The following is a 72,089-nucleotide window of genomic DNA, read 5'->3' as shown; positions in this document are numbered from 1 at the left end:
TTCACTCCCTCCTCGGAAGTTTGGAGTCGGCTTCGACGGTTCTCAGGCGCGCCTAGTTTCTCCCCGGTCTCTGGGCTCACTGTCGCGCATGATACCTTAGTGGACCCCGTCGCAATTTCTAACTCATTGGGTCAGCACTTTGCTGAGATTTCGAGTTCTTCAAATTACCCGCCAGCGTTTCTCCCGAAGAAACGTGCAGCGGAAGTGCGACAGCTTGCTTTCTCCTCTCAAAATCACGAAAGCTACAATACTGTTTTCTCCATGCGGGAACTCCAACATGCCCTCTCTTCTTCTCGCTCCTCCGCCCCAGGACCAGATGGTATCCATGTCCAAATGTTGCTGCATTTATCAACCCATAGTCTGCGTTACCTCCTTCGCCTTTATAATCGAATTTGGACCGACAGTACCTTTCCCAGGCGGTGGCGGGAAGCTATTGTCGTTCCCGTTCCGAAACCTGGAAAGGTCAAACATCTCCCCTCTAGCTATCGCCCCATTTCTCTCACGAGTAGTGTCTGTAAGGTTTTGGAGCGTATGGTGAATTACCGTTTAGCTTGGTGGCTGGAATCCCGCAGTCTTTTAACACCAGCCGAATGCGGATTCCGAAAGCATCGTTCTGCAGTTGACCATCTTGTTGCTCTCTCCACTTATATCATGAACAATTTTCTCCGGAAACGCCAAACGGTAGCAATATTTTTTGATCTGGAGAGAGCATACGATACCTGTTGGAGGACAGGCATCCTCCGCACACTGTTCTCTTGGGGCTTTCGGGGCCGGCTGCCCCTTTTCCTTCGCGAATTTATGGCAGAGCGCACATTTAGGGTGCGGGTGAACACTACTCTCTCCCGTACTTTCTTCCAAGAAAACGGGGTACCCCAGGGCTCCGTGCTGAGTGTTGTACTGTTTGCCATCGCCATTAATCCAATTATGGATTGTCTCCTTCCTGATGTCTCGGGCTCCCTCTTTGTGGACGATTTTGCGATCTACTACAGCTCTCAACGGACCAGCCTTCTTGAAAGACGTCTTCAAGGATGTCTCGATCGCCTCCACTCGTGGAGCATCGAAACCGGCTTCCGTTTCTCACCCAGTAAGACCGTTTGTGTTAATTTTTGGCGACGTAAGGAGTTTCTTCCGCCCTCCTTACATCTAGGTCCTGTCAACCTTCCGTTTTCCGACGTCGCTAAATTCTTGGGTCTTATGTTTGACAGAAAACTGTGCTGGTCCTCCCACGTTTCCTATCTTTCGGCTCGCTGTCTGCGTTCCCTTAACACCCTCCGTGTCCTGAATGGTACCTCCTGGGGAGCGGACCGAGTGGTCCTTCTCCGCCTCTATCGCGCCTTAGTGCGCTCGAAATTGGATTATGGAAGCATAGTTTACTCCTCTGCTCGGCCGTCTATTCTTCGGCGTCTCGACTCTATCCACCACCATGGATTACGTTTAGTGTCTGGAGCTTTTTACACCAGCCCTGTGAAAAGCCTTTATGCTGAGACTGCTGAACCTCCGCTGTCCAATCGGCGGGCAGTCCTTCTGAGTCGTTATGCTAGCCATCTGTCTTCCATGCCTGCTAATCCAGCCCATGACCTTTTTTTCGACGCCTCCTTTGATGTAGGGTATGCAGGCCGCTCCTCCTCCCTACTACCCCCGGGAGTCCGCTTCCGTCAACTGCTCCATTCTCTTTCCTTCCGCTTTCCTAAAACCTTCTTGACAACTTGGGGTACAGCACCGCCTTGGCTCCGTCCCCGGATCGACTTGCTCCGAGACCTATGTCAGTTTCCCAAGGATGGTACCCCTACACTTGTTTACCGTCGGGCATTTGGTGCTCTATGTGCACAAATGACGGACGCCACATTTACTTACACCGGCGGCTCGAAAACATCGTTAGGTGTAGGGAGTGCCTGTATTGTTGGCGACACCCCAAATCACTTTCGGCTTCCCGACCAGTGTTCGGTTTATACTGCGGAGCTTTACGCTGTTCTCCAGGCTGTCCACTACATCCGCCGCCATCAGCGGATACAGTACGTAATCTGCTCAGATTCTCTCAGCTCTCTCCTAAGTCTCCAAGCTCTTTACCCTGTGCACCCTCTGGTCCACCGGATTCAGGACTGTCTGCGCTTGCTCCACCTGGGGGGCGTCTCGGTGACGTTCCTCTGGCTCCCGGGAGACGCTGGTATCTGTGGGAATGAGGCGGCCGATATAGCGGCCAAGGCTGCAGTCTCTCTTCCTCGGCCAGCTATTCAGTCGCTTCCCATTACCGATCTACGGAGCGGTTTATGTCGCCAAGTTGCTCATTTATGGCATGCGCATTGATCAACACTTCCCCATAATAAATTGCGGGAAGTGAATGCCCTTCCTTGCGCTTGGACCTCTTCCTCCCGAACGCGTCGTCGGGAGGAGGTAATTTTAGCTAGACTCCGGATAGGGCACTGTCTTTTTAGCCATCGACATCTTTTAAGCGGTGATCCTCCCCCACTCTGTCCCCACTGCTCTCAGCTGTGGACAGTCAGACACCTTTTAATTGAATGCCCCTATTTTAATCCGTTACGCTCCCGTCTACAGCTATCGCCTGATCTATCGTCGATTTTAGCAGATGACACGCGCTCAGCCGACCGCGTTCTCCAGTTTATTAGTGACAGTGAAATGACGTCAGTCATTTGAAATTTTTTTTTTGGGGACAACAAACCCCTTTCTATAGCGGATTTTTAAGCATTCCTTCTGCCTTTAGTTTCTCAAATTTTATGACTTTGTTCCCATTGCTGCTGGTTTTAAATTTCGTTTTTTTTCCTGTTTCCTACGTCACGGGCTGGGCGCTAACGACCATAGAAGTTTTGCGCCCTAAAACCACAAACAAAAAAAAAAAAAAAAAAAAAACGGAACAACCTGACGTTAAGCTATATCAGGTGTGTCAGCCGTCAAAATCCGAGAGCTTATATTGGGAAAACCATCCAAGAGATTTGGATTTAGAAGTCTGAATAGAAACACAACACTTCATCCTGATAAAATTCTGGATAGGGGCCAACCGACAAAAGAGAAAGACCATCTGCAGTAGTATGACGCCGAAGCATGGAAATGAGAAACCAGAGGTTTACGATCAGTAATCAAATGAAAACTGCGCTACCGCTATGGTCGCAGGTTCGAATCCTGCCTCGGGCATGGATGTGTGTGATGCCCTTAGGTTAGTTAGGTTTAAGTAGGTCTAAATTCTAGGGGACTGATGACCAAAGAAGATAAGTCCCATAGTGCTCAGAGCCATTTGAACCATTTTTAATCAAATGAAATTGAGAACTGTAGAGGAAAAACGGAAATTTTTTCAATACGTACATAATATCAATGGCTTGTTCTTATATATAGGAGTGGCGGAGTTGTGTCTGATTCAGGACTTTGGAAACCCGGCATAGGGCATGCGGAATCGTCCACTTATTTGTGGGTGAGAACGACCCTAAGGCTATACTGGGAGGCCTCTGTGGTCAAAACAAGATGTTGGCCTGGTTGGGTGGTAATCGAGGCAGGTAGCACGTGTGATACTTACTTCGACGGGGTAGAAGCACGCTCGCGGGTGGGCGAACAGTCTAATGGAATACCTTTATGTAAGAGAGCTTGAAGAAACTGAGTCTCTGTGGGCATATCAGAAAAAAATTTATGGTAGCACTGAGAAAGGCGTGCATTTCCTTGAAGCTGGTAGGACGTGAAAAGCCGTAATGACATTAAAATGCTGGTGTAAAAGATTGACGCCATGAGACTTCAAAACCGAGACAGACAATACACGGCTGAAAAATTGCGATTTGTCCAAGTTATATTTCAGCCCTGCCAACTGCAGCACCGTGAACAAGGCCGAAGGGTTCCGGAAGTGTTCGTCTGTTGAGAAACCAGAGACCACAATAACAAATGGTTCAAATGGCTCTGACCACTACGGGACTTAAATTCTGAGGTCGTCAGTCCCCTAGACTTTGAACTACTTAAACCTATCTAAGCACATCACACACATCCATGCTCCAGACAGGATTCGAAACTGCCACCGTTGCAGCAGCGAGGTTCCGGACTGAAGCGCCTGGTAGTTTATGCACCCTGTCAGGGAAGCTGTGAGTTGCTCCAAAAATCGTTAGAAAACAGCAGGGGTGCTAGCTACGCTAAATAGCAGGCTTTGGTGTAGGTATAACACGTAGGAGGTATTCACTGTGAGTGTACGCTTGGAATCATCAACCAGAGAAATCTGCAAGCAGCCTTCACACAAGTCTATTTTGGAAAGTATTGGCCTCTGAAAAGCGGAGCTAAGAGTTCATCCTAATGGGGTAAGAGATAGGTATCAAGAGCAGACTGTGAATTTACAGAATTTAAAAATCGCTTCAGAGCCGAAGACTGCAGCTAGGTTTGCGGTAATTACCAGTGGATTGTCCAGTACCTCACGCCGCGGACGTCGAACACGCGCCAGAACAAATGGACGTGGTCATCCCATAGAGGGCTTAGCGTCCGCGGCGGCTATTCCGCGCAGCGGCTCTCGCGCTGCGAGGGCGCCACCGCTACGCCACGTGCAGACAGCGGCCAATAGCCGCTCCCTCCGGTTTCGTATATAGGGACCCACTCTGCCATAGTCCAGTCAATCTGGTACTCGCTCTGGGTTTCGTTTCTATCTCTGCGGTACTGCGTTCTTGTCGTTGCTCGTTGTTGACTTTTGCCTGGCTCTGGTTCCGAGTGGATTTACTTTTGGTGTTGTGGTTTCTATTAGCCTCCGTTGTTTATCTCTTCCTTGTTGTGTCGGTCATAGTCGGTCGTGGTCGGTTGTTGTCGGTTGTCGTTGGTCTGTCGTCCGACTCGTCCTTGTGTTTACCCGGTGGTGCGTGCTCCACCGCCGGCGGCTTCCCCGCCTAGCGGCTCGGTTCCGCAGCCCAAGGCGTTCCCGCAGTTGGTTGTGGTTACTACAGAGTGCACTAGAGGAGCTAGGCGTGACAACACCCAAGGACGTAAGGAAATAGATTCTCTTTTGACTTGCTCCCCTAAAGCAGTTGGGCTTGGACAGCCACGAAAACAAAAAAAAAAAAAAAAAAAAAAAAAAAAAAAATAAAAATGACGGGAAGGCTCTGTCAGTTTCATTGTGGTGTGAGCCTTGCAATTCCTAGCACACTGTAAACGTCGAGGAAAATTTCGAGCATTAACTTCGTCAGAAACAGAGGATCCAAAAATTCTAAACGCATCTAATTCAAATATATTTTAAGTGTTGCCATCATCCACGAGATCGAAGGCTAAACAAGTGCTTTATGGAGTAAGGGAGTAGAAAACTGTTCCAGTATGGGTATTTGTTGTTTGTTGTAACTCACCAACCGACGAGAGACGAAGAACAACGTCGGTTATCCATAATCCACATAGATTTGAAAATTTAACAATGTCACTCCCACCCTCGTGTCTACTCACATTTTTAGCATCTAGTTTATAACACGTACTTCAATATAACGTTCGGTTGAGGCTATGACTACTTGGAAAACACTGGTCACGTCCATTTTAATGTCGTTGAATTAGGCTGAGAGTCGCACACAGACGCAGCATGGCCCTTATCTTTGCAGTGGTCGCACGTCACGCAACGCTCTGGGCACGTGGCCCGCTCATGTTGAAGAAAACAAACGGCAGAGAGGCACGCGGCCGCTGTTCTGACGTTGCCGGCTGCTGCTGTTTAGCACGGCGCTCACCCTGAAGAGGAGAAGAAACGGCCGTTACTGCACACCAAGCGTCCATCTGGTGTCGTGCAGCCCTATATGCTTCAAAAGACTGGACAGCGTTCATAACTTCTGTGAGAGAGGGATTTTCGCATTGTAAGGCGCGTTCACGAAGTTCATTACGAGGCACCAAGCATACTGTAGCATCACGAAGCATGGAATCGGCGTATGAGTGTCGCGAGGAGTGGCCGCGTTAGAGGCACCATGTCACGAATTGTGCAACCCCTGCCGCCTTAGTTTTGACTCCTCCTTCGGGCATGGGTGTGTGTGTCGTTCTTCGCAGAAATTAGTTTAAGTAGTGTGTAAGTCTAGGGATCGATGACCTCAGCAATTTGGTACCTTAGGAATTGACACACATTTGTATATGCTATTTGGCATGTAAGTCCCGATGAACTTCATTGACAAACTGGCAACGGCGGCTAAGCCCTAAGTTCCGCTGACCAAGCTCTATGTGACTGTTGCGGCTGCTTTTGGAAACGGTAGGACTGAACGCAAGCGGCAATAACATGAATTCGTTAGCAATGATAATCAGAGACCAAGTGACACACTTCTTCAAAAGAGAGATTGCCAGTTTCCTGCAGAGGAGCTAACTGACACAAGAAGTGATAAATACGAGGAGAAATCCATATCAGAAAGGATGCCTTATACACGTTTGGGTCGGAGACACCGAAAGCTTGGAAATATTGCCCAAGCTGTTTTTCGTATGTTTTCCAATGTCCTGCAGTATCATCAGAGAAAGGAAACTGTGGGGTTGCGTCAACAGCGGTGAATCCGCTAGCAAATTGTTCAGTGCCACGGAGAGACCCTGGTGCTGGCTGGTGAGAGCTCGCTGCTGTTCAGCAAGAGATTGAAGAATTTCTTCCACCGATATGTTGACCGTAGCGACCCGAGAAAAGAAACATCCGTAGCAGAATACCGCACATGTGGCAAAAATTTTGAACGTTGCACAAACACATTTTAACTCATTTCAACATAAAGGAAAATACGGAACAATGAAAAGTACAACACACGACATCAGATTTCACATTATTGTACAGTCGAACAGTGGAATATTCCATAGGCAGGAAAGCATTTCAAAGGACGAGGGCCCGGCGCAACGGATTATAGGTGCTGTATCTGAAATAAATGTAGAAAATGAGGGGTCCGGTAGAGGGGTCATAACACGGTTCTGTCACACAGCAACTCATGTTCGCATCCCATAGTGTACGGCTCTAGGCGTTGCTGAACAGAGTTGCGCACCGCCAAGAGGCTAGGCAAACAACGTGCCGTCCGAGCCGTCACGGTAGCCGGTCTGCAGGGCAACGTTTCCATTGTGTTTCTGGCATCAAGGTAAATGAGGATTCGGGGTGAAGTTTTATAACCTTTGTTTGAAACCTGTTCCAAAAGTTCTCGAAATTACGCCCTCCTGCTTGAATGCACGCCGTGCAACGACGCTGGAGGGACTGTCGCACTCTTTCAAACACTCATGGCAGAGGGGAAACTGCATCGGACGCTGCCTTAAATGTGCTCTATTAGTTATTCATGAGTCTCATTGGGTGTTTCATGGACGACAGGTGGCCCCGTAAGAAAAAATCAATGGATATCAAGTCAGGGGAACGTGCAAGCCATACCACCGGCCCACTCCGCCCTATCTAGTTTCATTCAAATGCATTCGCACTGCATGTGGACAGTGCCCAAGTGCACGTGGAGTGAGCGTGTTCCAACAGCTCCTGTAGAGTTTCTCGTAAAAAGATTAAGCAACAGTTTTCGTTCAGTTGGTGGGGCAACATGTACCGACCGACCAGGTTACCGCCCACCAATCCAGCCAAATGTTTACAGCCAGGCGACCACGGTAACCACGAACAAAGGAGGCGGGAGAATTTTCCCGTGTCCGCATGTGATGGTTGTGGCTGTTGAACATGTCCTCTCGTGTAAAGGATGCCTCATCCGTAAAAATTACACGGTTCGGGATGTCCGGTTGAATAGTATACATTTGCAAAAACCATTTGCAGAATTCAATTCGAAGTGAAAATCATCTAGGTTAAGGGCGTGGACCTTCTGAAGACGGTAGAGGTGCAAATCGTCTTTATGCCACACACTCCAAATTATGGAATGGCTTACAGCCATTTCCCGTGCAACACGCTGTGAGCTTGTTGAGGGTGTGTTTTGCAGCAGCGCTGACGCTTACTCTTCAAGCTCTGGTATACATACTATGTGTTGTCGACCGCGTCCGTCAGTCCTTAGTACCCGTAACACAAAATGAATACACCGGTTTTCAGATTGGGTGTTAAACGTACACGTGCTATTACTAGAACGTGCAAGTGGAAAACGTACCTCAAATGAAACTATCGCCCGTAGGGACCTGTGGAAGGCAATAGATGTGTGGTGATGTGGCACTCGATGTTTCGAAAACCGCCGGACGTACAAAGGTTGGCCACCGTGAGCATTTCCATCCACCTCCCCGTGAGCACAGTGAATGTGTGTCCTTTCCTCCCAAGAACAGCGCTCCATTTCCTGTCCGCTCCACACAGTAATAAACACAAACTGTCACCGTTTGATGACAATCTGAGGCAGGGCGAACCAGAGACCGCAGCGTGCGTAGGGCCTGCCCTCTATGCAACATGTATCAAACAGGCATCTGCACAGCGAAAAGCAACGCGTTGACTTCCCAGTAAGAAGTGGAAAACCCGTAGTCTTGTCCCGCCTGAAATATCCGCAACTATGTCGACTACATCGTTTGCAAATCAAAGTCATAAAACTTCAGCTGGACGTCTCTTTTACCTTGATGTCACAAATACATTGAAATCGTTGCCCTACAGATCTGCTACTATGACGGCTCTGATCGGATGTTGTGTGCCTACCCTCTTAGTGGCGAGGAGCGCTGTTCAACGACGCCTAGCCTCCGTACGTTAAAGGATGCGGTCATGGGTTGCTACGTGAAATATACTTGATACGACACGCTCTACCAGCCTTACCATCATCTACACCTCGGATACGGCTGTTTACACATGGCGCTAGGCGTCGTTGAACATCGTCTTGCGGCGCCAAGTGGTTAAGCACCCAACATGCGATCAGAGTCGTCATGGTAGCAGATCTGTAGGGCAACGATTTCAATGTGTTTGTGACATCAAGGCAAGAGAGACGTCCGGCTGAAGTTTTATGACTTTTATTTGCAAACGCTGTTGTCGACATAGTTGCGGATATTCCAGGCGGGACAATACTACGGGTTTTCCGCCTCTTACTGGGACGTGAACGTGTTGCTTTTCGCTCTGCTAACGCCAGTTTGACAGGTGTTGCATGGAGCACAGCCACTGTGCACGCTGCGGTGTCTGGTTCACCGTGCCTCAGATTGTCACCAAACGGTGATACTTCTGTGCCGATATGAGGCAGCCTCTTTAGGCCGGCTCAAGCTGTTTTTAAGTGTACTATTTCTCTCTGAAGCACCACTGGGCTGCGCCCATTTGACTTCAAGCACAGCAGAAATGAACTTTGAAAATGTCTGTTTTTATCGATCTTAATTTTGTGTTGTTTGCATGATATCTGTGTGTATTTTGTTGCCGGCCGGGGTGGCCGTGCGGTTTTAGGCGCTACAGTCTGGAACCGAGCGACCGCTACGGTCGCATGTTCGAATCCTGCCTCGGGCATGGATATGTGTGATGTCCATAGGTTAGTTAGGATTAAGTAGTTCGACGTTCTAGAGGACTGATGACCTCAGAAGTTAAGTCCCATAGTGCTCAGAGCCATTTGAACCATTTTCTTTTGTACACTACTGGCCATTAAAAGTGCTACACCACGAAGATGACGTGTAACAGACGCGAAATTCAACCGACAGGAAGAAGACGCTGTGATATGCAAATGATTAGCTTTTCAGAGCATTCACACAAGGTTGGCGCCGGTGGCTACACCTACAACGTGCTGACATGAGGAAAGTTTCCAACCGATTTCTCATACATAAACAGATTGACTGGCGTTGCCTGGTGAAACGTTGATATGGTGCCTAGTGTAAGGAGGAGAAATGCATCCAATCACGTTTCCGACTTGGACAAAGGTCGGATTGTAGCCTATCATGACTGCGGTTTATCGTATCGCGACATTGCTCCTCGCGTTGGTCGAGATCCAATGACTGTTAGCAGAATATGGAATCGGTGGGTCCGGGAGGGTAATACAGAACGCTCTGCTGGATCCCAACGGCCTCGTATCACTAGCAGTCGAGATGACAAGCATCTTATCCGCGTGACTGTAACGGATCGTGCAGCCACGTCTCGATCCCTGAGTCAACAGATGGGGACGGTTGCAAGACAACAAGCATCTACACGAACTGTTGGATGACGTTTGCAGCAGCACGGACTATCAGCTCGGAGACCGTGGCTGCGGTTACCCTTGACGCTGCATCACAGACAGGAACGCCAGCGATGGTGTACTCAACGACGAACCTAGGCGCACGAATGGCAAAACGTCATTTTTTCGGATGAATCTAGATTCTGTTTACAGCATCATGGCGGTCGCATCCGTGTTTGGCGACAACGCGGTGAACGCACATTGGAAGCGTGTATTCGTCATCGCCATACTGACGTATCACCCGGCGTGATGGCATGGGGTGCGATTGGTTACACGTCTCGGTCACCTCTTGTTCGCATTGACGGCACTTTGAACAGTGGACGTTACATTTCAGATGTGTTACGACCCGTGGCTCTACCTATCCCTGCGAAACCCTACATTTCAGCAGGATGCACGACCGCATGTTGCAGGTCCTGTATGGGCCTTTGTGAATACAGAAAATGTTCGACTGCTGCCCTGGCCAGCACATTCTCCAGATGTCTCACGAACTGAAAACGTCTGGTCAATGGTGGCCGAGCAACTGGCACGTCACAATACGCCAGTCACTACTCTTGATGAACTGTGGTATCGTGTTGAAGTTGTATGGGCAGCTGTACCTGTACACGCCATACAAGCTCTGTTTGACTCAATGCCCAGGCGTATCAAGGCCGTTATTACGGCCAGAGGTGGTTGTTCTGGGTTCTGATTTCTCAGGATCTATGCACCCAAATTGCCTGAAAATGTAATCACACGTCAGTTCTAGTGTAATATATTTGTCCAATGAATACCCGTTTATTATCTGCATTTCTTCTTGGTGTAGCAATTTTAATGGCCAGTAGTGTATTTTGTTACTGCCTAAATTGTCTGTTGAGTGTGGAGTTAGTTCTCTTGTCTGGTGTGTCGGAGTAGTGTGAGACTAATTGTTGGATGAGACTGTGGGTCGATGTGGAAGCCTTTTCGTACAGAGACTGTGATTTCTTTCAGATGTAGATGAAGATGGGTGGTTTGTCCAGGTGTTCCCTAATGTTTGTGTCAGCGTCAGCTATAGTGCGGAGGACTGTGGTCTGTAGCGACTGTAATTTACTGGCGTGGGTGTCAGTTGTCATGAGCCACATATCTCATCAATACAGTGTGGTTGGCAAGATGATGCTCTCGTAAAAGCGTAGCTTCGCTTCAGCTCTTAGTCCCTTGCCCTCGATCAGCGGGTACAGTTGGTTGTAGACTGCGTAACCTTTGGGTTTGGCCTTTTCTTTATGTGTTTTCCGAAAGTGAGCCGCCTGTCTAGAACGATTCCGAGGTAGGTCGCCGAGTTGCTCCACGGAATTTTCCTGTTGCTCAAAACAATCTCGCGTTCTGGTGAATTTGTTAGTGTACATAACAAATACTGTTTTCTCTGAGTTTATCTTGATTTTCCAGGGATTGCACGATTTTGCTATTGCGCCAAGGTGTTCATGGAGTTTCCTGGCTATGAAATTTAGGCTTGTGCTGCTCCTAGAAACTGCAGTATCGTCGGCATATAGAGCAATTTCACCTCCTGCCAATTTTGGGACGTCGTTGGACTAGAGCGTATACAATATGGGACCCAGAACCGAGCCCTGACGGACCCCGGCCACAGCGCTCGTGATCGAGCTAACATGCTTGCCGCACCTGACAGACTACTGCCTCCCTGCCAGGAACGAATCAGTCATGCTGATCATGTGTCCCGGAACGTGTAACTGGGTTACTTTATCAATTAAGCCATCAGGCCAGCCAGACTTTTCCAAACGCTTGCGCGATGTCTAGGAAGACCGCTCCTGTCTGTGTTTCCTATCTCTCTCCCTGCGTATGTGTTCCACCAGACACAGGGATTGATGAGCGGCGTTATGTTCAGGACTGAATCCAAACTGCTCAGGAGTGATGACGTTGTCTTTTAGGAACTGGCAAAGGATTAAACGCTTTAGTTCTTTACCGAGGAAGGACAGGAGTGAAACTGATCTGTAACTTTGGTGAAGGATAGGCCGGCTGTTAGTGTTTAGTGGAGATAAAAGAAAATTTTATTTATGTAAAATAAACATCACAGGTTGACAGTGTCGTCTTAAAACATACCAATGTATGCTTCAGTCTATCTCTCTCTCTCTCTCTCTCTCTCTCTTTCTCACCAAAATTGGAGACTGTTGAGAAGATGGAAGTATATATTTTTTTACATTTCCCATTTCCCATTTTCCTCTTAGCCACATGTAGATGGGTCTCTCTGCCTGTCTACATCGTCTTCGATTCACTCATTCCCTCTGTCTCACTCTCTCTCTTACGCGCTCGCCAAAGTTTTAGATGGTTTACAGGGGATGAAACGAATGGTATTTTTTTCTATAACTTAAGTATCGCAGGTGCACATATTTTTCTTAAACCATGTAGGTGGCTTTCTATCTCTCTCTCTCTCCCTCTCTCTCTCTCTCTCTCTCCTCAAAATTTTACAATGCTTATAGGAGATTTTCCTATGTGGTAGAAATATTGTACTTTCTTTATTTCCTCAGTAGAAATCTATGAGATTTTTGATGCGACTTATGTCCTCAGACGGTGTTCGAAATAAAATGTAATGAACTTTCATTCTTTTTTTTTTGGGCGAGTGGTTGGGGGGGGGGGGGGGGGAGGGGCGGGTCGGAAGAAGAAGCTTTCGGTGTACGGAACACTGATAGTAATTCCAGAACAGGTAGTTCTCAGTTTTCCTGAAGGTGTATGCATTATTCCTGAACTGAACGACATTTTCCGCATCGCCTCTAAAATAATACTTATGAACCAGTGTTTGAACACCCCTTGGAAACATCAGTAACATCAAAATGTTCATAAACCCCGAAGCGCGAAATGGGGCACTTTCGACACTTCTGTCATACATAAACAGTATTTTTTAAAAATCGCAAACTATTGTGATCTGTGGTATGTCACACGTCGATAATACAGATCCGCTAAGCTACCTCTAAATTTCAGAGTAGGACCAGGCAATAAGAATGGAATGTAATCACTGTGTTAAATTTGCTATTACCTGCTCCAACTTTTCTGGGAGCTGAACATTTTGCCACTATCGTTTCGACCACACACTGCGCCTGCTGCAAAGGACAAATTATTTTGTGCATTGTGGTTCAAATGGTTCCAATGGCTCTGAGCACTATGGGACTTAACTTGTCATCAGTCCCCTAGAACTAAGAGCTAATTAAACCTGACTAGCCTAAGGACACCACACACATCCATGCCCGAGGCACGATTCGAACCTGCGACCGTAGCGGTCGCGCGGTTCCAAACTGTAGCGCCTAGAGCCGCTCGGCCACCCCGGCCGGCTGTGCATTGTGCAAACACAAATGTACCGGTACTCTCATCACAAGTCGGCGGTAACAGGTACGCGGATGTATGGTATACAGTTCATTGGCACAATTCCCTAGTTGATTCGGCTTCACGGTGATCGAGTAGATAGCGGACGCGGGAAACGGCTCTGCCTGCAGGTGGTGTAGCTGAAATTAAAGAGAGCTGGTGGCAGCTGGACACGTTTGCAGTGAGAGTTTGATCGCAGAGGGGGCAACAGTCGGTAAATAGTGGACGGGCTGCGCAGTGCGGAGAGCGCGGTGGGGCGAGTGGCTTCCCGTGTCGCTCGCTGGCTGCAGGCGCGCCGCTGCCTGTCCACGTGGGCCGTGTTCCGGGATTACGCCGCAGCGTCGGTAAACAGCGCGCCCGCTGTGGCCGGCCGGGTGGCTGGCGCAAAGCGCCGGGCGATGCCGGAAGCGTCACATGCTGCCGGCCGTCCTCTGGAAACTGGCGACAGCCGCGTCTGACACCACACTATGAGGCAGTTCCACCATGCTTACTCTGTGTCGACGAAACTTGAGGACTGTAAAACTGACGACTAACCAATGTACCATATGTATCCGGTCGAGACAGATACCTGTTACAAAACATTTGTTACTCATTGCTTTCGCTACTGAGCATGATTATGAACAAGTGGTTGACTGATATTTGTTGTATGCTGCCTTCATTTCCTTTTATCCCAGACGGCCGGGGTGGCCGAGTGGTTCTAGGCGCTACAGTCTGGAACCGCGCGAACGCTACGGTCGCAGGTTCGAATCCTGCCTCGGGCATGGATGTGTGTGGTCCTTAGGTTAGTTAGGTTTAAGTAGTTCTAAGTTCTAGGGGACTGATGACCTCAGAAGTTAAGTCCCATAGTGCTCAGAACCATTTTTTGAACCTTTTATCCCACAACATGGTAACTGCACTACAAAAGCAGAAAATGTACCAAGTTATCGTTCCCATAAACTTACGTGGATAGCTGGCCTTTGTGACCGAGCGGTTCTAGGGGCTTCAGTCCGGAACCACGCTGCTGCTGCGGTCGCAGGTTCAAATTGTGCCTCGACCAAGGGGGTGTGTGATGTCCTTAGGTTAGGTTTAAGAATTTCTAAGTGTAGAGGACTGATGACCTTAGGCCCCATAGTGCTTAGAGCCACTTCAACCATTTTTACGTGGATATTATATGTGTATGGAACTTGTGGTGTCACCGCCAGGCACCACACTTGCTACGTGGTAGCCTTAAAATCGGCCGCGGTCCATTAGTATACGTCGGACCCGTGTGTCGCCACTGTCAGTGATAGCAGAATGAGCACCACCACACGGCAGGTCTAGAGAGACGTCCTGGCACTCGCCCCAATTGTACAGCCGAGTTTGCCAGCGATGGATTACTGACAATTACGCTCTCATTTGCCGAGACGATAGTTAGCATAGCCTTCAGCTACGTCATTTACTACGACCTAGCAAGGCGCCATAGCATTTGATATTTTATATTGTGGTTATAACATGTACCGTCAAGAGAGATGTTCTACAATTGTGGATTAAAGTTAAGTATTACATCAACTACGTACTTTATTTGCTACTATTAATTCCTTTAACTGTTCCAGACCTCACGCCAATCTGCGTGAGCTTAACGCGTGCCTTTCGGCTTCCTCTCATTGTGACTTGGCTGTCTTGCCAAGTCACAACATTTTTGGCGACGAAGATTTAACGTTCGTATTGCCCTAATTTACTTGTGTCATAGCTTCGCCACAATCTCCAGATGTACTGTCCGAATTTTATCGCTTGCAGAATCAGCAGACGCAGGCCTTATTGGATGCCCTTGGACAGCTCGTCCAGGGTCAACATGCAATGCAAACCGATGCGGCCGCCGCCGCTCCACTGCTACCGCAGCCACAACACGCAGTTGCACCACCTTTTCGTCATTTTGATGCGGCACTGGAAAGCTGGACGGAGTGGTCACGCCAGTTTGGATCCATCTCGCCACATACAGAATTCAAGGTAACGAGCGGCAGCCTTTTTTGTTGGCACGTGTAGGTGTGTCCACCTACCGTGGATAGTGAAATTGTTTCCCCGACGCGACGTAGCAACTCTGTCCTACGACGAAATTTTGTCGGCATTAGATGCATATTTCAAAGAATCAGTCAATGTGGTTGCAAAAAGGTATACTTTCTTTTGTACAAAACGTATGGCCGATCAAACTAATAGGGAGTGGGTTGCAACTTTGCAAGGCCTTACTGGGGATTGTGCTTTTGAGTGTGAATGTGGATTCCCTTATTCAGATACAATGGTACGTGATGCAATTGCTCAGAACGTTTCTGATGTTCGTATAAGGGAACAGATTTTGAAACTAGTCAATCCCTTCCTTCAACAAGTGATGGACATATTGGATAGGCAAGACACACTTGACTTTGCTCAAGAATCGTTTGAAACTTCGCCAGCCGTGTGTCACGTTAACCGGCCCGCCGGGCGAGCTGCACGGAACAGTAAACAGCCCTCGCGCTCGTCCGCGCAGCTGCCGCCAAGCTCTCAACCACGTGTACCGTGGCAGCAAGCAAATGCAGTGCTAAAATCATGCCCGCGGTGTGCTACTCGACTTTCGCGTGAGAATTGCCCGTCACGCCAAGCTATTTGCTTTTTCTGTAATAAAAAAGGACATGTTCAGAGTGTTTGCCAGAAAAAGCTCAGAATGGACACTCACAACCCTTCCAGGCCCTTTGCTTCGCGCCGGAATACTCAGGCCGGAATACTCAGGCTTGTGAACCTTCGCCCATGGACATTCATGCAGTTCATTCCACTCCGCCCAGTGCCACTCTCTCTATCAATGACTGTGTTCATCCCACAAATAGTGTGCGTCACCGTCGACGGCAATCACGTAAAGTCGCAAATGATTCTGTACCAGTGTCAGTTCACATTGCACGAGACAGTCGCTCTTGTCGTCAGCAGGACAATAAACTTTTTGTAGACTTGGACATTAATGGCAACGTGATCCCATTCCAGCTCGATACCGGAGCTGCAGTTTCATTGATCAATAAAGACACGTACGAACAACTGGGCACACCTCTGTTGCGTGCCGCAAATGTTAAATTAAATAGTTATTCCGGTTAGAATATCCCTGTGTTAGGACAGTGCAGCCTTCTTGCAACATACAAGGGACAAACAAAACTTGTGTCATTTTATGTTCTTCGTTCTTCTTCTGCCGTGAACTTGTTTGGTTTAGATTTATTTCAATTGTTTAACTTGTCTATAGTGAATCAGGTCCTCTCAGTGAACCAGACTGTGCCTTCAGACAGTGTTTCTCGTCTATGTGAAGAATTTGCAGACATTTTTGCACCGGGCCTAGGTTGCGCTAAGAACTATAAAGCACATTTGGAACTGAAAGTCAACGCGCAACCGAAATGTTTCCGAGCGCGCAATGTTCCCCACACATTGCGTGATGAAGTCGCAAGAACATTACACGATTTGGAATCACAAGGTGTAATTGAACGTGTGCAGCCTTCTTTCTGGGCCGCACCCTTAGTAATTTTGCCTTCCGGGAAATTGAGACTTTGTGTGGACTTCAAAGCTACGGTGAATCCACAACTAGTGATTGCAACTTTTCCTTTACCCCGCCCGGAAGATCTTTTTGACTAACTGTGCCCGGGTAAATACTTTTCGAAGTTGGACCTGGCAGATGCATACTTGCAAATACCAGTGGACGACGAATCCCAGCGTGTCTTGGTGGTTAACACGCATCTTGGTTTGTATCGATTCAAAAGACGGCCATTCGGGTGTGCATCCGCCCCTGCATTGTTTCAGCAATATCTGCAAACTGTTTGTGCGTCGGTCACTACTGCAGCAAACTATCTGGACGATATTGTGATCTCCAGAAAGACAGAAGAAGAACATTTAGCCAATCTCAGAGCATTATTTCAGGTCTTGCGACAAAATGGTCTTCGCTTGCAGAAGGACAAATGTGTGTTTTTTGCTCGTGACTTACCGTATCTGGGCCACGTACTCAATGGCCAAGGCATACATCCTAGTCCAGAGCACCTCCGTGCCATACAAGACTTGCCTTCGCCGCAGAATTTGAAGCAGCTACAGAGTGTGCTGGGAAAAATTAATTATTACATCAAATATGTTCCCCATGCCTCTTTCATTTCAGCTCCACTTCATCACTTACGCCGTAAAGGTGTTCCGTTCGTCTGGACGACGGAATGTGAACGCGCCTTCCGAGAGTTTAAATCGGCGTTGCTTTCTAATACTTGCCTTACGCCATTCGATCCCCAGAAACCCCTTTTGTTGATGGTAGATGCATCGGATTTCGGGATCGGTGCTGTGGTTGCGCACAAAGATGGATCGCATGATCGCCCTATTGCCTTTGCATCCAAATTGCTCTCGCCTGCGCAAAGAAATTATTACCAGATAGAGAAAGAAGCTTTGGCTCTCGTATTTGGTGTTACTAAGTTTGATGATTTCTTGTACGGTCGTTACTTTACCATCATCACAGACCACAAACCTTTGACGTCACTTTTTCATCCGAACAAGCCTGTACCTCCACGTACAGCGCAGAAATTCATTCGCTGGTCTATTTTCCTCTCGCAGTACCGCTACGATATCTTGTATCGGTCCACTGCTAAGCACGGAAACGCCGATGCGTTGTCCCGTTTGCCTGTTGCTGAGGATAGAGCATTCGATTCTTCCGAACTTGCTTGCATGTTCATTGATGCGGAAACCGATGACGTGGTCGCTTCGTTTCCGATTGATTTTCGTCGTGTCGCTACAGCCACTGCTGCTGACCCTGTCCTTGCTACCGTTTTGCGTTTTGTTGCTACTCAATGGCCCTTGTCAAAGTCACGGATCGAGGATCCGTTGGTTCGCCGATTTTTTGCTCACAAGGAGAGACTTTTTGTTCGACGTGGTGTTTCGCTGTTACGTTCTTATAATGATCAGTCCAGGGTCGTGGTCGCACGTTCGTTACAGTCCTCTGTCTTACGGCTTCTCCACCAAGGACATTGGGGTATAGTGCGAACGAAACAACTTGCTCGTCACCACTGTACTTGGTTCGGAATCGAGGCTGCGATTACGAAAATGTGCTGTTCTTGCATGGCGTGTGCCGAACAACAATCCGCACCACCGCGGGAATTCTTTGCATGGCCGAAAGCCACTTCCCCTTGGCAACGCTTACACATCGATTTTGCTGGTCCATTCTGGAATGCTCGATAGTTGGTTGTGGTAGATTCGTTCAGTAATTTTCCTTTTGTTGTCCGGATGTCTTCCACGACGTCATCTGCCACCATCGAAGCGTTATCTGCTATCTTTTGTATTGAAGGTCTTCCACAGACTATTGTTTCCGACAATGGCCCACAATTCATGTCCGCAGAATTTCAGTCATTCTGCAAGGCCAATGGTATTCAACATCTGACATCCGCGCCGTTTTCGCCTCAGTCACACGGTGCCGCTGAACGATTGGTTCGGACTTTCAAGTCACAGATGTTGAAGTTGAAAGAGTTGCATTCTCGGGAGGACGCGTTATTGCTCTTTTTGTCCTCGTATCGCTCTCTGCCCCGAGATGGTCGCTCACCGGCTGAGTTGCTCCACGGTCGTCCTCATCGAACCTTGATGTCTTTGCTGCATCGGCCGCATCATGTTCCAGTGCAGCGGCAGACGCCTGCTTTTGCTCCAGGCGACGTTGTATACTATCGCAACTGTTGGGGTTCACGGCGTTGGCTCGCAGGGCGCATTCTTCGCTGCCTCGGCCGCGCTATGTATTTGGTTTTGGGGGCCTCTGGTGAGGTGCGTCGGCATCTCAATCAGCTGCGCCTCTGTATGTCGCACGGGTTCTGCCGCTCCCCGTTTGCTTTCAGCGACGGTGCCGTCCGGTCAGCGCCCTGGGGACCCATCTACTGGCTCGCCTCATCCCCAGGTGTTACCGACGCTGCCTTCCATTTTGCCCCGTGGCGACGCGCCGCCGCCGCCGCCGCCGCCGCCGCCGCCTATTCTCACGCCGGCGCCGCCCGCAATGGATGCTTCGCTGCAGCCGCCAAGCGCCTCCCTGGGTCACGCGCCGCCAATTGCTTCCCGTGACCAGCTGTCCTCCGACGTGGAACTCTTGCCCGCTCCGGATCAGGTGTCGTCTTCGCCCGTCGGCTGCCCCGACGCGATGGAGGTCGACCCTTCGGCCCCTCCTGTCTCTCTACGGGCGCATACGCCGCATGTTGGCGTGCACCCTGGACTAGGTTTTCAGGTGTTTCCTAGCTCCCCTCGGACCGAATGGCCGGGTGCGGGTGGCACAGCGTCGCCTGTTGTTAGGCTCCCCACCTCGTCGCATACATCAACATGGGGTCCTCCCCACGGCGGGCGGAAGACTTATAAGACAACCGTACGCCGATTTACGGGGGAGGAATGTGGTGTCACCGCCAGACAACACACTTGCTAGGTGGTAGCCTTTAAATCGGCCGCGGTCCATTAGTATACGTCGGACCCGCGTGTCGCCACTGTCAGTGATAGCAGACGGAGCGCCACCACACGGCAGGTCTAGAGAGACGTCCTGGCACTCGCCCCAGTTGTACAGCCGACTTTGCCAGAGATGGATTACTGACAATTACGCTCTAATTTGCCGAGACGATAGTTAGCATAGCCTTCAGCTACGTCATTTGCTACGACCTAGCAAGGCGCCATAGCATTTGATATTTTATATTGTGGTTATAACATGTACCGTCAAGAGAGATGTTCTACAATTGTGGATTAAAGTTAAGTATTACATCAACTACGTACTTTATTTGCTACTATTAATTCCTTTAACTGTTCCAGACCTCACGCCAATCTGCGTGAGCTTAACGCGTGCCTTTCGGCTTCCTCTCATTGTGACTTGGCTGTCTTGCCAAGTCACAACAGAACTAATGCCTTCACTCAGCTCCGACCGTAGTTACAATCGATCTGAACACTTTGTAAAAAGGAACACAGGAACATCGAACTAATAAAGTTCCCACATGTCGGTCACGCAATATTCGCGCAAGGCGTTTGTATCCACATTAATGAAACGTACCAGTCAGTAATGAAATGGAGGTTATAAATTATGTGTCCGTTTGGAAGTCAGATCTGGAAGCTGGAGAGGTGTGAAGAGACTGAATAATAGTCTCTGACTGTTCTTTCCATCAACTTGTCGTCTTCTAAAGTAGTGTCCCCAACGCAGAAGACAGCTCGTCGACCGTGGCTCTTCTTCGGCGGAGGGTGTTACACTGTCAATTGGAACTTGTGATTCTCTTTTTTGCGGGATGCCACTTGCCCAGGTTACTCCCTGGCATCTACAGTGGGCAACATTTGTATTACTGACAATGATGGTAGGCGACACATCTCATTATTGTATCCGGTTCGGTTAGTATTCAAATATTCACACGTGTACACCGTCTTTTGCAACACTTGTCATAGCTTTCCTAATTGTTTGGTAACTTTTCCAACTAACTTCCGAAATATGATACATATGTCCGGCTCTCCTGTACGCACTAGACAGAGTGGGTATTACATATTCACAACTGAGTTACGCCCGATAAAGGGTACATGTCTGGCTCTGAAGAACACCCGAAACAGAATTACTATTACATATTCACAGCCGCATGGGGTAGCCATGCAGTTTAGGGCGCCTTGCCTCGGTTCGCGCTGCGTACCACGTCAGAGGTTCGAGTCCTCCCTTGGGCATGTGTGTGTGTGTGTGTGTGTGTGTGTGTGTGTGTGTGTGTGTGTGTTGTCCATAGAGTTAGTAAGTTTAATTTAGGTTAGGTAGTGTGTAAGCCTAGGGACTGATGACCTCAGAAGCTTGGTCCCATAGAATTTACCACAAAATCGAATCTAACATATTCACATCCAAGTAACGCACGTTACTGAGATACGTGTTCGGCCCTCCATAATTCGGGAAACAGAGACACGTGTCCGACTCTCAAGAACATCCGAAACAGTCGACTAGCGCAGCCGAAGCGCTTCGTCTCTCAGGCGCGCCGAAGCGACCCGAAGGTGTTCGAAGCACTTCGGTTGCAATATCGTTACTCTTATGTTTCTCAAAACTAGTGAAATTTAATAAACAAAAGCGATAGACTCTTAGGGTAACCACGGGAGAATACTGGGTTAAATAAAATGAAAATTGTATAAATAATTAATAAGAGAAGTTAGACGTTTTGGCGCCTAGCAGCCGAAGTTGCCGAACAATCAGAAGCAAGTTAAGTACAACTATCGGAATCTCCCACTGGACTGGCACATATTCTACCATCTGGGGCTTGTACCTCACTCCACTTTTGTACCATATGTTACTTCACGTGTATCAAGCTGCATCTAGACGAGCTTCTAGCAAAGCAAAATACTGGCGGCCACAGCCAGGAATATCACAATTTTTACGAATACTGCAGACTCGGCCGGAGCCGCAGAGCGAACTGCATGCTGCAAAACATCATTTCGGCTGAGGATGTACTTTATCGGAAGGCAGCAGTCTGCTATGTTAATAGGAGAAGCGATATGCACTGCCCGACAAAAAGCTGGCCAGGTGACAGTAGTAATGGTGGAGTTAGGATTCCGTACAGACCTCATTATGTCTATATACAGTTCATCCATTCTGGGAATCGCTAATCTCGACCATTTTGTCTGTTATCGATACGGATACTGGTAAGATATAAGTCCCCAGGTATTCCAGAAGTTTCGAGAATGTTTTAATGTCAATAATGTAAATGCGGCATAAAATCGTGTAGCAGGCAGGTGACCATTAGACCACTATTGTAACAGACAGCAGTTCTGCTTTTAGTCTAACTAGGTCCCAATGGTAAAAATCAAATACAGACAAAAATGACTTTATTGCTTGTACGGCGTGTTTCGGAATTTATCTATCAGCAGATATCTGGCAGTGATTACACAACGTAGATACGGCGTTTCGAGTTGTATGCGGACTAGTCTTTCAATGTTTGTTTGAAATACGGCTTGAATCGCTGTTCTACTTGCTATGATCGCTACTGCATATCTGATGAGAGACAAATTCCGAAAGGTATGATTTAAGAAATAAAGTCATTACTTACCTCATGTTTGACATTTACCACTGCGATCCAGTCAATCTGAATGCAGAACTACTGATTGTTTTAACTTCAAGTTTGATGTTGGATTACAAATGAGCAAACTAAATTTAATTACAAACTAACAGTTTAGGACTTTTTCTTTACTTGTATTGTCAAACGTTGTCTCTAAGCAAATTTCACGATTTTGGGCCAACGAAACGGCCCTATACGTTTTGGTGAGTCAGTTTGCGACTGTTAAAGTATGTGATATAAATGGCGGTATCTCTTGGCTCGGTGACTTACAAGCTTCAATTTCGTACACAGGCAAGGGACCATAGACTTCAGTATCCGACATACTCGATACGTCTGAGAGAAAGTTTCTTTAACTGTCGGACAGAGGGACAACAAAGCGTTGTATAAAGGTTCAGTTTTTAGCGACTGCGGCACGGAACGCTAAACAATAGTGAAGCACCAAGAGGAGGAGTGAACGACATGAAAATTCATGGGTTGTATGGGTACGCCAAGTTAATTCAGTGATTGCAAAAATCAAATGGCTCCGATCACTATGGGACTTAACTGCTACGGTCATTAGTCCCCTAGAACTAAGAACTACTTACACCTAACTATCCTAAGGACATCACACTCATCCATACCCGAGGCAGGATTCGAACCTGCGACCGTAGCGGTCGCGCGGTTCCAGACCGTAGAGCCTAGAACCGCTCGGCCACTCCGGCCGGCTCAGTGATTGCAGTATCGAACAACATTTACAAGTAACTTGGCAGGATCAGCTCATAAAGTCACGTGCGATATGTGGACGAGCACTCTCCGATTGTCGCGTTAAGTGGTGACACGGGATGACCCAGGATGTTCGTGGTGAACCACTGTGCCGTCGGACTTCTCTCACCCACTGCCAGGCTTGACCTCAAGTCGTATCGTTGCTAATAACACGAGCATCGATCGTGCGTAGTAGTGAGGTGTGTTGCTTGGTTGCAAAGTGTTGGACTGCCTATTCATGTGACGTGCCGTCAGTCATATTTTGTTTTCTTTCATACAATTCAATTCATACTTCTCTCACGATCTTTTAATCAGAAAAATTCTCAACTGGTGATCGCTCTAAAACAGGTAGAATAAGTTACTAACAGGTTAGAGGCGGTCACGGGCGTACCACCTCCAAGAGCGCCATACCTAGCGGATGTCTGCGATGTTGATGCCAAGCATCAGGATCGGAGCGGGTTTAGTTGTGAACTTTGATAGTTCATATTGTAGTTAAATAAGCTTCAGAAGATACACCCGTTACCTGGGCTGTGCCTGTGCATGTTGTTCTATCGATTATATGGCTACTCCTAGGTACCACGTTTAACTGACTGGTGTGATCGTATACACACAAAAAATTTGTGGAAAATTGCAAGGTGTTGTCGGCTGTCGTTCTGTTTCGTGAAAATTGACATGTACGTTGAGTCTTGGACACAAATTTATAAAAATAGACGGAAACTCATCTAAATTCAAACAATAACCAGAGCTATGTCAGCGATAGCACCGCCTTAGTCCGCATTGTCTGCTACCGACATGCAGGAGCGCACCTCAGTCGCTGTTGTCGTACTCATTACTCTTCGTGTTTTTGCTGTTCTTGATAGTACCTATATTCAGAAGGATGTAGGCTGCAGTAGGTACTGGGAGATGAAGAAGCTTGCACAGGATAGAGTAGCTTGGAGAACTGCATCAAACCAGTCTCAGGACTGAAGACCACAACAACAACAACAAAACTAATATCGCACTATGCTAATTTTGGACCGCTCTGTCGACTGGAAGCGTAAAATAACTATTTAAAAAGCGTCTTCGCGGTAATGGAAAGCAAACCTACGCTTTCCGCCGATACTGGACGTCGCACGAACTACGTGACAAGCAGAGTATGTTTAGGCTGACTCCAGCTACATACTGCGAGAACGAAATTGCAACTATCTGACAATATGCAGCAGGAGGAGGCCCGGGATTTATGAAATTCCGTCTCACTGTGGAAAGAAGTACATTGGTCAAACTATTCGAACTATTCAGGACCGGTGCATGGAACATCATCGGCACACTCGGTTGTTCCAGCCTGAGAAGTCGGCAGAGGCTGAACATTGCCTTAACGAAGGACACAGGATGATGTATGACAAGACACAATTGATCTCTCCTGTTTCTCGTTATTGGGAATGTGCTCTTAAAGAATCCATTGACATTGGATTATCCAGTAATATTATAAACAGGGATAAAGGTTTTCCTCTAAGTAAGATATGGAATCCGATTTTGCCCGACATTAGACAACAACGGTCTTCTTTTCGATCATTGGATTCTTCCAACTATTGCTGTTGCGATTTATCGTTTCTGCCGTCGTCTCCCACCGGCGCGCTGCGTGTCTACTTGCCGCCAGGAGGCGCTGCCCATCGTCTCACGCAAGGGCGGCGCTCTGTATCATGGTGTATAAAGGTTTCCGTCGTTGTGGCTGGAATTCAGTTCCGGCGAGGCAGTGCACTAGCATTAACTCACCTGAAGATGGCGGCCAGCTGGTCCGCCGAAATATTGTGTCTGGACGACGACATGATCCGGCTGCAAACCCGTGAAGAATATCAGAAGTTATTACGCCGGGAAAGTCTACGAAATCACAGGATATTGGAAATTGGAAAGTGCATTAGAACATTACAAGTTACCTCGAAGAGAACAATCTATTGACATACAGGCAACTCGGATTTAGAAAACATCGAACTTGTGAAACACACCTAGCTCTTTACACAAGTGTTGGGAACTGTTGACGTATTTCAAACTGATTCCGTATTTCTAGATTTCAAAAAGGCTTGTGACATTATATCTCACAAGCGGCTTGTAGTCAACCTGGGTGCTTATGGAATATCGTCTCAGTTTTGTGACTGGATCAGTGATTTCCTGCCAGAGAGGGCACAGCTTGTAGTAATTGAGGGAAAGTAGTCAAGTAACACGTGAGTTCTGGCGGTCCCCAAGAGAGTATTATAGGCCACCCGCTGTTCCTTATCTATATAAACGACTCAGGAGGCAATCTGAGCAGCCGTTGTTTGGTGATGATGCTGTCGTTTATTGTCTATCAAGATCATTGCAAGATCAAAACAAACTGAAAAACGATTTACTAAAGATTCCAGACTCGTGCGAAGATTGGCAGTTAACGCTAAATAATGAAAACTCTGAGGTCATCAACATGACTGCTAAAAGGAATCCGTTAAACTTCGGTTACACGATAAATCAGTCAAATCTAAGGGCCGTAATTGCTATTGAATATCTAGGAATTACAATTACGAACAAATTAAATTGGAAAGAACATAGAGAAAACATTGTGGGTAAGGCGACCCAAAGACTGCATTTTATTGGCAGAACGCTCCGAATATACAACAGATTTACTGAAGTGACTGCCTACTCTAAGCTTGTCCGTCCTCTTTTGGAGTACTGCTGCGCGGTCCGGAGTCGTTGCCAGGTAGGATAAACGGAATACATCGATAAAGTTAAAAGAAGAGTAGCACGTTTTGTATTATCGCGAAACAGGGAGAGAGTCACACATTATACAGGATTTGGGATGGACCCGGAATCTTGTCACGAAATTTCGTTCACCAACTTTCTCCTCCGAATACGAAAATATTTAGTTGACGCCGATCTACAAATGGAGAAACGATCATCATTATGAAATAAGGGAAATCAGAGCTCGCATGGAAAGATATAGGTGTTCGTTTCTGCCGCGCGTTGTCCGAGAATGGAGTAATAGAGAATAATTGTAAAAGTGGTTCGAGGGATCCTCCGCCAGGCACTTAGGAGTATGCGTGTAGATGTATACGTAGAATCATTCGAGAAAATGCTCCTGACTATTAGTAGGAGAGACACCCGCTATAATACTGTACATTCTATATGAGGACCTAAATTCTAAACAACATCCTTTTAGGTCTGCGTATGTAGTGTGATGTATCTTTAATTTCTATACCGGTTATTTGTGGGCTGCAATCGTTTTATATACGGGTCATACGGAGAACAATGGCCTCGCTTTTGTAACTCCTAGCCCTAGAAAGTTAGCAGGTGCCACAATGAAATTTTTATTATAGTATATCTGACTTTTGGCCTCTTAATTGTTCCTATAACTGAAATCGGTAGCTCTAGTATAACTAAAATAATAGTTTTGCATTTTTTGTCAAGTACAATGACTGGAGTTCCAAGACGTTGCAGTCTCTGTTCCAGAGAGTCGGCTTTTGCCTTCAGAATGGCTGCTTCCTCGGTCAGCACGAATCGCCGCAGGTTGTGTGTGTGTCCGTCTTCAGGTCGGTGGCCGGCGATGGCGATGACTAGCGGGCCGCAGAGCAGACGTGGCACGTCGCCAGGGCTGCCAACTCTACGAGTGCCGCCTCTATTGTGCCCTTTCATTGTCTTGGCCCTGTTCCTACCAACAGTATGGCGGCGAAGACCTACAAACAAGCACTTCTTTTGCCTTTATCTGTTATTAAAATCTGGTGATGCTGTCTGCCTTTCGGGCACTGTCTTCTTCCCATGCAGTGGTTTTCTGTATTTAATTCCGACCGCTGCTTTTTGTGTAGGACTTTCTTCTGTCCGTTTTGTATGAAAATGTTGCGGTACTCTGCCTCAGAGAGCAATGATGAAGCAGATAGTCTTTTAAGGCTGGTATCTAGCGCTTAGTTGAGGGCAGTAACACCTGGTCTGCAGTGAATAGACGTCTCGAGAGAATACCCACGTAGTTACCTATGTGCTGGCTAATCTGTCTCCTGATCCACCGATCTGAGGTGATCCAGGAGACTGTAACGTAGGAATATGCAGCTGGGCGAGTCACGCTTAACTTTTAGTAGGAAGGGTGCGCTGGTGAACATTCTTTGGGTTCAATTGAAAAGTGTCTGTTGCATTAGCCACCCTCTCTGTCGATTACATATTTTTGCATATTGGTTACGGGAGAGTTCTTTAACATACTTTCCGACCACTCGCTCGTCCTTTTCGATGACCCTCTGCTGCAGGGAGTGTATTTAGGTTTCAAACATCAGCGCGTAGTACGTGAAGAAAGGAAAGGGGGCAATCGCAAGGTGGCATTTGCAAAGATCATTTGCATGGATGCGTTGTACTGAGGCAGTCAGACAGTTGTTTTCAGATGTGTGCAGTCCTAAGTGGGCTTGCCATGCAGTGCTGTCCCTGTTAAGAATTAGTCAGCGCTGAGCAGTTCTGCGGGTGTACTGCGCGTTATTGTGAGTTGGTGCGACCACGCAGTGCTAGCTGGAAGAGGCCGTTTGGAAGTTCTTGGTATCCGACAAGTTGTGGCCTGATAATTCTGTTACCACAACTTTGAAGAGAAAGAGTACGCAATAGTGGTATTGAGAGAGGCTGCGGTATTGTTTTGAGACAGTACGCTGTGTTTTTTGAACTGATTGCGTCAAGTTGAAGAGGGGCAGCAGCCTTTCCAGTAGTTCAGTAGTTGCAGGGACAAGAGTCTGGATGATTGAACTTGCCTTGTCATATAAACGAAAACAGCATTTCTGTGCTGGTACTGAGAGTGGCTGAAAGGAGAGGGAAACTACAGCCTGTAATATTACCCTCCCACACATCACTATTAAAATTCTCTGTCCCTGCACAAGTTCTGAAAGCTTCGTGGAGTGTAAGATATACAAAAGAAAAACTTTTTACTTAATTCCTTATCTCTTGTTATTGGCACCAAGTCTTGCTTCTAGGTGTACATTCTTGTGGATGAAATTGCGATTTAACGTTGTGGTTTTGTAACCTCCCCCTCACTTATCGACCTTAATGACAGTGAAAAATTAAACCGCGTGTACCTAGTGGAAATTTGGGAAAAGCAATCGTCACCGAAGTAAAACTGTCGGTAAAGAGGGAGGAAAGGGTTACATCTAAATGAAAGGAAAAATGCAAATGAAATTGGTGGAAATTAATTTTGAAAAGGGGTAAAGTTAATAAAGAAAGTAAATGTGCGGTCGTCACGTTAATAATTAATTGGCGCTAATTAGATATTTGAGATTTGGGGGAAATTACGGTCGCCAGTCCTAAGGACAATTACTATAGTAACTGAAAAAGAAAGGTTATTACACATATAATCATTACACATATAATTACCCCGTCTGAGTATGAATGTGCATTCCTGTCTGTGACAGGTAACGTTATATAACTGAAGAGTAGGTTCAGTAAAATGTTGGTACAATCGTTTCGTACGTCACTTTGGCGTATCGGCAGTACTTACCAAACAGTTTTTATTTGTGATTTCAGTGAAGGAACGAGATTTGTATTTAGTTGTGGTGATAAGTGTTGGTTCAGGATGGTTTAAATGGCTCTGAGCACTATGAGACTCAACATCTGAGGTCAGCAGTCCCCTAGAACTTAGAACTACTTAAACTTAACTAATCTAAGACAATCACACAAATCCATGCCCGAGGCAGGATTCGAACCTGCGACCGGAGTGGTCGCGCGGTTCCAGACTGAAGCGCTTAGTACCGCTCGGCTACACCGGGCGGCCTGTGATGATTGGTGTCGTTGATGTCTTTTAGCTACTTATTAAACAGTTTTTATTTGTGAATTCAGTGAAGTAATGGGATTTACGTTTAGTTGTCCAGATAGTTGTCGTTGTTGTCTTGTTAGCTGCTGACACCTGCAGTGAACATCGAAGGGATTAGGCAACGCTTCAGTGATAGGGTTTCTATGAGCGTTGGTAATACTAGGTTGATTTTCATTGAGTACCATTCATCGTCCAAAGAACTGATTTATTATAGCCACTAATTCTTCAAAGACCTCTATCTGGCAGTATACTTCCAAGAGCGGTATCATGGCACCATCGAGGTAAGGTAACCATCTTCTGAGGTTTCATCCGAGTTAACGAAGAAAGTCAGCAATGTCTGGTAGGTCAGAGTGGATTGCTGTGAAACAAGCGCCCGTGTCTGTGTGCGTGTTTACTTAGGGTATGTGACTTCTCTCACATCTGGAAACTCTCTAAATGGTTTCAACAGTTCGAATATTTGTTATTACTAGAATAATCTAAATGAATCTAAGTTCTTCCTAGAGAAGGTCGTACTCATAATTGTCCACATTCATCACATTTCACTATATGATCGGAGGAAAAAATAACTCTGACGCAGAAGATATTTCACGTGCATCATCCGCTCTGGATGTGTGTCATGTTGTCAGTCTTACATTTCTGAAGATGCCTGAAGTTCTTGAAAGGCAGATTTGCTCTGACCGTGCTGTATTTCAAAATATGACGGCTTCAGTTTTCTACCGCCATCATGCCAGTTTAAACGAAACCGAAAACCAATTTTTGAAAACGTCCAATGCTCATGCGAGGACGAAGTATAAAACAGTAAGCATCGATCGCACATCGATAAAGTGTGCGTCTACCAGTAAACCAAAGCATACAAAATGCAACACGAAGCTATAGTATTTACACATCAGTTCAGAAGATAAAGTTTAAAAGAGGTGTATAAGCTGCTTATGGATATTATTTTTGCATCACGCAGGAAATAAAACAAAACTTTGTGTGATAAATGATCTAATTAAACTGTTACTACTTACTCTAAAGTCTCTATGGTCGATGGCGCATTCAGGGAAAATCCAGCCAGAACCACCCCGTAGCCCCTCTCAGTAATGATTTGATTCCTAAGCTGGTGCTTGCAGGATGCGACCCATTCCCGATGCCATTGGTGGATAGTGTGCGTGACGCCATACATTCTGTCTAAGACTGCACCACTATATGACTACTTCTTCTTCATAACATATATTTTGACTTCAGTCTGTTATGTACTAAAAATCAAAGAAAACAACGCGTCGCATAATTCGTCGTCATTGTCTACCATAGCGACACATAAGATTGAAATGTGGCTCTGTAAAGGTGTAAAAGCGTGGCGCGCTGCAGCGTCAATCTCGGGCTTGACCGCGCTTCGAACAGCAAGCTGTCGACACGTGAAGGAAAGGTTACAGTTCAGAATTTCATGTGAAGTGTACTGTGGATTAATGACTTGACATTGACACCAAATTTCACCACAATACTGCTCAACGCCTTTGCAGCAGTGTCAGTGGATAATGTTGTCACACCCCACTCTTACCCACATGTCGACCCTCTGCGATGGAGTTCAGAACGGCTACATCCAGAGTCGAAATCACGCAGTTTTCTTGTGAATGTCCAGGGGAAAACATTTCAGACACACTCCCACTCAAAATCTATAAGAAATTTCCTCATCCGCTGGCATAAAGTGCGTCGATGTAACCACCCATTCTCTTGGGACGTTGATACCCCATACATTTTGCAGTAAAAAATGACAATTCAGAATTCGATGAGCAACAGCACGACTTTCTTGACAAAGCTGGACACTAGAATGAAATTCTCACTCTGCAGAGGAGTGTGCGCTGATATGAAACTTCCTGGAAGATTGAAACCTTGTGCTGGACCGAGACTGGAACTCGGGACCTGTGCTTTCACGGGCAAGTGCTCTGCGGACTGAGATATCCAAGCAATCCTCACGACCCGTCGTCAGACTTTCAATTCCGCCAGTACCTCGTTTCCTACCTTCCAAACCGTGACCTTTGAGGACGAGTCGCGAGTCGTGCTTGGGTAGCTCATATGTTAGAAGACTTGCCCACGAAAGGCAAAGGTCCCGACTTCGAGTCTCGGTCTGGCCAAAGTTTTAATCTGCCAGGAAGTTTCATATGAGCGCACACTCCGCTGCCGAGTGAAAATTTCATTCTGGAAACATACCCCAGGCTAAGCCATGTCTCCGCAACATCCTTTCTTCCAGGAGTGCTACTTGTGCAAGGTTTGCAGGAGAGCTTCTGTGAAGCACGGCCATGATGTTTCAAAGCTCGACACTGCTGACATTTCCTAGACGATTCAATCCTCTCTAAGAGCTTGAGGTGATACAGCCTCATTGGTCGCAATCTGGCCACTTTGGAGTGTAGTGCGACTGCAGTGTTTTCAGTGATAAACAGGGTGGAATCTCTAGTTACCATTCAAAACCATTCAACGAACATTATGCGTGATCCGAAGCAGCAAAGGGAATTAGTGTTTTCTTAGTCCTCCTCTTCTGTGCCCTCCCATGACGTCATCACAGAGGGGTGCAACATTGCTATGTGCACGAATAAAACTGCATAGAAGCATTCTAAGGCCCTCCAGTTCAGTAACACCCTTGGTTTCACCCACGCACCTTTATAGACCACGTTAAAAATGTACCTGTCAACGACTACGCCACCGACTCAGCTGAATGGTGCCTCTTGCCTACTTTAGCGCCTGAAGGCAGGTAACCTCTCCTAAAGGCCGTCAACGGCAACCCCTTACATTCCTCAGGCGCTAGAGTAGCCACGAGCCACCATACAGACGAATCTGTTGCGAAGACTCTGACAGATATCTACACCTACATCTACATGGATACTGTGCAAATCGCATTTAAGTGCCTGGGAGAGAGTTCATCGAACCACCTTCACAATTCTCTATTATTCCAATCTCGTAAAGCACGCGGAAAGAACGAACAGCTGTATCCTTCCGTGCGAGCTCTGATTTTCCTTATCTTATTATGGTGATCGTTTCTCCCTATGTATGTCGGCATCAACAATATATTTCCGCATTCGGAGGAGAAAGTTGGGGATTAGAATTTCGTGAGAAGATTGCCCTGTAACGAGAAACGCCTCTCTTTTAATGATGTCCATCCCAAACACTGTGTCATTTCAGTGACACTCTCTCCCCATTCGACCATAATCCTATCTGGTAAGGATCCCACACCACGCAGCAGCATTCTAAAAGGGGACGGACAAGCGTAGTGTAGAGTGTCTCTTTAGAAGGTCTGTTACATTTTCTGAGTGTCCTGTCATTAAAACGTGCTCAAAAATGGTTCCATTTTGTATATCAGAGCATAACGTGCGGTCACGCTACACTCGAAGGAGGTCGGATCACTATTCACGGGGTTTCGGAGGACGATTTTCTTAGTGTAAGATTGAATCGTCCAGGGGATGTCAGCAGTGTCGAATTTGGTAAAGAACGTCGTCCTGATGCTCATCAAACTGTGAACTTTCGTTTTCGACTGCGCAGTGTGTGGGAATCAACGTCCCAAGTGAATGGGTACTTTCATTGATCCCATTTATACCACGTCCTCACTGGTTTTCTTGTCGGTTCTGAACGGCGGAGTTTCTGAAATGTTTTTCTCGGCCACCCATAAGGAAACCTCGTAATTTCAGTACTGAGTGTCGCGGTGTTGGTCTCCATTACAGAGGCGTCAGGAGAAGGGGTGATGTTATGGTAAGGGGGGGCGGGATGCGATGACCTTCCCATGTTCTGAAAAGTCCAATGTAGTTTTGTGCAGAATTGTGGTGAAATTTGGCACCAGTGTGACTTCATTAAGCCGCGTTACGCCTTACCTTCTGAGCTATTGTGTGTTTTTGCATTTGCCGACACGTTGCTCTCTGAAACGTCGCCGAGCCCCATATTGACCTAGCTGGGCGCCACGCTTTTCCACCATTACAGAGGAAAGCTCGAGGCACTTTTGAACCAAATTTCAAACTTATACCTTGAGCTGCGAGACAATTGGATTCCGTCGACAAATTGAGTTATCTTTGGCGCAGTGTACCTGTTTCTTGCATCACGTTTCCTATATATTTTCACCCTCAATCCTTGTTTGCATATATTCAGCTCTTCCTCTTCGTCGTTTCTGCTAAGTGGCAGTTTTAATATCCTGTTAATCCCGGCTGTAAAATATGTCCATTTATGCATTTTATGGTGACAGAATTTTTCCCTTATGATGTCTCAGGAGGTGTTGGCACACTAGCTTTGTTAATTTCGATTCTTCAGTCAATTTAAGATAACCCGAGTAACAGAATATTCATGCTTCTCTCTTTTTCGAGTTCCACTTCAGTATAATTTTTTCAGCTACTGCATTCATTCCTTCTTCTGACTCCTGGACTTCTTTCCAATCGCTTTCAGATAATTATATCACGTCTTCGTACTGCCTGTAATAGATACGATTTTTGAAAAATATGCAGTTTTATTGAAAGAATCTGTTTTACAATTGGTTTATGAGATTGTTGACAAAGATTCTATCAAACTATTTCCCATCACGAGCCCGTTATTTTGGTAAGAAACTTACTGATAAAGTTATAAAGTTATTGATACTCAGTACAATTTCTGAATCACCATGGGTTCTACTTTTCCTCATATATTAATAATCTCATTTGTTAACAAGTATCTTCTTATAATACGCAATGTTCCACTTACTGAGATATTAGGCTATACGAAAAGAATACGTAAGGAATCCAGTGTCTCTCCGCATGGAATTGTATTTTTAATGTCCCTCACAAACTCAGTTATTTTTGATATCGTAGGTTCTTTCATAAGTATGCATTGTTCTCAATCTTATGTCGCTTAGATTTGTAGGTTAGGCATGAAATTTAGTTTACAATCAGTCTTCTTGGTTCACACCCATGTGCAATTGCATATGTGTCCAAAACTCTATTGATTTCAATAGCTTTCCTTATTTCTGTGGGAAATTTACTGGAGTTTTTCTGACTTCAACTATTTCATTATCTGCAAAAAGATTCCAGTGTTTTGGCTACAATCATTATTGTGAATTATTACTGCAGCATTTTCTTTATCAGCTTTAATCACAGCCTTGTTCGTTTCCAATTTATTATTTGGACACTTAAGTGATTGTTTATTTTTGACTTTCTTACGTTTGTATTGATCTGCGAAGGAAATAGTTTTTTCCTCTTGCCACTTTCATTTGTTAAAATGTGTCACGTTTCACTGTGTTACAAGCAGCTTTTACACCCATAAAAGTGTTTTTCATTGTGTCTGGGCTCTACTTTTGGATGATATTCAGACAAAGCCCCATATTAAGAAGGTCTTGTCTCAGTATCCATAATCTTTATTATCTTATTATTTTCCTTCCTGATACCGTCTGGTTTGTAATTATAGGTTATAAACTAAAGATTTTTCCCTTTGCGTTATTACGAACTCTTCTTTCATCGTCTACCATATCAACATTTAAAGTATATATATATGTATTTCGGTGCATTAGTGTCGCCATAACAGTTATATGGTAACTGTTATGCCAACAGTAATGCGCCTGTCTATCTCTGTCCACAATATTCCACTTGTCATTTTCTCACTCAACACTGCTGTGCGAGGATTATTAATTCTGACATAATAAGAATTTCTCTACGTTCTTAGCTTAATGCTGATACTCTACAGTTTTCTATTAAGCTTTCGCGATATAATTTGCTTCAAGTCCGGCAACTAAGGTTTTTCGTCATATTCACGATGCTCTCCCGTGAAACAAACAAACCTGAGACCATTTTTTGGCCCTTATTGTATACGTTCAGTATCTTCTGTTGATCCTATTGCTTATGGAACCCATACACTTGACAAATATTCTGAGTTAAAGTTCACAAGTGACTCGGAAGCAATCTCCTTTGTAGATTGACTGAGTTTCCCCACTAAATCGTCAATGAACTGGAGCCTTCCACCTGCATTACGTATGACTGGGCCTATCGAATCATTCTGTTTCATATCAATTCAAATTGTTGTATACAAGTATTTGCATGAGTTGACTGTTTCTCACTGTGTATCATTGTTATTGTGGTCACAGTATACTACATGTTTTCATTTTGTGAACTGATTAGTTCTACGCCTCTGTGCATTTAAATAAAATTACGTTATTTGTACCCCTTTCAAATATTTTCACAATGTGAAGAATATTTCTGCAGTTCTATCCAGGCATTACTTCATTCCAGATAAAGGTCATTAACATATAACATAAACAACAGGGCCTCAAAGGACTTTTCTGAGGCACATCTGCAGTTACTTCCACTTACGAGGATGACTTTCTGCGTTATCCCTACCAAGAAATTCTGAACCTAGTCACAGCTTTCGTTTGACACCAATGTAATCGCAGTAAACGTTCGTGTGGTATGGTGTTGAACGCTTTTTCAGAACTCAGTAAATATAACATCTACTTGATTTACTTGACCCATAGTTCTCTGGAAGTCCCGTGATGAAGAAAGAAGTTGGGATCCACAAGATGAGTGTTTTCGAAAGCAGAGGACGAAAATGCGTAGCGTGGGGAATCATTTTAGCAGACGATTTCACCTTCTAAATGTTTTTCTACGAAAATAAAGTCTTTGGTGTTCCATCCTCAGATAATATTCTGTGGAATGGTTTGAATTTAAGTTGATGGTAACTGTAAACTCTAGGTATTCAGTTGATTCAACAGCCTTCATTTTTGTGCGATTTCCGTGCAACAGAATTTTAATAGAATTCCTTTAGTATTGATATGGAGGAGATAACATTTCTTATTGTTTATGTCTAATTATCACAATTTGTTTTGATCTTCTGATGGCTTATCTAGACTGTAAACGACAATATCATTTCAAAAAATCTTGAAACCCTGTTTGGAAGAAATTTTGTGTTTCAGTATATCAGTTTCTTCGAGGCGTATCATAATGTTGTATCACAATGTGTCATAAAATCCTAGTAAAACCCAATATCATTGATAAAGGTATGTAATTCAGTTAACTGGTTACGTTTTATTTTTGTGTATTTGCATGAGATCTGCTGCTTTCCAGTCTTTGGATATGTTACAGACATTCCGTCAAGCGAACTGTTGTATACAGTTGCTAGGAATAGAGTTACTTAAACAACATACTTCTAGAGGAACCTAACTGGTGCATAATCTGGACCAAAAAACTTGCTTTTCGAAACGACTTTAGTTGTTAGGCTGCTCTCGGGCTGTCTGCTTTTCAACTAGTGACGTCGACAGCCGCAGTCTTTACAAATTCTGGAATATTTCCGGCATCATCTTTTATGAAGGAATTTTGGAAATCCATGTTTCGTAAACCTGATTTAATGACGGTGTCGGTAGCGTTACGTTGCTACTGTGTTGTGAAGGTGTTGATTGTATGATGCTGCTGGAATACTTGACATATGATTGAAATCGCTCTGGATTTCCTGATATGGTAATGTTAGCGAAACTATTAAGAGCATCTCTCACTGAACTACTTCCTGATTTTTGAAATTATGAAAATGTATGTGAACAAGAACTAGATTATATTCTGGATGCCCTATGTACTCGAAAAAGCACAGTAATAAACTTGTTCTCAAAATTTTATAACAGTTCTAAGCACGGTCCATTTTGCCGCAGTCTCAGGAGTTTCCTCGGAGACCCGGGCGACTCGTCATCTCGCTGGCGTCCGGGCGACAGGTGTCCGCTTCGCCAGCAGATGGAGGGCGGCCGCTGCTGAGTGTGCACCGCCCCCGCCCCCGCCCCCAGCACCGGCACCGGCACCGGCAGGCTGGCCACAGCTCGTTACCCGGCGATGGCACCAGCGGGGCTCGCCGACCTCCCAGCAGGCGTTTGCCGGCTGTGGCCACGACATTCCATCACGCCGGAATCTATAAAACATGGCGGCGCGGCGTGGAGAGGAGAGGGGGAGGAGGGGCAGGAGGGGACTCTAGGGACCGGTGTGTAATCCCAGTTCCATCTCCGCCGCCACACTCGTGGGCCCTTTCAAGCTGGCGATTCCTTTTTTTTTATATATGTATATTTTCAGCGAAGTACTCAGTGAAATATTTATCGAGTTACGTCCGAGGAATCTTACGTTGGCTTCTAACTTTTTGTCGTAACACGCTATGAATCATCTCTCTTTTCTGACTACAGGCTACTTTCACCGTGATTTATCTATTAATCTACATTTAACATACGCTGCAGATGTTGTGTGATATAAAAATAATGAACTAGCGTACCTCGCCAACTTCCATCCCAAGATATCGTACCACTTTATTTCTGGAATTATTCATGAATTCTAAAGTTTTCAGAGTTCAAAAACGTGCAGTACGAATTAATTGTGGTGTGAACTGAAGAACATCCTGCAGGGCTAGGGTCAAGGAACTGGCGATACTAATTGCTGCTACCCAATACCTTCACTCCTTAACGAAATTTATTATAAATAATAATAAATTAACAGCTCACTTTAAGTAATCGGAACTAGAAATAACAGTAAACTTGACAAATATTTAAAAATCGCCTATTTTGTTCCAGAAAGGTGTCCATTATTCAGGAAAACTCATTCATGACAACGCCCAAAAAAAGATTTTATTTTGTATAATTCCCGTTCCTACGATCGTTGTCATATTTTGATTCGGCTCCAATGTGTACATAATTTTGGATACACAGAACATTGCCCAGCATGCGCCACCTTATCTGGTGCTAGCTGAGGATCCAATGCAAAGACCTTAAAACTGCAGTCCAGTCACATGTTTATCCTGTTGCCGAATACTGTTCTCTTGTTTGGTGTAAAAGTATCCGTGTCAAAAAAGTAGGTATGCACCTAAACTATGGGATGATGACCGTGACAGCAGCTCTTAAATCCATACCAGGGTCTTGACTGTCAGTACTCGTCAATATTGCCCCACGAAAGATCCGACGCCAACAGGTAGTAACGGATGAATAGATGAAACTCAGAAGATTCAAATGATTACCAGCTCATGAAACATGGAACAACTTAACACGCATCCAACGATAACGTAGAAATTCAGTCTGGGTAAACAGTGGCCAACTCACCTCAGAAAGCTGTAATCCATTAGATGAATTGAGAAGTAAATGGACATACTTCCATGATCATAAGAAGTTACGTAAACCGATCCGACCATCCAACAAGCGGGAGCGAACCAACGAAAAAAATGTGGAACTCAAACGACTATATCAGAACTGGCCACGCCATGACGAAAGCTACGCTATACAAGAGGAAATTACCGATGATGAGATTAGGAAACATCGGGACAATCACTGGTGAGCATTTTCAACAACTGCTGAAAAGGAAAATTCATGGATACCTGGAAAGACTTCTAAGACGCAACATACGCAGCAGTTAACTGGCTAGAGTGTTTTGTTATCCAAATATGACGGAAAATGGATATATCAACTGGCGATTCTCCAGCTTCGCTATACAGTGATTCATATAATTTTAACTTGTCTCGTGTAAACCTGACTGCATGTACATGTGAAATATAACTGGAACCTCTTCAAGTTCGTCATCACCTTCACCACTAAGAATTACACTAACTGCCTCCTCTCTCTTCAAAGGTTACCTTTAAGTCCATTACATTTTGGACCTACGAGGGCTTGAGCTTCCTCTCAGCCTGCATCTCCAAGGTCGTTTCGTCAGTCTTTCTCCTCATATTCTGCTCACGTTCTCTTTGCTCTTCCGTCTGTTTCTATGTGTCTCAACTCTTTTGTCTACCCCTTCAAGATTCAGTTCTTCTCTAATTCGTTGATTCCTAACCCCGTCTTGGCGTGTACAACCTTTCATTATTCTTAAATGTCTCATTTCATCCACCGGCGTTTTGCTTTCATTCGTCTCCGAGTGGAGCCAGTTTTCATACCCGTACAGCACAGATGACACAGCTATAACTCTACAAAACCTTATATACTTTCCAACCCCGTTCTTTATAGTCCCAGCTCTAGTGCCACATAGCTTTTGTCTATATATCTCTATTACGCTTGTAACTTACTTGCTTTCCTAAATAACTAAAGTATGAACTTAATTAGTTATTCCATTATTGATAATTTTTGATCTGATTGGTTAAGTCCCATCAAACGCCATTGCTTTCCAATTTTTTAAACTGAGATTTTCATATTGGATTGGTTGTCCAGCAGGTGCAGATTATGTATGGCGTATTATAATTATTTTCATGGTCAAATACAATACTCTGAGCGTATGCAACAAGGCATATGTTTACTGTTCCATACCGTTATGGCCGGCAGCTGTGTCCGAGCGGTTCCAGGCGCTTCAGTCCGGGACTGATGACCTCAGATGGTACGTCCCATGGTGCTTAGAGCCATTTAAACCATACCGTGATATTCATAAGCAGGATATACTTCTTGACTCCATGCTTCCTTGAGATGTTTTCAATTTGTATTTTAAAAAATGATGGTGACAAACTACCCCCTTGTCTGTCACCCTGATTCACAGGTTTCATATTTGAAGCTCTTGCACCTGTTTTAGCCATTATTTTAGTGTCATATACTTCAGCACCTGTATGGGTGTTTAGGATAACCTCGTTTCTCTAGCATGCCCTATAGTATTTGCTGGTTTACAACACCAAAGGCATTTACATAGTCTATAAAGGCTATAGGTATTTCCATATTAAATTCATGTCTTTTCTCTGTTAACTATTAACTGTCTATAATTAATCCACATCTTTCTACAACATTTCCTTCATGAAACTATTGTGTTCTTCTAAAAGCCTGTAGTCTCTTGCCAACCATTGCAGCATATATCTTAACAGCAGCTGTCTATCGAAATCATCCCCATACAATTATCACAGTTATGCCGCTTTCCTCTTTTTAAAAAAAGAGGGATAACAATTGCACTCCATCATGCGTTCTTTAGTACCTATTTTTCCAGAGCGTATTAAAAGGATGGGGCTTCTTCATTTTAGCTTGATACCACCATATTTCACAAGAAAAGCTATTCACTTTAGTTCATAGTCGCAAATATGTGTCTACTGCTTACCGGTTTCGGTACAAAGAACCGTCCTCAGGCGACTGCCTGGCACGGATACGCCACGCTCGGTTCCCAAGCTGCGACTGTGTCACACCTACCTGGGAAGCCAGCATGACGACTTCTTGCCGAGACCGGTAGCCAGTAGGCAAAGCAAGAATTTGTGATTGTAAACTAAAGCAAATAACATTTTTGAGTTCGTTTGTCGCTATTCCAACCGGGAATATGTAGAAAATATTCAGTGTTTTATAAGCCCAGCGTTTATTCCCTCCTTCCCGATCGCCCTTCCCTTTTTTCGTTCGTGACAGAGTTTCATCAAGTTCTTCACTCGTCGAATGATTACCCGAGTAAAGTGCGCCTGTGATATCCCCTATTGTGTTGCGCCATCCTGCAGACACGACAACCCTTATAGAATCAACAAAACGAAGGGACATACAGAGGCCCAGTTACTTGTGAGGACAGAGCAACGTCGCACAGCAGAAATCAACACACTGGTTTCGCTCAGTCTGTAACCTCCCCCTTCCTGATCCGCATACTGGATTGCTATATACAACTGGCTGTGATCGCATATGCCGAAAGAAATTTTGCAGTGAGTAAGGCCATCGTCACCGAAGAAAAATAACGCTGTTTAGTCGGAGAACAACAGACTCTTCTGAAGGAAAAGTCTATTCAAAATTTGAGCTAAATACTAATGATAATTTTGAAATTGGTGGAATATACTGCAGTCGCTCACGAACTAAACAGTGGAGGAAAAAGGGTACCACGTAATATTTCCTATAAAAATCACTGACAAAACAAAGAAAACACTGATAAGCTAAAAAGAAGGGATAATTAAACGGTCGCCAGCCCACTAGGGCAATGAATCTCCAGAATCTTGAGAAAGATAATCGCAAAGAAATTTGAGCAAATGATCACTGGCGTGGCAACAGACGGTTGTCACGCTTTCCCGCAGCACGACAGTTCACGAGACAGTTTGCAGTCAGTTACTCTGAGATACTACATTTTGAAAGTAACGTTGAATGAAATTACTGGTTAAATAAATGACTAGCTTAAGTTAAATTTGAAAAAAACTGAACTCCTCCCGAACAGGCCATGAAGGTCCAACCGTACCGACCGGTCGTCGTGTCATTCTCAGCCCGAAGGCGTCACTGGATGCGGGTAAGGAGGGGCAAATGGTCAGCACACCGCTCTCCCGGCCGTATGTCAGTTTCCGAGACCGGAGCCGCTACTTCTCAATCAAGTAGCTCCTCAGTTTTTCCACACAAGGGCTGAGTGCAGCCCGCTTGCCGACTGCGCTCGTCAGCCTCTATGGTCACCCACCCGAGTGCTAGACCAGCCCGATAGCGCTTAACTTCGGTGATTTGACGGGAACCGGTGTTGCCACTACAGCAAGGCCGTTGGCAAGTGAAACTCGCAGTAACCTTCGTGTCATTTAATGCAAAATTTAGAAAAAGGGAGCAATTTACTATTTATTATTGAAAGATTGAACTGAATTTACTTTAAGCAAATGAACAATTGATTTTACTTTTAAAATAACAACAGTAAAATACATACCAAGCCAGCAGAAATCACTCGCTAAGCTAAACACAGAATAAATGAAATTGAGCACTCTTAACTTGTGCTGTATCTTCAGTTACTAGTTTCGTCAGTGAAATTTTACTTCAAGTAGCTTCTGTCATGCAATACAAGAATGAGCAGTTATTGAGGCAGAAAATTTAGACAAACTGGTGATTAGCAAACACACAAAACTGGCAGTAAATAGTTAATCAATCTTCATATTCTTACAACACTCGGTGATTGGATGGAAAGGAAAGGAACCCTGTTTACTAATAATGTCTGACGACAATGACAACAGAGGTTACTATTCAGCTTAGCCATGCTCTGTGAAAGAATTGTTGCTGGGTAATGCCTAGGTAAGTTTATAATTTGTAGCTGTGCGGACGACGAAGAATGTAGCCGACGACAGTGCAGAGCTGCCGTTGTTGCTGATGCCGCTGTTCGATGAGAACCCCAACTCGACTCTAGAGCCACAGATAGTTATGGGACAGCCAGCAGTTAGAACTGCAGCTTCCTCTGCCTGTCCATTCCTGCCGTGCGCTCAATAGTCGCGGGTTAACGAATCAGGCGAGTCTACACTGACGCGAGCGTAGCAACGTCCAACAAACACGATCAATTGTATACACTCAGAAATAAATACACTATTACATCGATTAACTATTAAATATACACTCCTGGAAATTGAAATAAGAACACCGTGAATTCATTGTCCCAGGAAGGGGAAACTTTATTGACACATTCCTGGGGTCAGATACATCACATGATCACACTGACAGAACCACAGGCACATAGACACAGGCAACAGAGCATGCACAATGTCGGCACTAGTACAGTGTATATCCACCTTTCGCAGTAATGCAGGCTGCTATTCTCCCATGGAGACGATCGTAGAGATGCTGGATGTAGTCCTGTGGAACGGCTTGTCATGCCATTTCCACCTGGCGCCTCAGTTGGACCAGCGTTCGTGCTGGACGTGCAGACCGCGTGAGACGACGCTTCATCCAGTCCCAAACATGCTCAATGGGGGACAGATCCGCAGATCTTGCTGGCCAGGGTAGTTGACTTACACCTTCTAGAGCACGTTGGGTGGCACGGGATACATGCGGACGTGCATTGTCCTGTTGGAACAGCAAGTTCCCTTGCCGGTCTAGGAATGGTAGAACGATGGGTTCGATGACGGTTTGGATGTACCGTGCAGTATTCAGTGTCCCCTCGACGATCACCAGTGGTGATCGTCGAGGTGGTGTACGGCCAGCGTAGGAGATCGCTCCCCACACCATGATGCCGGGTGTTGGCCCTGTGTGCCTCGGTCGTATGCAGTCCTGATTGTGGCGCTCACCTGCACGGCGCCAAACACGCATACGACCATCATTGGCACCAAGGCAGAAGCGACTCTCATCGCTGAAGACGACACGTCTCCATTCGTCCCTCCATTCACGCCTGTCGCGACACCACTGGAGGCGGGCTGCACGATGTTGGGGCGTGAGCGGAAGACGGCCTAACGGTGTGCGGGACCGTAGCCCAGCTTCATGGAGACGGTTGCGAATGGTCCTCGCCGATACCCCAGGAGCAACAGTGTCCCTAATTTGCTGGGAAGTGGCGGTGCGGTCCCCTACGGCACTGCGTAGGATCCTACGGTTTTGGCGTGCATCCGTGCGTCGCTGCGGTCCGGTCCCAGGTCGACGGGCACGTGCACCTTCCGCCGACCACTGGCGACAACATCGATGTACTGTGGAGACCTCACGCCCCACGTGTTGAGCAATTCGGCGGTACGTCCACCCGGCCTCCTGCATGCCCACTATACGCCCTCGCTCAAGGTCCGTCAACTGCACATACGGTTCACGTCCACGCTGTCGCGGCATGCTACCAGTGTTAAAGACTGCGATGGAGCTCCGTATGCCACGGGAAACTTGCTGACACTGACGGCGGCGGTGCACAAATGCTGCGCAGCTAGCGCCATTCGACGGCCGACACCGCCGTTCCTGGTGTGTCCACTGTGCCGTGCGTGTGATCATTGCTTGTACAGCCCTCTCGCAGTGTCCGGAGCAAGTATGGTGGGTCTGACACACCGGTGTCAATGTGTTCCTTTTTCCATTTCCAGGAGTGTAGTTTCTGTAATATAGCTTACAGCTTCAGAATCAAAAGTGCAGCACAAGTTATCAACGGATATTAAACGGCGAAAATTTTGGGTGGTGCAGAAGGTATTTTATCTTCATTTTCGGCGTTACAAGTTGTACTCAAGAAGCACAACACAAGAATCTGCTATGTGAGCCCTATTTGGAAGTACGTCAATCGAATTTGCAGGTAAGCGTAAAGTTCTGTATTGGTAATATCGTCTGTCCAGATCACAACGTAGACTCTTTTACCTGGATGTTGAAATTCTCTCGATGCAGCCCACACTACGTACAACTACGAAGATGTTGTGCAATAAAGAATTGCCACAGATACTATTTATAGTCTGACGTGCTAGTTTTAGCTCCCGGAATATGATAGTAATGACATAAATAACGCATCTGACTATCAAAAGAGCTACAACATTCGTACGAATACCTACCACCAAAGACGATCTCAGATATGATAGAAAATGCTGTGCACTGTAGTATGAGTTGGATAGAAAACCAGATACTTGTGCTCACTAGTCACAGCCACAAATTAAATTAATAGACGAGAACGCACCTAGTTAAGCAACGGCGTAACAGAAATGTTCAAATCTTTTACGTGTAAACCACAAAACTGTTGTGTTCGATATTACTGTATAACTTTGCTTCCAGTACAAAATCAAAACAAAATTTTTTAGAACCAACTAACTGCTGTGTGGTTTTCTACACGTTTAAATAATATCTACTTTATCTCGTACTTTCAGAGGAACAGTTTACTCCTTTGTTTAACCTACAACTTCTATACGTAGTAACCACGCTACAACAATATCGATGCATAACTTGAGTACCAACGTATTAATTCGTTTTAAAAGGCTTAACTTCTCAGTAATAAGTAAATTATCATTCTTTCAAGAATTAATCATCCTTTCATTTAAATAAAATCCTGGAGATAATTTCTCTCCTCTTATACTTAAGAAATAAGAAATAATTTCTGCCTTTGGAAATTAACAAATCTGAAGTAATATTCCTGTCTCTTTGGGAATTAAAATCTTCGCTTTTTATAACGTTGCAGAGTTTTCTTTATTTAATCATTGACTTCCTTTTACCACATTATGATATTTGCAAAGTATACGTTTGCCATAAAACTAAACTTTACTTTTAAAATATCCTTGAACATTCAATATGGGGCAAATGAGACTCGGGGCAACGTTTCTGTTTTTGAAACAGAGACTGTTTTACCTTATTCTTGTACAGATACAAGTCAGCTTTCATTTTACGGTGATGGCCAATCAAACAAACTACTCTAAGCGGGAGAATCCTCTAAAAAAATTTAAACAAAAAAACCTGGATGTGACTGCCATTTTCAAAATGATTGAACTTCAAAATAGACACAAAAGTAATCCTAGTTCAGACGTTGATTTTCCGCGGACCCACTACTATTGAAATTATTTTGAACACGGAATTCGCATGAAAGGAGAGACAACTAGCGTGTCCTCAATAACAATGGTTCTTGCTTTATCGTTTAGGGTTTTATAAGAAAAGCTGTTAAATTTGAGACCGCGCTTGCAAATCTCCTAGACTGGTCTTCGCTTTGTCATATACAATTGCAGGGCGTCCGTTCTACTAATTACAAAGATAACGCAGTTCTTTTAACTAAACGACATCGAGGCTCACGATGAAATCATAACGCAATATCGCAAAAATCACTATTTAACAAATGCTTGCTTTCACCGTTCAATCCACTAATACTCCATTGCAGAGGACCCTAGTGCGTGATTTCTTCACCCTCATATTAAAATACAGACTTTACGTGATAACATCACTAATTTCCCACAGCAAAATGGAAAATCTGTAATTGCCTTCAAACGAGTCGGTTTCAAGCTACACTTCGTTCAGCAACTGTTTTGGCGTAAAACCACAAAACACGAGGAACCAATCATAAACTACAACATTCCGTAGCCACAACTGCTTCCTAAGACGAAGTTCCCGCAGAAATCAATCACTTGACTCTTTTCGCCCCAAAAAGTCAGATCGAATTCGTCAGAGATCGGTAAAAATATCTTTCAAACAAGCCGACAAAAATCTCACGCCATTCACGTAGATGGATGTAGCGTCTTACTCAAATACTGTCGAGTCTACCCCAATTCGGACTGGTCATAGTCCAGCTACAAAACAACAACGACTAACTGAATTTCTCATGGGCGAAACCAGGAACCATTTACGAAGAACAAACATAGCACGCCATTTCTCCAGTTGAACGATAGTTGGTTTTACTTTGCGGCTGCTGTTGGAGTCTTGAGGTTGCCAGCTCCGCCGTAGATGTTATCTTTGGAGCAAGCCGCAACTCTGCACTCGTCCGTGCGTAGTAAGCTTTTGACCGGATTCTTCTGCTCAGATATTTTCAGGCGACAGTCTACACATTTTACAAAAATGAACTCTTTCCAAACAAGTCATTACACTATCGTTTCTTTTCATAGCAGCAAATTTCGTCAATAAGATGATGCGACGCCTACCAGTAATGCAGATTTAACGCGACAAGCGCACTACACTCTTTTTCACTGTACGATGCATATATTTTTAATAACATCAGAAAATTGACTAGTGTGTAAAATCTGACTTACGCACACCTTCAATGGAGTAACGCGATCAATGTATACAAGTGTTACAAACATATTTTCTCTTTGACGATGAGTGGCTACAATCGACTAAGAATTGTCAAATGGCTCTGAGCACTATGGGACTCAACTGCTGTGGTCATCAGTCCCCTAGAACTTAGAACTACTTAAACCTAACTAATCTAAGGACATCACACACACCCATGCCCGAGGCAGGATTTGAACCTGCGACCGTAGCAGCAGAGCGGCTCCGGACTGGAGCGCCTAGAACCGCACGGCCGCCGCGGCCGGCTAAGAATTGACGCATGCATTTTAGTCTACTGTGTATGCACACGTTTTGAGACAATTTTTTTTGTTTATCTGGTAAATGGCTATATATGTTTAAGGTTTTTTTAAACTTACCCTACATATGAGAACGAGACACCAACGTACCTGTTTTTATGTGCACATATTAAGTATTGTTATATGGCATGCTCGAAATCGTTGAGGATCCCCTCGGTATGGCTATTTGGAATAAGAAGTACATGGAATCTGATCGAACGTCTGTTCAAATGTAGTGTATATGTTTACTTTACACTGTAATATACACCATTCTTTCCTTATACATAAACTGGAGATAGATTTTCACTCTCGGACTTCACAGCGCTGTTGCTTGAATGCTTCTTCTTCTTCTGTAGTGGTCAATCCAAGGATTGGTTTGCAACAGCTACAATGGCAGCTTGTCTCCATTCTATGCGTCTTTCAGCTTTTCTCTTCATTTCTTTATAAGTGTTACATCCCACATCTTTCACGATTTGATCCATGTACCTCAGTCGTGGTCTTTCTCTTGGTCTTTTTCCCTCGACAAATCCCTCTATGATTGTGTTCAGGAGTCCTTTATGTCTTAATAGATGGCCTGTAAATTGCACTCTTCTTTTAACAATGAAGCTTCTCTTCTCACCTGCTCTTTCCAGAACCACTTCGTTTGTGACATTGTCGATACATTTTATTTTGAGCATGCGTCTTAGCACCACATTTCAAAAGAATTTAGCTTCTGGTCTTCCTCTGTCCCGAGAGTCCATGTTTCACACCCATAGCATGCCATACTCCACACATATGATTTCAAAAATCTTTTCCTGATTTCAAGGCTGAAGCTCTTAGATGTTAATATGTTTTTCTTCTTGTTAAAAGCAGCCTTTGCTTGAGCTATTCTACTTCTCACTTCTGCCTTGCTCCTTCCATCCCTGGTAATATTAGTGCCCAGATAAGTAAATTTATCAACTTGTTCAAGCAGTTCATTGCCTACATGAACTTGGACTTTCACTTGATCTTCTTTGTCGCGTGCCATTATTTTTGTTTTTGCTTTATTAATTCTCATATTATATTCTTCACCCATAACTTTATCCATTCTATTCAGTAGGACTACAAGATCTTCTTCACTTTCAGCCAGGACAGCTATAACATCGGCATAGTTTATCATATCTATTCGTTGGCCATGAATTACTACACCTGTCTGTGAATTTTCCCTTACTTTTTTCAGCGCCTCTTCAATGTATACGTTAAAGATAACAGGCGATAGTGTGCAACCTTGTCGGACACCTTTCCGTATCTGCACCTCTTCTTCTTTTGTCCGTCCACAGATAACTGCTGTCTCGTTTTTGTACAGGTTCCACATCATTTTTCTATCTTTATGGTCTATTCCTACTTTTTTGAGTACCTCAAACATCTTATCCCATTTAACATTATCAAAGGCTTTGTCTACATCTACTAAAGCTATGTATGTTTTCAGGTTCTTATCTAGTCGTTTCTCTATTATTAGTTTTAGAGCAAATATTGCTTCTCTGGTTCCTCTATCTTTCCGGAATCCAAATTGGTCTTCGGAGAGTGTAGCTTCGACTTTTTGTTCTATGCGTTTTAGGATAATTGAGGTTAATATTTTAGAGGCGTGAGTAACTAGGCTGAACGGCCGATAATTTTCACATCTTGCAGCATTTGCCTTCTTTGGAATGGGGATCATAATGTTTTTCTCAAAGTCTGTAGGAATTTTACCCTGCTCGTACATGTTGAAAACAAAATTATACAACTCCTGATTCAGTTTTGCTCCTCCAGATTTCAGAAGTTCGGCTGGGATATTGACTATACCAGGCGATTCGTTGTTTTTCAATTTTTTCAGAGCTAGTTCAAACTCTTCCTTTAATATAGGTTCACCTATGTTGTGTGCATCTACTTCTGTTTCTTCTTCCATGATGTTTTCAGACAGGTCTGGTCCGCTGTACAGTTTTCCTATATAGTGTTTCCATCTTCTTGCAACTTCATCATCGTCATCCAACATATTGCCATTTTCATCCATCACAGCCCTACACTTGTTTCTTCTGTCTCCAAAGCAATGTCTCACACATTTATAGGCCTTGTCGATATTTCCCTTGCTCATGTTGTCCTCAACTGAAATACAGAGATCATCAAGGTATTTTTCTCTTGCTTGTTTTGCCTCTCTGTTGATTCTGTTTTTCAGACTCTTGTTTTTCTCTTGGTCTTCCTTCTTCACAGAATTTTTTTATTTCCTTCTTTCTTCCATCATATTTAGTAGGTCATTAGTGATCCATTCCTTCCTTTTCTCTGTCCTTTCTCTTCCTATTACTTCTTCTGCTGCTTCTAAAATACCAGTTTTTATTTTTTCCCAGCTGCTTTGGACGTCATTGCAGCCCTGTGAATTTGTTTTCTTGTCTGTTTCTAGTTGATAGTGCTTCAGTGCATTTTCGTTTTTCAGGTTTGTCAAATCCCATTTACATGTACTTCTTTTTTTAATGTTCTTGAATTTTAGTTCAGGCATCATCATAATGAGTATGTGGTCACTTTCCACATCACAGCCTGGATATGATCTGCTGCCCTTAACTTGGTTTTTAAATCTTTGCTTCAGTAATATGAAGTCAATTTGATATCTGTTAATGTCACCAGGCATTTTCCAAGTATATCTTCTTCTTGGATGATGATTAAAGAAGGTATTTGTAATGCAAAGTTTATTTCTTTGACAGAATTCTAAAAGTTTCTCCTTTCTTTCGTTTCTTAATCCTAATCCAAAATTCCCTGCCACATCCTCTTCTTTACCTTCCCCAACAACGGCATTCATACCTCCCATGATGACAAGGTTTTCAGCTCCTTTAATTCTGCCAATTACTTCTTCAATGTGGTCATACATCATGTCGATTTCATCAACCTCATGCCTCGTAGTTGGCATGTATACTTGGATTATGATCGTGTCTCCTGGTTTAGTTTCCAATCGGACATAAATTATCCTCTCACTATGTTGAACAAATCCTTTTACTCTTAACCCCATCTCTTTATTGAGGATAATTCCCATTCCTGCAATCCCGGGATTGTCTTGTGCTGTTCCAGTGTGTATGATTCTGTAATCCTCTGACCAAAAGTCGCCAGCGTTTGGTCATCTCATTTCTGAGACTCCCAGTACATCAATATCCATTTGTTTCATTTCCATTTTCAATTTTTCCAATTTACCACATTTAAGAAGTGAGTTGACGTTCCATGTTGCTATCCTTCTTACATTAATGCTTTTGTATTTTGGTATCTCTTTAGTTGTCCCCGCCCGGAGATCCGAATGGGGGACTATTTTACCTCCGGAGAATTTAACCAAAGAGCTTTCCATCATAAGCTGTTGATATTTGGGATACCCGCCCGGGTCTTTAATGGAGTGGTTTCCCGTTGCCTTCTCCATTCTATGCCGTTGGCCACCTTGTGGCTTCTCCGCCTTTAGGAGCAGTTTCCCACCCCAAGGGCAAGAGAGTGCCCTTCCTTCTAGCCGCTCAACCGCCCTCCTAGAAGGCCTTTGGCAATTGATAGAAGGTAATCTCCTTATCCCGAGAAATATTCGGCTCAGTAGAAGTATAGGTTGGAAATGAAAGACCCCTAGCCCTCGAAACCTAATAGCTTCAGGGTCGGAAAAGAACAAGAGTTGGCCGAGGGTGGCCAAATAGGAAAGATAAAAATGAGGAGCCTGGCATAAGTAAGTGGAAGCAATGCCAGGACTCAACTCGGGACCCCGTGGTCGCCAGCCACGTACTCACTAGATGTGAGTCCCTTAGCTTGCATGCTAAGAAATATAAAAACACCTCTAACAAAATTTAGCACCCTTGCATGTTTTCTCTATAACACCGTCACCAGTGAATAGAATTTGTCAGAGCAAACGTGTGAGATGCTTCTTTCCTGGGCAAAACTGGAGACAAAAAGATCGATTTAGAGTGTAAACATTTGCTTTTATTTGCTAATTTTAGTGTGCGCTATACAGCATATGTCTTCCTCAACATTAAGGAAGAAAAGCAACTGTTGTACAAAATATATGCAATTTCTTAATTCCAGCATAGGCGTGAGAACGCAATCGTTATTACTCTAGTTTTCATGATGTATTTTGCTCATAACGGTTATAATATTGTAAAATATCCGTCCGTTTGTACCGAAAGTACGCACTTACATTTTGATAGATTCATTTTTGTTCTCCTAACGTGCAAAAATGGTTCAAATGGCTCTGAGCACTATGGGACTTAACATCTGACGTCATCAGTCCCCTAGAACTTAGAACTACTTAAACCTAACTAACCTAAAAACAACACACACATCCATGCCCGTGGCAGGATTCAAACCTGCGACCGTAGCGGTCGCCCGGTTCGAGACTGAAGCGCCTAGAACCGCTCGTCCACACAGGCTGGCTCCTAACGTGCACGGAATACCGCCGTCAAGGCGGAGGGCATCTGTAAGGTGGTATCGGCCGGCGCTGTGTGGGCTACAGCTTGTGGTAGCACACACTGTGGACACCAGGATATGGCCAACGTGTTACTCACTCTTATTTGCTACCCACATGAGACTTATACTACGCAGTGCAGATGCAGCAGTTTACTGTGAGTAAACGTACAGTTTTGCATTTATTCCCTCACTCACTGTTAGCATTTGTATTCACACAGCATTACAGTTGGTACATCGTTGGTGAAATCGGTGTTACCTCGTCGTATCATAAAACGCCCAAATGTCTAAGCGGAGGGACTGGACCTTAGGGCAGGGGAGCATTCACCTTTTGTTGTTCACAATATTTATTAAAGTCAATCAACAGAAACAATAATTGTCACAAAGTTAAACAAAGAGAACATTTGTACATGAGGCCCATCAGTTGGCATTCAGTGCCAACGCAAGTATAACAACTTTTCAAATGAGAAGGATAATACCTTAAAAAAGGGTAACTTTACACATGAGCTGTTAATAACTGTATTTGGTATTAACAAATGGTGAAAAAATAACATTTATAATAATAAACTCCCATTCAAAGAATGTTTATACATGAAGTCTATCAGTTGGCTTTAGTTACTAACGAACGTATGACAACTCTGAAAATGAGAAAGGTAATACCTTTTTATAGAAAACAGGGAACGCTGCACGCCCAAAGGACTGTCGTAAGTTCACTTACAGTTTTAAAACCTTGCCCAAATGTATTTATTTAAAAGAAAGATTAACCTTGCATACGGACTCCCAGTTCGTCAGGCAATAATCTACATCAGACACTTTTCTTACAAATCAAATAGTTCCCAGCTCACGGCATCTGCCAAGTGCGGACATGAACCTCCTGCGGAGTCGGGCCACACCTGGTTGTGTCTTGTAGAGTACTTTAGATGCGTCCGACTTCACTTCCCGGGTGCTCCTCCATCCCCCCCCCCTCCCCACAAACTGTTAATTCGGAGGACTGTTATTGGGTGCACCTGGGTCTTACTGTCTTAACGGAGCGTCCAATTCCGTCAGACTCAAGAACAGGCGAAAGCCCGAAGATGTAAGATGTAAGCCACACACACCACCTAGGCACAGATGTAGAACGAATTGTCAACAACTGTAGTCCAACAAATCGCGTGTGCTGACGTAGCAACAACACGCTACAACCAAATGTCTCAAACAGTGCTATGTTAATAAAACCAAAATCAGCCACTTAAAACAACTTTAAGTAAAAAGGCGTAACAGCAGTATCGCAAGAGTTAAAACAATTTGCGTCAGCTAAATTTAGCTTAAAAGTAACAGTTACACACGCTGAGGGTTGAAATATTTCAAGTAACCGATTGAGCTCACTTCCACACGTGATGCTCCCAGAAAAACAGCACGTGGTAATTTATCCTTACGATAATCGAGCCCTTGGTGGATGCCGACATTCAAACCTCCGCACAAGTGTCTCATGTAGTTAGCGTACTTTGGTATATCACATAGTTCAAGATCCATCATATCGTCTGGAACAAACTAAATACTCGGTTTTAAAGCATTATACACAATAATACCCACGGCTTGGATGGTAACGCAGAATGCCGACGCTACTAGACACCAGGCAACAAGAGTTCCATCGCAATGGTGCAACAAATTGCGTAGAGTACGATCAAACATGGATTACTAACAGATTTTCATAACTGAGCACTCGCTAATAGTTTGTCTAAGGTGAGGTACACTTGCAATACGGAAGGCAGAAGGTGTCTGGACAGTGAAAGACATAAACAGAATGATGCCAGCTTATCAGGTCAGCGAAATGATCGTCCAACAGCATCAGAGAAGTCTGTCGCCACTACAATCTCCGAATAAGATGTAATCGGTTAACGGCCACCAACTGCTTGGCTACGGAGACCATCTCAAGACACAGCCGTTACAATTGTCACAATGCCCTTTCAAGACACATCTTCACCGACCGGGTTACCTCCCCTCCTTGGGGAATCTTCTGTCTACCTCCCAAGTAAAACACACTCGCTCTCGCCCGTCAATCCGCTCCCTGCCACCTCGCGACTCGCGACCGGCTCACAAGCGCCGAAAAGTTAGCATCTCTGAACAAATATCGATAGCCGCAAAGCCAGCATGGCTCAGTTCGTACGTGTATAGCGGATGCAGTTTAGACCGGCAGCTGATGGTAATTACCTTTGTGAAAAGCTCTCGATGTACCAATTTTCACCTACCGTCATGACCCAAGACGCTGTAATATATTTTCTTTAGCACGTATGATACGCTTTACTATCGTCTTTGTTGACAGTGGCAATCTATTACATGATGACAGTCCAAAAATCCGAAAAGCGGTTCGTAACATCGTAAGTACTAATGAAGGAATGTCAGCTTATGTGCATTTCACCTTTTAAATGAGTTGATGAACACCTTTTGAACCAGGCCAGAGAAAGAAGGAATGTGCTCCAAGTTTAGACATCATGTCTACGATGTCGTCATTACGGACAAGGCCCGCACTCATGACTGGCGGAAGGGGACTGGCAGTGTGGTCTGCGCTCGACATGAGGGATCCAGAGATGCCGCGACAAACCTGGACGCTGGCTGCGGAGCGAAACCTCACTCAGTGTCCCATGCGCCTTACCAGTGCTACCGGTATGGTAACGCATTTCTGCGGACCGTGGCGTCACAATTTAGCATTCTGTGTGAGGCATAAGATCCTATTTGAAAGATATTGTGAAAATAACTGTAATCTGCTTAAGAAACCGATAATGGTGATTTACAATCAATATAAAGTAATTATGTGAGCCGACATTGCCTTTCAAGTTTGTATATTATTTGACTTCGTAAAACAAATGAAGAATGGGAATGTCACACGTTCCAAGCGCTAACTCTCACATTTGGCGGGAGAGTCAAAAGACACTGTATCTCTTTTCGTATCTTCTACTCGTCGATGTCGTTGCCAATGCCTTGGTGCATCAAAACCCTCCTCGTCGCCCACGTAGGGCTTCCATAGATGTTTTGTGAGCTCCTCTCGGGTGCCTTGTATTGTCATAGAGAAGTCCGTCTGCATTTTCGTGGCGACGAAGACGCTGAAGTCGTTTCTTCAATTTCCTGAGAGTAGCACAATACAGTCATGATGGGGGGGGGGGGGCGGGAGGGGGGGGGACAGCAAACAGAATAAGACTGTCGCCATGACTTTACCGGCTGGGGGTGCAGCTTTGTAGAGGAGAAGAGGTTGTGTGGCGCCACTCTACGGATTGCCGTTATGTTTCCAGTTCGAACTGATGAACCCATTTCATCGCCTGTGACGATGTTAGACAAAAATTTGTAACAATCAGTCTCGTAAACCCAGGCAGTTGCCGACAGATGGTCCTTTGTTGCTCTTTATGATCTTTTGCTAGGCAACCAGGAACACACCGGGCACATAACTTTGCGTACCCCAACAGGTGGATGAGTGTGCCAGCACTACCAACAGAGAAGTCGAGTTGTACAGCAAGGCGTTTGATTGCGATCCGTCGATCACCTCGAATCAGAATGTCTGCACGTTCCAATGTTGGAGCCACAGCTGCGCCAGGCCGGCCGGCCCACGGGAGATTGGACATGTTTGCACGACTTCGTTGCTATGACGACAGTTGCCTCTTCCAACGACTCGCCGTGGTTTTGTTCACTACCAGGTCTCCATAGACAGTCTTCGACCGCCTATGAATATCTGTGGTGCTCTAGTTTCTCACCAAAAGAAACTTTGTGGCAGCTCTCTGTTTGGAACACACCTCTGATACAGACACCATCTTGAACGGTACGCAAAGCGCCAATGCCTGTCGGAAGTTCATGAAACTATAGGGGCTGAAGCGACGTCCCACATCAAATCCCACAATTTTTCAACCGAAATTGGCCGAGAAAACAAATGTGTTATTTTACTTATTGAGTGACTTCGGAACTAGTTCTAGGTGCCAACAAGAAAACATTTTTAAGTGCCAGTAACCCCAAGTCTCAACGTTTTATTTGCGATAGTACGAGTACAGAAATGCAGCGGTAATATTTGAACTAGTGGAGCTGTAATCAACAAAAACAATTTCTAATAATTTTTTTCAGTTTTAAGAGGCGAATAAAATTAAATTGAAGAAAAAATCTCTGGTTACTTATTTCTCTTCCTTACACAATTTCATTCTTGGAAACAGATATTTATTGTAGAAATAGTGACATCGTCAATAGGGCCAATAGGTCCTTTAGATAAAGTACGGCATGGCATACGATAACGTTTCATCTTTTCAGTACACTGACAATTTTCCCTTTTCTGTTTCAGTATAAAAATTTTTAATAGCTGTATGAGATGGATGAATATGAGACACTTTGATCATGCTGCATTCGGAGATATACGCCTGGACTTACAAAAACGTTTCAGCAGTATGCTTAAAATCAAAGTAGACAGTTGTATGCGTTGGAATTACGTGATTTGGATTCAAAATTTCAGCACTGTCAACAATCTTGTGCAAATTTAGCAGAACAAAGACTTTTACGAATGTCGCTTTGAATTCCACGCAGACTCACTCCTTGTCACAATCTTGTGTTGAATATTTGAAACAATTTATACATAATTTGACACCTGAAAGAAGTCTACGGACTTGAAACATAGTACCGACAACACACCAGTACTATAAATGCGTTTTGTGAAGATACGACACTCAGAACGCTTGTCATTCCCACTCATTCCTTAAAGTGAGGGATCAAAAGAGAAGAAAAAGATACAAAGAAGAGGAAGACATATCTGTGACATCAAAGATGTACAAGAAATTATATTCAGGTTAAGGTTTCCTCGGCGAGTTCGGGCAATAAATATGTCTTCCCAAAGGGTGCAGACGCAGTGACATATAACGCTGTGAGAAACTCGACAAGATAGAATTCCGATAGGATTACGGCTGTATTTCCAAGCATTGTAAGCTGATTTCTGAGATGTGTAATGTCTGCGAAACATACTATGTCAACTGAAAAGGAGATAAGTGTGTGTGTAATGCCATCCAGTCCACAACGAGGTCATCAGAGGGAGAAACCAATCCGAGGCATGGGAACGATGAGGTAGGATAATAGGCGCACTCTCTGCGCAGGAAACATCCTGTGATTGACCTTCTTTGTGGTTTGTTTACTGCTTAACAAACTGTACTTCTAGAATAACCTATGGGCCCGTACCTGCGTGAGTCAGTGTCTTGGACACTGGGGTCGAATTCCAGTCGGTGCCAGTATCCGTTCTTACACTTATCCTCACTTCCGCGTCAGACAGAGATTTCATATTGTGACAAATGTAAAGGTGCACTGTGGTTCCGAACCCGCAGTAAAATATGCGACTCCCTACACCTGGCTAGGTAACTAACTTCAAAGGTCGGAGGAAGAAAAGGGCTCAGCATCTTAAATAAGATCATCCCCAGTAGAGCAACATCCCGTTCCAACGAATCTTTGCTTTGAGAGCAGCTTACCAACTATCCTAACTGCAGTAATAATAATCGAGAAATACAAAGTTAAAAATAAAATACCTCCGTTAGTCTCCTGCACCCACAGAAAAATATGAATTTGCCCCAGCTAGGTGATATCATAAGGTAATACTTGATTTGGCTCGTCCATCAGAACAACTTGCGGCGGGGATGGGTCGGTCGTCTGCGTTTTTGTTAACGCTATCGTTCACTCCACCTACCTCGATAGGATTCTTTTCGATGTCCCTTCACTCTGTGGTAGCGGATACGTGCTAGGCAGTGTAATGCAGCGTTGATAAAACCGTCACCTAATAGCTACTACACAGAGGCCGCGTAACTCTAGTTGAAAGTTAGTTCCTGAAAGTTCATGATTATAAAATAGGGCGTTTGGGATCTTCAGTTTACTCGCATAAAAGCGTTTAACATTATATTAACTCTGCTTTTTATTCATATTGAAACACATGAAATGGCTATCAAGTCCGTATTTAACATGGTAATACGTTATCATTCGAAGTTCACTGTCTGTATAACAAATATTCACTCGAAAAGCAGCCATAATTTTAATAAGTCCGACCCGACTAAATTTCACTTTCTACCAGACACAGACCCACAACTATTTACGAGTTAAACATTCGGTCATTTCAGTGGTCTTCTTCGTAAGAGGTGCTCGCCAAAATATTCCGTACTAAGCACGAAACATGCCACGCGGAGTTGTTACTACGACCAGAAAGTTCACACACTCATATCTCTGGAACTACTTAATTTAGAAACACCAACCTTCATTAAAATGTTCGAAACTTCTGTCGCTTCAGTCACGATATGTTCTAACAGAAGTTAGCTCACTATTTCCTCATGTTACAGAGTATTTATAAGAAGCGATCTGACTTCGTGTTATCCGTAGACCGGCTATCAAGCGACTCCCCGTGGTCCAGTTCTCTATTCACGCGGGAACAACTTAATTCTGATTGGCTGTTGATCTAAACGACCAATCAGATCGTTCCTTCCAGATCATTCTCGTGGCAAATCTTGCCTTATCCAATCACTAATTTGATAGTAATTAATGTCAGCAAAACTTCAAATTCTTTTATTTTGTTTGTTCAAAATAAACGAAGTGCGAAATATTCTTCAAATTGATAAATAAACGTATTCCGCCTGTAACTTCCGTTGTGGCTGCTTTTGTAGAAAAGCCAGCACACACCGACATACGTCACATGAATCGTGGTTGCAACATAACTTTTCCACGGTTCGTTTATACAAGGTTTTACGTAAAATGAAATATTAAATTTTGACGTGTGTCCCACATACACTCTCTCAATCATTCTCACGCACTCATACGGCAAAATATTCAAATAATAATTTTGACCAATTTTTGTATTACGTAATGCACAGTGACTAAAGTTTTAAAAAGAAAACTCTAATTAATTGCTTTTCATGCACTGATAACTTTGGAATGGCTTCAAATGGTAATAGATATCAATTTGTTATTGTTTTCAACTTGATTTTAAAAAACAAGCTAAGGTTTTAGGAGTTTTAGGTAATCGTCTCTATCTCTAGAACTATAATAAATAAAAATCTGAAATTTTGACAGCATCATTCCATCAAATACCAAATTTGAAAAATATCGGATAATAACTAATATGGATTATTTAGATTCGTAGAGGGCATGAACGTTCGTATCGACTAAGCGTTAACGTTATGCAGTTCTCACGGCAGGCAGCATCAATCAGCTGTGCTGTGCTGTGAGCAAAGCGAAGGAAAAAAAAAAAAAAAACATAGACGTCCCGCAGCCACCGTGCTACGTGCCGCACTGCAACGAATGTCATCTCGTAATAACTCGCTGCGTTACAAGCTATCGCTGGCAGATGTGTGCAATAGTTTGTGTCCAGGTATCACGGACACAGGGAGGAAACAATAGCTAGTTCAAATGACGCATAACAGAATCACTTCTTTTCACATTGCAGCGTGTGGACGTATTCTACATTTGGTTTTGGTGGACGAGTTATGGGCCACCCCCACTTACAAGGACACAGTTTTCACTATTCAGCTCCCGCCCTAAATAGCTGGTGCCGTATACGTTTCACAAAAATTTGTCCATAATGGCACTTTAGCAGATCGATGCATAACTTACTCTGGTTCAACTGAAGCGCATCGATCAAAGGAAAAGGGACCAGTGACACTCAGTACTATAGATCTTTACTGTTCCGTATGCGCGCTGTCTTACGTTTGAACTGGGCAAATGTTCTCTCTGGTGTTGCTGCGGAAGCGGGTAGAGTTGTGGGAGTTAGGAGAAGAGAATTTTAATACTGGGAAAAAATTTGAATTGCATGTCACTAAGCCGCCAGAGCGTTCGCTCGCCCTGTACTTGTCCCTTCTTTAAGACTTTGGCTTACAAGTGGAAAGTTTTCCAGCTGCTCTCGTAGGCCTTGGCAACATCGACTTGTAACATTTAACAGAACCGGAAAAAAATGGCTCTAAGCACTATGGGACTTAACATCTGAGGTCATCAGTCCCCTAGACTTAGAACTACTTAAACCTAACTAACCTAAGGACATCTCTCAAATCCATAACCGAGGCAGGATTCGAACCTGCGATCGTATTAGCAGCGCCTAGAACCGCTCCGTCACAGCGGACGGCAACCGAACCGCAACTTGCTCATGAACCTACCCTGAACCGATTCAGTTGCTTTTTGATAGTTCTGAAATCTGTCGTATAGATGGTGCCCTACGCGATGCTGCAAAGTGCTGGAAAGGCTACGTCTGTGCTGTAATATTAGTCTAGGCTGCTGTCTGGACCGGACCGTTACCTCGGTATTCCTTTAAGGGCATAGTCGTGTGCAAGGTTATTGTTAATACTGCTCCTGCGGGTTTTCAGACGTCACTAAAGAGTATTTGAGTACACTATCACCATTCCATATCATTTCTTCTAAGACGGTGCATACAACGCTATCATATAACGTCACAAAAAGACCAATGTTAAAGCTTTGGAGCGTTGAGCACAGAGAAATGGTTCAGGACAAGACTTTTTGAAAACATTGAGAGTAACAATAATGTAGCTATGAGTGACTACATGTAAGGTTTCGTAGTTTTTACTGTTTTCTACCCTCAAACCATTTTAATTGCTATAAGGATTCTAGCGTAAAGAAAAAAATATTTATCTGATGGGCAAACGCCCTCTTGTTTCTAAATCTAATTCATCTCGCATATTTTTGATAGCGTCTGATCGCTTCTGATACATCTTCGAACAATTCTTTGAGAGCGTTGAACGATTAGCGGAAATCTTGAAGAATTTGTGTATAGTGTCTATAGTTTCGGACATTTCCGAAAGAACAGACACCATGGTGTGTCGTGACCGTAGTGAAGAATGAAATTTCAAAGAATTACAATCATCAGTTGCGTACGGGACGTTGATAAAAATCAGCGGCCACTTGAAAGTGTGTGATCGGCCGGGATTCGAACTCGAGACCTACTGCTTACTAGGCAGGCGCTATAACCCCTAAGGCACCGAGGACAAATGAATTACTGCGGCTGCGCGAACTTAATCCAAGCACTCCCCCCCCCCCCCCCCCCCCCAGCGGTCCCAGATTCTCAGCTTACTCTACACACTACGAAAGAACTGCTCCCTGCCTATTAACCTCAATGCCGGTGCCAAGGTCCCCACACAGGAATGATCGTTGACTTGTGATCGCCGTAATTATATTTTTATTGTGTCTGTTCTTTTGGACATGTCCGAAATATCAGACACTGTGGTGGAGCGTGACAGCCATGAAGAACGAAATTTCAATGAATTACTAACATCAGCTGTGTACGGGACTGAGCCGTGGCGGCTGGCGCTAGGGTGTTCTACTTGCATCGCTGATATCGATATTCGGCTGTCTTGCTGTCTTTGACTGCTGTCCCCGGCGGGTTCTCCGGGTGAACGTGTGACGGAATAGTCTGCGGTCGCGGTTCATAGAGCCATCTTGGGTTCAAAACAAGCCGGCGTCCGTAGCCGTGGTGCATGCGCCTCGCCGTGCTGTCTTTTGTCACTCCGGTTGTACGGTGCCGATAACTGGGCGCCTTGACGTGCAAAATTGTGGTGGCTTCGTCGTCTCAGGCTGAACAGCTTCCCAGCTCGTAATTTGCAAGCTCCAAGTTATTCTGCGATTTACTAAGAAGACTGTTGAAACTTGTTGTGGCATGGGTAGCTCCCGAAGATGGTTCTGAACTTGGTTCCACAGTGGCTATTTTAAGGAGGCTGACGTCCCTCATTTCGTTTCTCGTCATTTGTGGAGCGTGTGTTTTAAGTGGCTTTCATGCAAGTTTTAACTTGTTTTAGGACATACTGACCGTTTGGGGACGGGCTGCCGTTGTGTACGAGCCCGGCAGCCGTAGATTTAATGGTTTAATCATTTGTCACGGCAGGATTTGGTATATTTATTTAATGTTGAAAGCGCCTAAAGGCAACTGCAAGTGATCTCTAAGTTTCTTGCTAATTTACTGGGAGACGGGTAATGGTAGAGTATGGCTCCATACGAATTTGGGGGCACGCTATGATATATATTTCAGTGTGGCTGTGATTTGACCTTGTTTTCATTGCAATCTATTTGTGTTGCAGGCCATTTCTTAAGTCTGCTCGCCGGCCGGAGTAGCCGTGAGGTTCTAGGCGCTACAGTCTGGAGCCGGGTGACCGCTACGGTCGCAGGTTCGAATCCTGCCTCGGGCATGGATGTGTGTGATGTCCTTAAGTTAGTTAGGTTTAATTAGTTTTAGGCGACTGATGAGCTCAGAAGTTAAGTCGCATAATGCTCAGAGCCATTTGAACCATTTAAGTCTGCTCGTTTCCTGGCGTCGGTGCGGTGATGGGTTCTTGTTAGGACAGCGCATTGTGGGGCCGGTCGGACTACATATAAATACATACCGCCTGCTTGTGAGCCTGTGCACAAGCTCATATTGCCTGCCGGCCGTAGCGTTATTGCTTCCAAATACTATTGTGGGCCTTAACGCTGTTCTCTACAGTTAAGTGAGGCCACTTTTTTAATATTATCGTTTCTGAAAGTTATTTTACTGGTTATTACTAGCCATTCTTATTCAACATTTACGTTGATCATTTGTGTATCTTTAATGAATGTGCAACTTGTTTTTCCTGTGCGCCAGTTTTGCGACCTTGGTTGGCCAACTTTGCATTTTCACTGACGACCTTTATGTGGGCAGTTCAGTTTTATTGAGCTTTAAGATCTCTCTCTCTCCCTTTTTTTTTTTTTTTTTCATTTGTAAGTGACGTTGTGGTACTATGTGGCTGTGTAACTTTGGGTTTCAAGTGTATAGTGTTACTAGCCTTTTGAGATACGGTTAAACAAGAACGGCCGGCCGGTGTGGCCGTGCGGTTCTAGGCGCTTCAGTCTGGAACCGCGTGACCACTACGGTCGCAGGTTGGAATCCTGCCTCGGGCATGGATGTGTGTGATGTCCTTAGGTTAGTTAGGTTTAAGTGGTTCTAAGTTCTAGGGGACTGATGACCGTAGATGTTAAGTCCCATAGTTCTCAGAGCCATTTTTTTAAACAAGAACGATCGTTTATGATTGATTATTCACCGTGCCTACTATCTATGTTTTTGGTTGCGCATGCAAAATATGATTTTTTTCGTGTTTATGTAATTGAATTAAAGTGAAAATTTGTATTTTGCATCAGTAGGAGGGCAAATGTCCGAATTGAAGTTTATAATAAAGTCTGATCGAGTCAAATTAAAATTGTAAAACAATCACAAGCTTGTCCATCACCAGTGATCCCGTTTAAATAACTGTGGTGAGATTGTAATTTTGATTTTCTAAAGAATTGAGTAGCACCACGGTTCAGGGACGTTGATTTCTACGGGAAGAGTTGTAAATGTGTGCTCGACAGGGAATCGAATACGGGGTCTCGTGCTTAATAAGCAGACAATTCTTCCGTTATCTTCTATCAACGTCCGGTACACGGCTGATGTTAGTAATTCATTGAAATTTCAATTCTGAAGATGTTTCTGATGGTTTGTATTGTCCACATGCAATTACTGCAATAAACACTAGGCACTGAAACCAATGAAGTAGTCTTCTCTAATACATTGCGCAAAATATCCACTCATTGCTGTTGTTCAGTCGTACCCTTAATAAACCGAAAATAGACATTGTATATGGTTTCGTTTAAAATGTTTCTATTAAGTTTGCCAAAACGTGTGTTCTCATTTCTGTAACTAGTACGCTATCTGATCAGAAGTATCCTGACAGCGCTTCGTAAAGCGGAACTCACGATGAGACGTCACTACAGGCGGACCCGCCAGTATAAAATGCGGCAGAGGGTTCTGAGTTGTCAGCAGAGAAACACGAGAGAAGAATGGGTCGGTCATGAGAGCTCAGTGACTTCGAACCTGGACTGGTCACTCGTTGTCATCTGATTAACAAATCCGTCAGGAGCGTTTCACCCTTTCTAAAAGCTTCCCAGGAAGACTGTTGGTGGTGTGATGGTGAAATAGGAATGTGAATGAAAAGGCACAGCTAAATCGAGACCAGGGCGACTTCGTGTACTGATGCACAGTAGCTGTCGAGCACTTTGGAGGACGGTTGTAAGAAATCGCATCAAGTTAGCGGAAGGAAACACTCGTGAGTTTGAAAGTGCTGCCAGCAGTTGGGTTGGGGTTGGGTTGTTTGGGGGAGGAGACCAGACAGCGAGGTCATCAGTCTCATCGGATTAGGGACGGACGGGGAAGGAAGTCGGCCGTGCCCTGTCAAAGGAACCATCCCGGCATTTTCCTGGAGCGATTTAGGGAAATCACGGAAAACCTAAATCAGAATAGCCGGACGCGGGATTGAGTCGTCCCCGTCCCGAATGCGAGTCCAGTGTGCTAACCATTGCGCAACGTCGCTCGGGCTACCAGCAGTCCAACAACCACCGTGACGGTGCATGTAGTTGAGAAGAATGTGGTGCGACAGTCTAGAAGCTACTCGACAGCTACAAATTTCTGCAGTCATCGCTAAGCGGCGGGTGAGGCAGCGTAAAGGGCGGCGCCACTGTGCAGTGGATGATTTGGAGTGATGAATCAGGCTTCACCCTGTGCAGTCCTGCGACACTCAGTGTGGCACGATATGAACACATTTTTCAGCAATGTGTACTGTGCAGAGCGGAGGGTCAGATCGGAGACGATGAGCGGCAGTGTCGGATGACAACTCTCCCCATCGTGAAGCCGTCGCTGTGAGGCAGTGATGACGATTGGGTTGTGGGGCACTCAACTGCGTGGTCGTCAGCGCCGATACAAAGTCTCAATTTTTACACAGTCAAACTTTTACACAATCCATTGTAGCCACTGTCACGAATGATGATGATGAAATGATGAGGATAACACAAACACCCAGTTCCCAGGCAGAGAAAATCCGCATCCCGGCCGGCAATCGAACCTGGGACCCCGTGATATAGAGGCAGCAACACTAGCCACTAGACCATGAGCTGTTGTCTTGTTAGGCAATGGTTTGTGGACAATGACATCTCTGAAATGGACTGGCCTGCCCAGAGTCCTGACAGGAAACAATGAAACACCTTTGGGAGGAGTCAGAGCGTCGACTTCGCTCCATAGCCTGGCGTCCTGCATCACTATCGTAACAGGTTTCCGCTTTCGAGGAAGAATGGGATGCCATTCGTCCACAGACATTCAGACACCTCTTTGAAAGTGCCCGCAGCAGAGTTCAACCCGTGAAAGACGGCCGGTGGCACAGTACACAGTGCAGGATTCGACAGATTGAAGCGTGATTCGTCACTCCAAGTAATGTGTCCACTAATGACCGTTCACATAATTTTCATCAAAGAGTGTACAGCCAACAGGAAGTTTTGGCAAATCTTCATATCGAACGTGAAACTACTGTTGCTGAGATTTGCATTTTCATTTCTGTAAGAAGGGACAGGGAAGCACTTGCAGGTGTTCACGCTATGAGCAATTTGTTCGAATCTCTGTTTGCAAGACCAAATCTTCAGCTTCACCTTAGAAACGATGAAGAGAAAAACATTCCGTAGTTACTATCGTTCTCATGTCACTTCTTGTAACGATAAAGCATAGCTAGTTTTTGCTGAGTCCAAACCGCGATAGTTTCGACAAGGAACTGACAGAAAGTCTTTCCTACGGTCACCATCTGGCCATGAGATTTCGCACAACATTTTTTTTTTTTTTTTTGCTATTTTCGGCGTATTGGCAGCAGATTCGTCACGTTTTTGGTAACAGATTGTCTTCGTATAGTTAGGGAACCATTCTAGAGCATTCTTACAGTTCGTTTAAGGCCACATCAACATACAGCTTTTTGTGTCGGATTTATTTCTAAGTGTGATAGAATCAGAGGTTTCCGTTATGTCAGAACATTACTTTCGGAAAGGAATTCAATGGAGACAGCTGTTTCTTATCTTTACTGAAGCGATACAGTTGCTTAGTATCTTTACAAAAGCAGAGATTAGATCAACAACAGCAGGACGCAGCTACCGAAATAAAGGTTTGATACTTGACGTGCTATGAACAAGGCAAGTCTCCCTCTTTTTTCATTCTATTAGCTAGCGTATACACAGAAACTTTAGTTAAATACGACGTGCTGAACTTTACCTTCCGTCAGTCAGTTCTAGTATACGCAAATTGCATTAGCTTAGTATGGACTCGTAACGAACGACGACGAACTAAAAGTCTGCCCATCACAATCCGCTTAGTTCTTTTTCAGTTACGAAACTCAGATTATATTATATACGTGCATTTTTCTTTTATTCATCGGCCTTGTGACTGTTTCGATGCGCCCACCAACTTCATCCCAGAGTTATTTGTTGGATGTTTTCCAGTCTCTGCCTTCTACTACAGTTTTTACTCTATAGCTCACTCCCTAACCATGTAACTTTCCCCCTCGTGTCTAAACACATTATGTATTATCCTGTCGCTTCTATATAACATTGTTTTGCACGTTAGGCGTAAAGCCGGCACGCCACTCGTGAACGATAGGACAGAGAGGGCAGAGAGAAGAGGTCAGCCAATCGCTCGCTGACCGATCCCTTTGCAGGACGACAAAGCGACAGCAGCGATCCCTACGTAAAGATAACATAAGCGCCGTCCCAGACTGGTCGCGTCCAGTTGAACAGCAGCCTCAATACTAGCGAACTGCATAGACGCGTCAAAGCTCAGTGCTTCGTTTGTTACACTACGTAACGGACTTGGGAATTGCTATACTGAAGAGATTTCTTATTTTATCTGTCGACCTTTACTTCCGACACCTCTGTATAGCACAAAGTTCAGTATTCAAAGTTTTCTACATTTTCCTTTGTATTAAAACGCATTAATGCAATTTGTTTCAATGTTACCCAGCGATGCGAAAAAGCAGGTTCCCTAGAGCCCCCATATTTAACGCCTAGGCTGGATTTAACATCCATATGTTCCTTTCTTCACCAGTTATACAGAGAACGTCATCTCTTATGTTTTTAGTGCACTCTGTCCTCAACATACTTCTACTGCAGCAAATCTCAGATACATACTCTCTCTTCATATCTGATTTCCCCACAGTTCAAGATTCACAATCACACAATTCTGTGCTTCAAAGGTACATTCTGAGAGTTTCTTCCTCAGATTAAAGCCGATGTTTGGTACTAGCCAACTTTTGTTTGCCGGTAATGCCCTCTTTCCCTGAGCTAATCTCCTTTTCTTGTCCTTGATGAGGTATTTTCCTTCCAAGGTAAAAGAATTCCGTCACTTCGTGTACGTTCTAGTTCGATGTTTTGGAGTGAGGTTTATCGCTAATCTCATATCTGCTACTTCGTTTTTCTTTGGTTTATCACCAATCCACAGGGCATGCTCTTTGGATTTTTTATTCCATACAGTAGGTTCTGCAATTCTTGAAATTCTTCACTTTCATCGAGGACAGCAACCTCATCGGCGGATCTTATCATTGGTATCCTTTCCCCTTGAATTTCACTTCCACTCGTGAAATGGTTCAGATGGCTCTGAGAACTATTGGACTTAACTTCTGCGGTCATCAGTCCCCTAGAACATAGAACTACTTAAACCTAACTAACCTAAGGACATCACACACATCCATGCCGGAGGCAGGATTCGAACCTGCGACCATAGCGCTCGCCCAATCGTGAACCTTTCTTTGATTTTCAAATTGTTTCTTGCAAAGAGTCCTACGCATTCTTACGTGGAGGAACAAATCAAGCCAATTACAAGAATCAGTTTAATTTGAAAACAATGAAGAAAACAGGATACTCTAACCTCATTCGTTTGGATTCCTGACTTTTCCACATTTCTGGATACTGTGAACGTTTCCTTGGCCTTCCTCTTTCTCCAACGGGTGAAACGCTTTCTTCTATGACTTGTGTCTCAAATCAGTTTTATTCCAACCACTATATTGAATTATATTCCCCAAAGTAACTGAAGAGAACAAATGTGAATAACTGTTGCGTGAATTATGTTCTATGTATAAAGCTACATGAGAATACGTCGGCATCTCAATTTTCATTATTTTAGAGCATGTGAGTTATGACTCTAACCTACACACATCCGCCTTTCCCTATAGCTTATTTCTGATTTTCTTAGAATTTCCAACACATTATACACTGTAGAAAGCTTTTTCCATTTCGATTAGTACTATTAATGTACCTTGATTTTTCTAAATCTTGCTTTCGTCATCTAGCGCAACGACAGGACTGCCCTTCTCGAGCCTTTAAGTTTCCTAATCCCAAACTGATCCTTACCTAACGAGGTTCAATTTTCTTTCTCATTTTTCTGTATATTTTCCTTTGTCAGCAACTTGGAGGCATTAGCTGTTAATGTGGTGGTGGTAGTATGTCTAAGACGGACAGTAGCGAGATTATCAGCGTCCTTACTAAACTAATTGGATACGAATATGGTTAATTTTTGAAAAGTGTGAATGAAAAGGTTAACTCTAAAATGTGATACTCAGCCATACTGCTACATTCCCTTTGTATTCCCCACAAAATTCCACAAAGAAGACCAAAATACATACACCTCAAATCATTTGAAGGTGAAAATACACCGACCATAACTACGTAACAACAAAGATAATGTTACAGGGAACGGTTCCTCCTTAATCAGCGTAAAAATAAAAAAAAATAAAGTGATTATCTACGAAAACATCAAAATTTTCTATCTAAGTAACTACTTAGAAGGCCAAGCATCACCCGGAATCTGGAAACACGAACCACATTCTATTCATTAGCTTTTAAGCTGTTTTTACGACGGGTTCGTTGCGTATTCGCCTTTGCTGCCTTTGGAAGTGTGTGGATGATATTTTATTAAACACGTAACTGCTAAAACATGTATCTAGGTACTTTGTAAAAATTTCACACATGCGTAAAAGAGAAATGCGGTCTTCGCTTGTGCCACTCGTTCATGTTTAACCCTCACAGGCTTCATATTAACATTAATTTTTTTTTTAATTTTCTTGTTTTTATTGGATTAGACACACACTGATACCGAACAATGTGAAGTGCAAGTGTTACAGACATTAATCGAACACATACTGGATGGTTTCAAGTGGAACGACTGAGTATGAAATGTGCTTAGCTATTGCGGTAAGGCAGCATGCAGTTAGACATAGGGCTACTAGAGAGAGAACACGAATCCACCTGCTTGTGCCAAGTTACTTCTTTGTGGTGCAGTGTACAGCGTACGTCGAGGTGCCACGTATTGACTGATGCTTATCTTCCGTTGTATGGTTTACAACTGGAACAACTGTTTTACATTTTTTTGTTACTCGTTCTTTGCTCTCACTCTCTGAAAAAGACAGCATTATTCTTTTCGAACGGAAATCGAGACCACTGTCTTTATCTAACAGATCATCCCCTCTTTCACTGCTAGAGTCAATAAGAGTCGGTATCAGGAGGAATGCTTTCCAAAGGGACGTCAGAATATCCTCTCACTTTTTTTTCCTGCGAGAGCGCATCGTGAGAAACTGGAAGTACAACAGCTTGTCGCAGCTACGCATGTTGCCCTTAGAGCCGCAGTGGTTTCAAAAGGAACCACCACAATAATACATACAAAAATGTAATCGTAATGGCAAGAGACCGAGCACAAATTTGAACGGGACAGAATTCTAAACTTAATCCGTATACAAAACGTGCCTTATTGAGAAAAATTCAATCACAATTTGAAAACAAAGACAATCGTGTACTGCATACTAAAATGGCTTCTACGATTGCTAGTGTAAGTGCTAAAATTCGAAGCACATGAAGTTGTTGGAGCTGCCGCCATTGAAGGACACCAGGTACTGGAGACGTAAAGGGTGGCTATGGATGTGGCTACTGAGCGTACGCCACGATATGATAAAATCCTAGATGGCTTCAAACGGAACCACATCGTCTGAAAGGGTTAACACGTGCTCCCTCTACATCTATAATCGGCAGTACTGTGTGGCCAGGACGCTGGGCAGCGCACGTCGTCGGGGGACAGCTACTTGCGCGATATCGCTAGGCAGCGCGCGACCTCCGCCGGCTTTTGTGAGTGACAGACCGAGCACTGGGAGCTGCGTCGGACACGGCGGCACCGGCGCGTGCGAGGCGGGAAGCGTGAGGGACACAGCACGCACAGCACGCACCGGCCGGCGTCGCATCGCCTCACCTCATCTCACCTCCTACTGTATTCTGTCCTGGCCTCTTTTGTCCTGCACTTTAACAAAGCAAAGTCCCTTTCATAGCGCTCGTCTGGAGCTTAGGCCACTTGCTGTCCTTAGGCTGGAATCCCGTGTCTTGTGAGTGTGCTTCCTGAGGCCATTATCGCTGTTGTCTGCTACCTGCGGATGCTGCTCTCGTGCTCCCAATATTACCGCCGTCCAGAGGTATGCAGACGTCTGTTACTAGGAGGGCCACCTGCTCCTACGTATGTTTACTGATTGAGCTGTTACCTATGCTAGCGTGAAAGCCTACCGTTGTATGCTGCGTTTACTTCTACATGGATAGAGTTAGACTGATATGACTATATTGTTCATCGAACAGTATATGCATTCGTTGCGTGGCGGTGAATATTCATACTACTCTCCCCGGTTCAGTGGTTGACGTCGATTATAATTGGGGGGGGGGGAGGGGCATAGAGCTGCTCGAAAGTTTACTTTCGCAGTTAATTAGTTAAATCTTCAAGTGAATCAGCCGTGGTAAAAAATTGCTGTTTTGAAGAGCGCGCCGCAGCGTGTAGTGTGAAGCAGTCGCCCTCCGTTTCTGACGGTGGCGCCGCTGTGGCAACCGCAGCTTTGGTGTCTCCCTCTCGTGGGAAAGTGGAAAAGTTGCCTGTTCACGTGCATTTAAGGGGCGCTATGAGCTCGGCAGTGTGTCAGTCGGTCTGGGCGAGTCTGGTCAGTTGGTCAGCCAAGTTAGTCTGGGTCTGTCTCTCGTCCGAATTGGTGAGGCGGTTAGTGTCTGTCTGTCGTCCGGAGTGCTAGTATGTGTTAGGCCACCAGTCAGCTCGAGTTTGCTCAGGCGATGGGCATTGGCGGTTGGATCCAACAGTTGGTCAGTCGCGCACTTGGACACAAGATGACTTCTCCAAATGATTCAAATGGCTCTGAGCACCATGTGACTTAACAGCTGTGGTTATCAGTCCCCTAGAACTTAGAACTACTTAAACGTAACTAACCTAAGGACATCACACGCATCCGTGCCCGAGGCAGGATTCGAACCTGCGACCGTGGCGGTCACGCAGTTCCAGACTGAAGCGCCTAGAACCGCAGGGCCACACCGGCCGGCGTTAACTTGTCCGCCTGGACCGTCGGCGCATGTGAGGTCGTTACGTGAGTCCAGAGGCCGCGCCGTATAGCGGGGGTAGTGGCTTCGCGGTCGACACGAGATCAACAGGAGTCAACCCACGACATCGTTTTGCCCGGGGCAAGCTGCGACGCCGTGAGACGGGAGATCGGCGCGCCTTCCTGCGTCCGTTGAAGCGGCTGGCAGCGGACGGTTCTGGAGACCGTTCTGGGGGTGCTGCGCCAGGTCTTCGCCAGACATCTAGTTTATTAGAAGTTAAGTGATTGGTCATATGTTGTTTCATTTACTACTTAAATTCTACTTGTTTTCTTGGTCAGTCTCTCGTCCCCAGCTTGCTCGCCTGTCTTTCGTCCGCATTTGTTGGGCAGTTAGGGTCTGTCCGACTGTCTGTCGGTCTGCCGTACGTTAATAGCTGCCTCTGTCATGTTTGTCGGATTCGGTGTTAACGAATTTGTAGAATTAAGGCGCAAAGGCCGAACTCCTGAAATATTTTTTTGTCTTGCCTATCGTCTTGCGAGGCGGTATATGTGTAATGTAGAGCATGTTGTACATTTTATGTGAGTCTGAATTTAATGGGTTTTATTTAAATAGTCATTTTTATAAAGTTGCCACCCTTCCACCGTAAGAGTCCTTTTAAAAACGAATTGCATCTTCGGTGGCAAATAATTTCATAGTGTGAGTGTTTGTACCATTTTCATCCCTCTTAATGGGTGCATAGTTAATGTGTTTGTGTGAGTTGTTAAAATTTTTAAAGTAATCTGGTGTGTTGCAGATTTGCACCATTGTAGTCTTTCAGAGGTTGTTGTGAGCGGTCGTGACTACGGCCGTGTTGAAAGGGAGCGGCAAGCTTCTCAGTCGGAAGGCTCACACTGTCAATATTGTTCTTTCTGCCTCTAAATAAAACAGTAACTTGATATTTAGAGGGTGCTTTTCTGCTTATAAATTTTAAATCAGTTTTTGAAAAGGCTTTTATGAATAAAATTCCCATTCGTTAAAGGTAATTCCATTTTCATCAGTTACTCCCTGGCAAATACTTCCATGCTCACCTAGTGTGATTAAATGTGTTAATGTTCTTGATGAATCGCTAGTGAATAAAGTAAATTCCTTAAGAAAAGATTTTGAAAGTAAATTAACGGTTCAGTGAACATCTAAGCACAACGGACAACACAATGGGAGGGAGCAAGCAACCAAAGGAGGGAGGTGGAGGAAATTATTCTGACACTATCGGTAACCACATGGGTTAATTATTTGGTTAATGACTGATTCAATATTATTTTGGCGGTTATTGTTTGACATTTTCCGATATCTGAGTTGAGACGAAAGTATTTATAATGTACAAAGTATATGATGGTCTGAGGGGTGCTCGGTATTTGCAGAAGTCTCGCACGTTTTTTATGTACGGCGTTGGAAGGAAAATTACGTTACTTCCGGTATTAAGATGGTTCTCACGCGTAACTTCCAGTCTCATGCCACCTGCACACCGGCTAATGGTTGCTGTTTCTAATAGCGATCCGCACAACGTGGCTTCTGGGGAGAGAGCGGGAGGGCGGTCAACAACTTTGGAGGGGAATAATAAATGCATAACTTCTAGACATTCTAAAGCTGGAAACTAGAGATCAAGCAGCCACAAACACACCTGATAAAATACATATTATACATCCCAACACACGATCACACATTTACCAACTTGAAATAATACAAGACCGATCAGTATCACTTGAGTGATTGGGACTCAGTTTTAGAAACAGGTATTCGTCATTTGGTATCGATCTCGGATTAACAGCAAAATTTCAGACCCAATACACGCAAATCGTATGGTTAGCTAACTTTGGCGCTTTCTCCGTGACAGTTATGCTCACGCACAATCATGGAGACACTGACCAGTAGAGAAAAATAAATAAAATCAAATACCTCCACAAACACGAATACTTAAATACAGCGACGGAAAAAAGTCGCAACACCAGCAAGCAGTTCTGTGACATAGTCGAAGTAGGTACGCGCGTTTCCATATCTGAAACATGGTGTCTATTCAAATTTGGCCCCATCACATGAGAGTCGAGCTTGTAGCGC

The sequence above is a fragment of the Schistocerca americana genome, chromosome 2, assembly GCF_021461395.2.
Source record: "Schistocerca americana isolate TAMUIC-IGC-003095 chromosome 2, iqSchAmer2.1, whole genome shotgun sequence".
NCBI lineage: Eukaryota > Metazoa > Arthropoda > Insecta > Orthoptera > Acrididae > Schistocerca > Schistocerca americana.
The sequence above is the reverse complement of the archived record's forward strand: the minus strand, read 5'-3'. Positions refer to the sequence as shown.